The sequence below is a fragment of the Peromyscus eremicus genome, chromosome 18, assembly GCF_949786415.1.
Source record: "Peromyscus eremicus chromosome 18, PerEre_H2_v1, whole genome shotgun sequence".
Lineage (NCBI taxonomy): Eukaryota > Metazoa > Chordata > Mammalia > Rodentia > Cricetidae > Peromyscus > Peromyscus eremicus.
The window spans coordinates 46,167,209-46,239,297 of record NC_081434.1 but is presented as its reverse complement, the minus strand read 5'-3'; the positions used below and the strand labels follow the sequence as shown (position 1 = coordinate 46,239,297).

Below are 72,089 nucleotides of genomic sequence, written 5' to 3'. Positions count from 1 at the left end.
TTATAAGGAATACCTGTTTTATTTATGATTTCCCATTGGGTACAAAATTGTTGAAATGCCTTACTACTATATCCAGAACCATTATCACTTTTAATAATTTTTGGTATACCCATATATGAAAACACTTCAAGCAGTGCATAATTACATGTTTTGTAGCTTCCCCAGGTTGTGCACTAGCCATTAAAAATCCTAAATAAGTGACAATGGTCACATGTACATATTTTAATTTGCCAAATTCTACAATATGAGTAACATCCATTTGCCATAGATGATTAGGAAGAAGACCTCGAGGGTTTACCCCTAAGTGAGGAACAGAAAAATATTTTGGACATATCCCACATCATTTAACTATTTGACGAGCTGCTTCTTTGGTGAGATTGAATTGCTTTCTTAAACTTTTGATATTTTGATGACAAAGAGCATGTGATTGTTGAGCCATTTCCCATTGGGATAACACTACTAATCTTTGTTAACTTATGAGCCATTGCATTACCCTCAGCTAAAGGACAAGGAAGATTGGAGTGAGCTCTAATATGGCCCACAAAGCATGGCAGCTTTCTTTTGTGAATAGCATCTTGAATTTGTTGAAACAATTTGACTTGATTGTTGTTAGTTCCAATATTTTCACCAAAACTGTTACTATTCAAAGGAGTCAAGAACATAGATGTCCTTTCATGAAACTTATCCTTCATTAGCTTACTTTGAGAAAAAGCATTTTCAGGATTTAGTATTTTCATTTCATTAGCTTTAACTCCTGATGTTATTAGCAGCTGTGATATTTAGCATTGATTTCTTATAAGGAACTTTCAGGTGAAGCAACTATTTTGTAAGACAGCTAGATTTTTCTGAAGTTTGTTTCCCATCTATAAAGCAGTCATTTCTTTTTGAATGCCTGTTTCCTTGTCTCCTTATTAAATTTGCAAAGGAATCACTCATTGCAGGCTGTTTGTTCAAAAGGCAAAGAACTTTTTTAATTTCAACATAAGTTTCTTCATATCTAAGATAACATTCAGTGTATAAACTCCTTTCTCTTGCTTTCTTAAGGACTTTAAAGTGGCTTGTTTGCTCTTATAGGTAGCTTTTTGTCATCCAACTACTGTAAAAGCAAACACAGCTATTAAGGTAAATAAGGCATTTTACCAACGGAGCCCCAAACTGCGAAGCACCTAGTTCCGTATCCTTTCAATTTTTCATTGGAACTGACACTCAAACTCTTAGATAATTTTCCTCCTTATTCTTTTAAAAGCTGTATTTTAAGTTTACCATGAATGTATTTTCGAACTGACAAAAGTGTTTCAGGGCAATGTCGCCATCTTTAGCAGAAAAACTACCTTTCCCAGAATGCATTTCCCTTATATCAGTCCATAATAATACCAGTCCCTTATATCAGTCCCTTATATCATTTCCCATATCAGTCATTTCCCATAGTTCTTTTTGGGTCTGAGAGTCAACTGGTTCTCTTTTACCAGACTTGCTTCCAAATTCTTGCCCGGGAGGTTTGAACAAAGTTTTTTGCTTTTGCAACGGGAGATTTGAACAAGCATTTTACATTTTCAGCTATGGCACATTGGGAGATTTCTATTCTCTCCTCAGCTGGCTTCAACAGGTGTCTCTCCTTTATTTGACACTGGCCCCCAAATCAGAACCACACCTGCCTCGTTAGCCAGCATTGAGGCTGGCATTTCTGATAGCAACTTTCCTCGGGGCTTGTGTTTGCCTTAGCCAGTCAGTGAAAAACAAAAACATTTACAACAGCTTTTCCATAGCTCCTTCAGAGAGATTTTCTCCCACTGATTTTATTTCTCATTTTGCTTGTTCCCCCCGCCCCAGATGCAGAGCTTCAGGTTTCTGTCTGTATATTGGACTTTGCATAATAGAAAGTTATGTAATTGCTGCATTCAGAATATCTTGTTGGGAGCTCTGGGATTATCTCAGTTGGAGGACATATTTAGCATACTTGAGGTTCTGGGTTTCCTTCTGAATATGGCAGGTGGAGGGGCACAGGACCCTACATTACTAAAAAGAATTTTATTTTCCCAGCCAAGTAAATGAAACTCTTGAATGTAATTGCCTTCTTTTATAGATAATTCACATCGTTTCATATAAAATTTTCCAAGAAAATTATCTTTAAAGTTCATAATGTAATTTTCAGGACTATTTCCAAGATTTCTCTGTACTCTCTATAGATATTTATGTTTATTTCAACAATCATCTACTGAATCTCTGGACACATGGTAAGTGGGTGGCTGGTAGAGAAGCCCCCAGAAATCCCTAAGTCATATGTGGTAACCTAAAAATAGAATCATTGTAACATTGTAGAAATCAGTTTCTGAAACATGTTAGGCCAAATGTCAGCCTGGACTTCTCTAGAAGAAAAAGAATGTATGATGGTACTAGCTTAGGAGAAGGAACGGGTAACTGAGGGAATTTCCATCTTCCCCTGCCTTATGTACACAGTCACATTTATTCCATGGGTTGTTACATTAATTCCAGTCAGTGGTCTCTAAATCCTTCAAGTTCTTCCAACAATTGTGAAAAAATATAAAATTATGTTCCCCAAGAGAATTAGGAAATATCTCCCTATAGTGTATTAAATACAACAGAATTTTAAAAACTGCCCTTAGAAGGTAGTTGTGGGTCAGTTGGTAGAGTGTTCATCTTGCACATATGAAACCCTGGGTTCAATCCTGGGCTGAAGGTAGATGTAGCTCAATAGGTAGAGTGCTTGCCTTGCATGCCTGAAACCCTGAGTTCAATCCCCAGTGCTGTAGAAATCAGTTATGGCCTGTAAGCCATAACTTAGGAAGTGGGAGCAAGAGGATCAGAAGTTCAAGCTTAAATAGTGAGTTGAAGGCCAGCCTGGGTTACATGAGATCCTGTCATAAAAAAATTAGAAAACAACAACAACAACAAAATTAATTGTAAACTGGTATGGTGGTATGAGGCTGAAGTTCCAGTACTCAGGAGGCTAAAGTCTATGAATTTGAGACCCACCCAGACATGCCAAAGTCAACCTGATCTAGATAATTAATTGAGAGCCCTATGTCGGGTCAGGATGATAATAAAATCTAACGAGCACACTGTCCCAGCATCACTGACAGTATTGGGCAGATTTGTGCCTTGCATCTGTGGTGTCCAGTGGGAGTACTGCCTGGATGCTCCTTAACACAAAAGGACTTTCAAAGGTATTTCCTGAATGTCTTTTGTCCAGAAGGAAACTCATGTACTTTGTGGCAGATTCCAGGTCTCTGACCACCCCAATATGCATTAAGAGCAGACCACTTCAAACTAGTCCACGTGGGTGCAGCCCTCTATTTAACACATGCTGACCATACAGAATTTGTCCTAAATTGTCTGCCCCTTGGCCAACTTGTTTGCAATATGGCACTTGCTCCTAGTCTGTGCCAGTCTGTTCCTCTGACACAAACATTGTCCGGCAAATTGCTGTTTCCATCTTAAACCCAACAATCTATATGTTTTCTTTTAAGAGGCAGTAACCAGAAGCCTGTACCCAGCAATTTTGCTGTCCTTTTCACTTCTGCATTATGTCTTCTTCTAGGGCACAGATGCAGCCAGGCTCTGCAGTGGGTCCACTCTGTGCACAGAGCACTGGTGACCCAAGCACCTAGATGGCGCTGAAGACTTTCCTCTTTGCCGGTGGTAGCCTCCAAGAACATCTCCCTGGGTATGTCATGGATCAAAGAGATCATCAACTCATCCAAGGCCATCAGGTAGATGCTCCCTGGATTGTTTCTTGAGGACTAGTGGTTTTTGTGCTCATGAATGCCTGTGACTTGTTAATAAGGCAGTGTCTGTAGTTCAGAGGGCAGGTTTTTGCTATGTTGATCAGAGTTTGGGTTTTTAGAAAGTCGATCAAGCCAAAACTGGATATAGTCAAAACAGAATCTACAGTCTTTTTCGTTTTCAAGATTTGTATATATATGTCTTTATGGCAGAAGAGGGCCTCAGATCCCATTGGACATGGTTGCAAGCCACACTGTGACACTGTGGTTGCTGGGAATTTAATTCAGGACCTCTGGAAGAATAACCTTTGCTCTCAACCTGTTGCTGAGCTATTTCTCAGGTGTCTGTTTTTTATGGCTGCTAGTTACATGAAAGAGAAAATATTAAATGAGCTAGTAGTATTGAGCACTAGGTCAGTAAACATTTTATCACTTCTGGTGCCAGTACTCTACAACTTAATAGCCCTGATTAATTTTTCTCCTGCTTGTTTTGTACCCATTATCTGTAATCCCCAAGGGATGCAATCAGGATTTCAAGAGACCAGAGCCAAGAAGAACTAGCAATACATCGTGTTTTTAGGGGTCAAAATTATTTTGCCTGTCCTTTTTTTGCAGAAGAACAACATCAAATATGAAATAGATGCTTTTGGTTGTAGAGCAGCAACTGTGGATATCTAGGCTGGTTGGAGATCTGCTTGCCTCTTGCAAGCTGGCCAGATTTGTCCCAAGAGCCCCTGTTGATGGGATACTGTCTCTTGTGAAGCTGGAGGATGATAGTGGTGGTCAGAGGAGCAGGGGTATTGCTGGAGAGGGCCAGAGGGGGTGAAATGCTTGAAGAGTTAGTTTGCTGGAGATCAGAATGTCAGGAACTAGGAGAGAGGTCTCTCAACATCAGGAAATTTTCTTAAATCTTGTCTGGGACAGAATAGCACTTGATGTCTCCTGAAATTAGTTAGCCTCAGTGAGTGGTCTGTGAAGTCCTTTTACAGCCCTCCCCAGTGTGAGTTCTAATAAAATAGTCAATTGTTTGTGAGTAGCACCCAGATTTTATAGGAGTTCACTGCACCCATTGCTGGTCACCTTCCTGTGTGTGGTTCCTTTCTCCTTTATTCAGCACTCCAATTATCACAGCACAGATAGACAAAAAAAAGAAACAATGAAGAACTCAGTTACATCTGGGCGTATAGCACACAATCAGCAACATTTTCAGTCTTCCTAGCCTCTATTCTCCAGACTCTAGAAATTTCTTCATGGGTTCCCAGTGAGGAAAATGTTCATTCTTTGAGGATAAAGAATCTACTATATGAATCAAGCATATTTTAAACATAAATATGAAGTATGTCAAAATTTCTGTGGTGTTGGAGAGTTTGCTGAGCAGTTAAGAGCACTTACTGCTCTTTCTGGAGACAAAAGTTTTGTTCCAGTCCCCACATAGAGTAGATCAGAACCTCTTGTAACTCCAGATCCAGAGGATCTGACCACCCTCTTCCTGTCTTCATGTGTACCTTCACACAGGTGACATACATTCACAGACAAACACACATACACATGAATCAAAATAAAAGTAAACTGTGTGATAGACCAGATGGCACAAGCATAACTACCAAGACTTCTTCAAGAGTCGTCATGAGCCAGGCAGATGCAGTCTAATCTATCAGTTTGAGGACATCAGCTATACATAATTAGTTCAAGGACAACCAAGGCTATACAGAAAAATCCTGTCTTTGAAAAAAAACCATCATGACATCAGGGATGAAAGCCAATGACACATAAGTCTACAGATGTCTGTTGGAAATACGCCCTGGCACTTTACAGATGAATACTGAGACAATGCAGTACTCCATCTGCACATCCAAGCTCCAAGCGAAGCCTGGTGATGTGGCTCTTCATGGTGAGGTCATGGTGTGTGTCACACCCAGGGAAATCAGCAAGAGTTCCTTATATTATGTGCTGCAGGTTCTGAAAGAGGATCTACACAAGGTGAGGCAAAGAGTACTCTTGTGGAGAGACAGCCAAGTTCAGGGCTCAGGACTAGGTTACTACAGAGACCGAGGATGGTATCCAAGCACTTCAAGGCCATATACCATGGTGTGAGCCTGATTCTTATTAATTGATTTGGTAGATGTGAGATTGGGTGGTGTGCTTGTGGAAGTTGGCTCCAACTCTCTACCTTGTATGTCCCAAGAATCAAACTCAAGTACTCAGACTTGGTAGCAGTCTCATTTATCCACTGAGCACTCAGCTAGCTTTTATCCTTAGTTCTGAGATTGCAAATCTATCAGTCTTCCTCCTGCTCTTTCTTCAAGCTGACTATAGGTTAGGGCACAGTTCTCTGAGCCATCTTCCCCCTAACCCCAAGCATTTCCTAGGTACTCCTGGAGTACACACAATGCTGGTGATAATGGGGCTGAGAATGCCATCAACTAGGTTACCAGTCTATTCTTCAGCCATGTTTCTGATGCTTTCAGCAGGGACCTAGAAGTTGTAGAAGCTTGAGCATTCTCAGTTCAATGTAGGTGGTGATACAGGGTATCCCTGTGATGTTATCCATATCAATGAGTAAGAGTGAAGGACAAGTTCAAGCTGCTAATAGAAGGTGACAGACTGCAGGCAGTCACAGACACCCATGGTATTAAAGGCATGCAGACTACTTCTCATAATACCTAGGAATTACCATTGTATCTAGACCCTAAGCCAATACCCAGCAGTTTCCTGATCCTGGCATGGGAATGTGGTCTGTTAGGCCTCCCTAGGTATAGAAAACTCTTAGCATTGAGGCTGGATGGACAGCCATCATCAATGAGATCCAGTACATGATGTTCAACCATTGCATGAACATCAGAAGGAGACAGGGGATGCTTCTCTCCCACCTTTGATCTACAAGGTGTGAGAGAAGGGAGGCTCCAGGTTGTCGGTGGTCTTGCAATCCACTGTGTGGCAAATAGAGCAAGTGAGCATGGCTTATAAAGCACACTTCTGTGAGGACTGATCAGGACAGTATTGTGTCCCACTAAAAGGCCCAAGTGTGCAGATGGAACCAGTTGTTTTGGGAAATTTTCAATGTGAGAATTTTATCACAGCCAGGCATTGGAGGAGAAAAGCTTGAACATCGCTTTTGTCCATGTCCTGAGTCTTATTCTACAGCACAACAGGCCATTACCAAAACTAGGTTGCTCAGGTGATTTGGGGTCATGGTTCCCTAATCCATTCATAGTGCTGCTTCTGTAGCCAATTCCAGAGAGTAGGGCTAGGTATGTAGCTAGCTCAGTGGTAGAGTGCTTGCCTAGCATGTGTCAGCCCTGTTTGATCTCCATCAGCACACACACACACACACACACACACAGAGAGAGAGAGAGAGAGAGAGAGAGAGAGAGAGAGAGAGAGAGAGAGAAAGTTACCTTGCTCTCGCTGTCAAATGAGAGTGCAGCAGGAAGCTACTGTGGATGTTTGCTTCATTCCCACTCAGTGGTACATTGTGTTTTCATGACCATTTCCTGACAGGCCTATACTGCAGTAGAGGGCATTATGGAACCAGAGGTGTAGCACAGAGCAAGGTCATAGTAAATATCCCTGAGTTCATGGGCTCACCTCTAGCACCAAAAAACTAAACTACACCATGTGTGACCATGGCTGCCCTTAAAGACAGTGTGTCTTCAAGTATGTCTTCTGCCCTGACTTTTTTTTTTTTTTAATGGTTATAGTATTTAACTTTTTCTGCAAGACGGATTTTATATCTATTTGTTGTATATCCCTGTGGGTGCATAATCATGTAGGTACCCTACATTTATGTGGAGGCCAAATATCAACCTTGAGGACTCTTCCTCATGAGCCATTGTTTTCTCAAATGATTTATTAGCATATATTAATTATGCATAACATGGATTTCATTATGATGTTTTTGTTTATGTATGTACTACAAACTTGTTACCCTCCCTTGTATACTTCCCACACACTCTTATTCCATTCCTCTTTCAAACTAGTCCTATTTTCATGCCCCTTTTTAATGACCCAATGAGTGTCATTATGGCTTCTAAGAAGGGCAGGAGTGAGCAACAGGTTATTTACTGGACTGTGCACACCTTACCAGTGTTTACAACATTGAAGAATATGTCAGTCTCTGCCCCCAACAACCACTACCTGGCTATAAATCCTCAGGTGAGGTTTCATGAAGCACTCCTTCCCATGATAAAATGTTGACAGTACTGGTCCTGTGTGGGTCTTGTGTATGTTTGGAATATTTTGTTGACTGGAATGATCTAAATTGTTTCTAATATTAGCTTATTAGAAGGAGATGCAGCCCCCCTTTTAACACTCAGAATACTAATTTTGTGTGGTGCAGTGTCTGGGTAAAATTGGAAGACTCCATGTTTCTGGGATTCCCACTACTTCAGTGGCTATGAAGCTGTATTGAAAATTCTCTGCCTGTAGTAGTGCTATGGATAGCTGCTTGGCTGTTCCTATAGGTTCTGATGTTGGGATATTGTCTTCTGCTTTGGTTTTGAACATCCAGGAGTGTCTTGAGACTCATTTACCATCTTCCTTGGCTCAAGGTGAAGTCCTGGGTATGACGAGGTTTGGCTTGGCCAAGATGGAGAGTGTGTTCTCCTTTGAGAAGACAACTGACTGTCTCATTAATGTTGTTTACTTTGGTCAGAAAGACTCCATAGGTGGTAGGTTTGCTGTGTCAAAGCCCTATGGCTTCCAGAGAGAATTGATCTTTTTATCTCAAGAGCCCAACTAAGGCACCCTGACCTCCCTCTCCCCATTCTGTGGCCTATTTTCAGTGCAGACAGTTTTTGAGTTGCAAAAATAAATATAGACCCTAAGAGAGTGTGGACCTTTTAATCCTTACAGCTGTACTTGGTCACATTAACTAACAGCCTACATGTTGGTCAGGATTGACAGGAGGTAGATAGTGGAGGAGCCACCAGGTATAGCACTAGGGTGGCCTGTGTTCCTGCCTCCTAGTGAGGTACTGAACACCATTATAAGAGCCAAGTAGCCCAGAAAATGAGACACATATTGAAGATAGATAGACAGACAGACAGACAGACAGACAGACAGACAGACAGATAGATAGATAGATAGATAGATAGATAGATAGATAGATAGGGGGGTGATGAGAAAGCCAGACCTGGGGATGAATGCCTTTCATCCCAGGAATAAAGAGGCAGAGGCAAGCAGATTTCTGTGAGTTCAAGGCCAGCCTCTTCTACATAGCAAGTTCCAAGCCAGTCAAGGCTACACAGTGAAACTCTGTCATCAAAACAGCATCAAGGTGAAGTGAAAGAAAAGTAAGGAGGGTTAGAATGGGAGAAGCCCATGCACAAGCCAGCGTATAGCTGTCAGACACCAGGACTGAAGCCTATCCCCCACCACCAACACCTTTGCAGCCTTGACACAGCCTCTGTCCTGTACCCTACTTGGAAATACCCCCATCTCTACATGTAGAACACTCTAGCCCAACATTAGTTCTCACTGTGTGTTGGGGTTAGTTTGGCTGTTTGCCTCTCTGTTCTGGAGTTGTCTTTTGCATCATTGTAGAATGCATCTACCTCTTGCTTTCTTCTTGTAGACTCAGAGTCTTAGCACAGAGATTAGAGCTTCTTAGATTTGAACTGATTTCTGTTGGTGTTTAACCATGCCTTTAATCCCAGCACTCTGGAGGATAATACAGGCAGATTTCTGAATTCCAGGTGAGCATGGTCTATAAAAGGAGTTCCAGGGCAGTCAGGGATACATAGAGAAACTGTAGTGGGTAGCCATTCCAGTTTTGGTCTGGAAGTTCCAACACCCATTGAGGCTTCAGTAACTATCACGCCTACAAGGCTGGGCCAAGGGAGGGCCCTGAAGACCCGAGATCGGGATGCACTGCGCTCTTTGTTCCTGGACCCTGGATGGTGGAGGTTGACGGAGCAGAGCTCCAGAGAACACTGCTGGACTGCGATACACCTTCCCCAGACCCTGTGACCTACCTATCCCTTCATTTGTAAGTTGCGCCACTAATAAACTTTCCTTTTAACTACGTGGAGTGGCCTTAATAATTTCACCAATAAGAAACCCTATCTCCAAAATCAAAGAGAGGGAGGGGGAGAGAAAGAAAAAAAGAGAGATAGGGAAGGAGGAAGGGGAAGGGGAGGGAGGGAGGGAGAGAGAGAGAGAGACTTGAACTGTATCCAGGAGAAGAGGAAATCACTATCCCTTCTGGAAGTTAGTGGCAGCCTGTCTTTCTACATGTTCTGATAAGGACACTGCTACCCCTGGCCCTGCACTTCCAGCCCCATTTTTGCTTTTGGACACTAAGCTGAGGAAGGTATATGGCAAATTTACTATCTCCTGGACATGTGCAGGGTTCCTTGGCCATCACCCTAGTATATGTACATGGAAGGAAATTGATGAGCCAAGTTCAGTCAGGTGATATGTAGTAGAGTTGGATCAGATTGCAACTCTACAATCCTAAGTAAGTAATGTTCTCCCCAAGAATCCAGCTCTCTGACTTGTATCTGGTTGGTTCCAGATGTGTCCCAGTGCATCATTATGGGAATCCCAATGATTATTGGAACTGGGTTCTCCAAGCTGTTGCACAGGGCCATAGAGACCAAAACTGACCTAGGAAGCCCCTGATCTTGGACACAAATGAATTCCACGTCCCTCTTGTCACAGTTTATGGCAGGAGGTCACCATTCCTGACCTTGGCTCATCATCCTGATGGTTGCTGAATGGAAGACCTCTGTATCTCTTGGACAGATGCCTGCCTGACCTTAAATGGTGTAAAGGGTCAGACAGAGACCACGGCCTCAGCAGGATCTCCTTAAAAGGAGAACTGAGAGTCTGCTTGTAATGGCTTGTAATGTAACTTGCGGGGGCTCAGGATGACTGCTTGGCCTGTTCAGTGCCAATTCCACCTCACCTTGTCCCTGCAGAGGACCCTAAGTTGTGCCCACAGAGAACAGGACCCAGTTCTGGTTCCCTCTCCTCAGTTTGTCTGGATTTTCCACCATGGTGTATTGATATAAATATGTTACTATTTATTTATTCTGTCTGAGAGATATACATTGTATGTTTTTATTTTACTTTGAACCTGGAAGCTGTAGCACCAAGACAGCCCAGCTTTAAAGCATTCCTAGAAAAGCAACTAGGATGTGATGTCTAGGGTGGAATGGCTAATCTCTGAGCAGGCACTGTCTATTTGAATTCAACTGCCTTAAAAGCAAAGGAATTAAGCAAAATTGCTCCAATTCCAACTGCTATGCCTGCTGGTCCATCCTGGGCACCCTCTCTGTGGTACTGCCGTGTCTGCTGTGTTACCTGCCAGGCACAGGCTGTGTCAAGTTGGCCCAACATGGCTGTGACCACCTGAGACGCCCTGGTTGCCATTGTAAGCATGTGAACACCATCATCTGTAAGGCAGCCAGAGGTGACACAAGGCCAGCAGGTTCAACAAGACTTTCTGACACTATGGATAAAAATTCAGCACTGCCCTTGGAAACATAGTCCCTCCTGCCAGTCTTTTAAGGCTGACCTTGCTTATCGGTCCTCTCCTAAACCCTTGATTGAGAAGAAACAGGCAAAGACCACTACCACCAATCCTAGAATCCCCCAAAGGATGACAATGCACTTTGAGGTTATCATGTTCTTAAAACTTTATGTCAAGCAACAGTGACAGCCTTGGGGTGTGCTGGTTTTTTATGTGGTTTCCTTATTTCAGAAGATGGAACACAGATGTGGACTGAAGTTCGTCTGCTCAATGGCCTTCCCAACCCCTCCTCAATCTTTCCCTCACACTTTGCCACTGTCTCTGGCTCCTGCTGTATCTACCTGACTGGGAGAAACAGCTAATAGAAGGTAGGATACCACATGAAAGACCCTCAGAGCCTTGACTTCTACCTTTTCTTCCTCTGTCCATGCCTGTTGGCCTTTGCCTCTTTGAAAGGTGCATCCTAGAAAATCCTGCTGTATATGCTTGATAGCTGAGAACAAAATCACCTATGAGCCAAAGCCTCCTTGGAGCCACAAAGTGGATAAGGAGCCACTGGGACTGCATGCCTCAGGAAAAGGGAGAGATTGTTGTGGGAACAGTACTATGCTAGGAACACTGGATATTATTCAATGGTTCAGATAGTCATACCCACTTTCATTTGGTCTCTATATGGACCTAAGGAAAGGCAAGAGCAAGATACTGAGATTAGACAGATTACTTCACCATCTCCTCCATCTTTTGAAGATGAAAGAGTGATACAGAGAATAGTAAGTTCTTTTCATTAGAAGAAAATGGTAGATGAAGCTTGGAGATATGGTATGTTTCTGTTTTCTTTGTTAAGACAGGGTCTCATGTCTTCCAAACTGTCCTCACACTGGCTTTGCAGGTTCACCTTGAGCTTAGATCACCATGCTTCTACATCACAAGTGCTACTATAAAAGATGGGGCTACCTGGCCAGTGAGGACAGCAGTAGGCATTGAACCCAGGACTTTCTACATGCCAGACAGTCACTCTGCCAACAGAGGTATGTCTACAGCTGTTGTCTTTATTTTCCCAGTATCCTCTCTTTTTCCCCCAAGAGGCAGAATCTCACTGTAACTCAGAGATGCCTGTAACTACTCACATTTTGGTGTCTTTGGTGCATAATGGGGAGCACCACACTCAGTCTGAGGGCCTTTTTTTCATGGTGTGGATCCACTATTTCAGTTTCCTGTGCCAATGGATCATCAGACTTGTGCCAGCACCCTAATGGCTTCACTCTCTATCTGCTAAACTCCTGGGGTGATTTTGTAAAGCTAAGCACATGACTTCCATGACTCTACTATTAACCAAACTACCACACTGTAACCAGCCCTACAGGTTCTTCCTGAATGTGCTTTCAAACACTTCTACTTGAGGAAGGTGATCTTTCCTCATCTACATTCACCCTACATAGCTTCTCAGTGTATTTAGTTGCTGATATTGATGAATAGATGGATTTTAAGGAAGGAATAAGGCATTCTTGGGCTATCTTGTTATTCTGGGATTAAAGACTTTGGCAAACACCACCCAGATTCAGTTCAAGTCTTAAAAGCTCTAAGGGTCTGTGCTAGGACTCTGATTCTACAGGAAAGAAGCAATAGGTATATGAATTCTATGTTGATGCCAAAGACAAATGAAGAACAGAGCAGCAAACAGCCAAACTAACCCCAACACACAGTGAGAGCTAATGTTCAGCTAAAGTGTTCCTCTTTAGAAATGGGCGTCATTTCCATGTAGGGTGGGGGACAGAGACTGTGCCAAGGCTACAAAGGTGTTAGTGTTGGAAGCTAGGTTTCTGTCCTGGTGTGTGACTTCTATACTCTGGCTTGTGCATGGGCTTCTCTCATTCTAACACTCCTCACTCTCTTTTACTTCACCTTGATGTCATTTTTGTAACTGATGTTTTCTCTGGTCCTGCTCAGCCTCATGGACCCCACAGCCACTTATAAAATAGTCACTCAGAAGCTTATATTAATTAAAACTGCTCAGTCATTAGCTCAGGCCTACCACCAACTAGCTCTTACATTTAAACTCAGCCCATTTCTGTTAATCTATATGTTGCCATGTGTTCTGTGGCTTTACATCTGTGCTGTTACATGCTGCTACCTGGACGGCAGGCTGGTGTCTGCTCACTCTGCCTTTCTGTTCCTAGAATTCTCCTTGTCTGTTTATCCTGCCTATACTTCCTGCCTGGCTACTGGCCAATCAGCATTTTTATTAAACCAGTATACAAAAGCATTATCTCACAACATTTCCCCTTTTCTGTTTAATTAAAAAGGAAGGTTTTAACTTTAACATAGTAAAATTACATATAACAAACTAGAGTTACAATTACAATATCTAGTCTATTTGTATTTTGTAAAATTAAAGAAAATATTCTATCTATCTTATATTTATGAGTCTAAAGTTTCATATCTAATTTATCTTTTATCATAACCAAGGAAAATTATAAATATCTAGTCTTTAACTACATCAAAGACCTCAGAAGGACACAATATTACCTAAGTAAACAGGAATAGCATTGTAAGCAACTTCCAAAAATCTGGAATGACAGCAACAGCTGGCAGCCTGGACAGTCATCCAAAGTTCCTCTGCAATGTTGGGGCATCCATCTTCAGCATATAGGCCTGGAGTCTCTCAATCACTTTTCCCTGTGTCCTGTAGAATATCTGGCAGTTTCTTCTGTGAAGCAGGAACCTGAAGAACCATTCAGTGGTTACCTTCCTGTGGGTCTTGCATGTCCAGTCGATACAACATTTTGTCAAGCAGTCCAGGCAAGAACAGTTTCTTGCCCAAATGGCTATTTTTTTCCAAGAAGAAGATAAACTCCATATGGAATATCTTCAACACCCATCTTTCTCTCTGAAGTAAATTGGTGCTGCCAGGAGCAGACGTGTCTGATTATCCAGAAAGTCTAACTCTTTGAAACATTTTAAATGCCATATTCTGTAGGTCTTTGAAGTGTTTGAAGATTACCTACCTAACTGAATTATATCTAAGTATACCTAGAAAAATTAACAAGACTATAAGATTGATTATCATAGAAGATTAATTATTAATCTGTATTTCTTAATTATATGTTACAATTTCAAATGAGCTGCACAAACATAATATCTTAAACAAGAGTAGAAATATACATACATTATAACAAAATTAACTTTAAATTTGTATCAATAAACTAAAATCCATAGCAATGTAAAACATTTCAAACAAGTTGTTGCTCTATAGAAGTAGATTCAAAAATCCATTCTTTCAACCTATCATATCTATATCCTATCCCTCATTCTTTTTTAAAAAAAGATTATACTTATAATCAACCCTCTTTAAATAAAAATAAACATTTATAAACAATATTTTGCGAATTTGGGTGTAGTTTCTCATACTACTTCCTGCTGGATGAGGGTGCTGGCAATCTTACGGGGACCCTGAGTAAATTAAGAATTATGGTCAAGTCCTGACTGGAATAGTTTGTGAGGCTGCATTGTCTAAGACAGTTGCCTTGAAACCATTCTGGATGTTGGATCATCTAGGCCATGGTGTCATCAGAGACCTTTCAGGGGGTCTTGGCTGGTCAAACCTGATGTATCTTAATCTGGAACAAATCCATAGCCCCTTGCTTTCTGGGGAAACAAAAGCAGAGCCTCCTTTCCAAAGCAACATATCCTTAGATCCAAATTTTGAAGTCAAAATACCTTTAAAATATACATATTGGTTTAACTGAGCGTTCTTTACAATCAAATGTCTTTTTGCAGTTAAAAATCCCAAAGACAACACAATCCAGATTCTCTGTGTGATATTCATCTTTACGTGGCTTATTTTTTATATTACTTTTACTTTTTTAAAAGACTTTATTTTTTAAAACTTTCTATGTCTTTAATATAACTGTCTATATTCCTTTCTTTTTCTCTTTCAAGCCTACATACATTTTTACACACATTGTAAACCATTTAAAGTCTTGTTCCATCTGAATCTGTCTTATTGTGAAACTATTGCTTTAAACTGCAGTGGCTAGTACTGAAGCAGAAACCTTGGCTGCTGGCTCTGCCCAACTCAGCTTCCCAACATGGCAGTGGTATGTTTACTGCCAGCTCTGGGTCTGGAAGCCATGTGTACCATTTTTTTTTTGTACTAGTAAAAGCTAAATCTGTCACACAGTGCTCTATGCAGCTTGGATACTCCTCATTCCCACCATGCTGCAGGTCAAGTGCACAAGCCATAAACCCACCATAGAGTAGCTCAAGCCCAAAGGCTGCGGCTAACTTGAGAGAGACAACTAGGAAGCTGTTTTTAGTTCCATTTTAGAATCTTTTTTCTCAGGTTTTAGGTGGAAAATCTTGCCCCACGTTGGGTGCCAATGAGAGGAATTTCTACACCATCTTATTAAATAAGAAACATGGAGCCAAATACAGAGGTAATAGCCAAAGAGATCAGAGAACTAGCAAAGAGCCATGACTACCTTATCTTACCACCTCACTGCCATCACTTCCCCAGAGAGTTTCTTCCTGTCTGACTTGTGTTTTTATTGCCTTTCTGTTCTGCCTTTTCATTGGCTCTAAGTCCAGCCACATTCCTCTTCATTGCCTGTCTATATAGACCGCCAAGGTCTCTATGGTTGGTACTGGGATTAAAGGCTCGTGTCACCATGCTTGGCTGTGTCCTTGACCACACAGAGACTCTGACTGCCATGTGATCAGATTAAGGGCATGTGCTACCACCACCTGACTTGTTTATGGCTCGCTGACCTCTGATCCTCAGGCAAACTTTATTATTAACATACAAATAAAATCACAATTCAGCACAATTAAAATATTACCACATATATGTGGCAGAACTGAGGGTGGAAAGAACCCAATGACAAGTGATGATGTAACTGCTGTGGTGGCAGCAGCAGATGCAGGCTGCTGCGGCATGGCAGAAACTAACAATTGGGGTGTGTGTCAAACACTGCCTCCTGCCTCTGCCTCTCTAATGCTAGGATTAAAGGCATGCACCTCATGATATGGATTATTTTTGATGTCTAAATAGGAGCTGATGAAAACATTTTCATATCTTTGTTCCTCAATCATCTTCATTGTTTCTATTTTCCACATGGTCCGTATCATGGTAAAGTAACCACAGGTATATACCATAGGACATTCTGACTACAAAATGGAGGGAGATAATAAAAGTGTTATAAACATGAGGGGTTATTTTTGTTCTCTTAAAATAAATTGCATAATGAGGAGCAAATGTTGCTGGAGAATTTCTCTCCAGCTCCCGCCACCAAGTCCCGCCAGTCCCAGAGCCCACTTATAAAATAAACACACAGACTCTTACATTATTTAAACTGCTTGGCCATTAGCTCAGGCCTGTCATTGTCTAGCTCTTACTCTTATATTTAGCCCATTTCTATTAATCTTTACTTTGCCACATGGCTCGTGGCTTACTGGTATCTTCCCATGCTGTTTGTCATCGTGGCGGCTGGCAGTGTCTCTCTCTCCGCCTTCCACTTCCCAGAATTCTTTTCCTTGGCCTTCCACTTATACTCCCTGCCTAGCCAATGGCCAATCAGTGATTTATTTACTGACCAATCAGCAACACATTTGACATACAGACCATCCCACAGCAAGTATATCTTTAGCTTATGAAAAAACCAAACATATTTCCTTCTGGGCAATAGCTTCCATGTGCAGCAGCATCCACACAGGGCAGGCTGCACCGAGAAAACCCCTGCAAGCACTTACTGTGCCCACAGTGAATCCAGCAAGTTTGCTGATTTTATATGCTGCCTAAGTTAAAAAAAATTCTAAAACCTATTCAAATGGTATAGCCTTGAGTGGTAATGAAACAAAAATGTTAAGGCAGATTAATGATAAAAAATGTAAAAGTGTATATACTTGTCAAAAGTTCTTAAAGTGGTAGTGTGGAGCTATTTTAATAATTGTAGCAAAAGAGATAGAGTCAAAGCACATGGAAAAAAATGAGTTTGATGGGAAAATTGTCAACCTTAGATATATTTCATTGTTCTCATTCATTGTTTGCTTGTAGCTAGAGTTTTCCTGCCTGGCCCACAGTCAGGACAAATCTCTCTCACCCGCCAGTCCCACAGCCACTCAGACCCAACCAAATAAACACAAAGACTTATATTGCTTACAAACTGTATGGCTGTGGCAGGCTTCTTGCTAACTGTTCTTACAGCTTAAATTAATCCATTTCTATAAATCTATACCTTGCCACATGGCTCATGGCTTACCGGGATCTTCACATGCGGCTTGTCATCATGGCGGCTGGCCCTGTCTCTCTCTCCGCCTTCCACTTCCCAGAATTCTTTTCCTTGGCCTTCCACTTATACTCCCTGCCTAGCCAATGGCCAATCAGTGATTTATTTACTGACCAATCAGCAACACATTTAACATACAGACCATCCCACAGCACTTCCCCTTTTCTTAAAAAGGAAGGTTTTAACCTTTACACATCTCCAAAGTCAGCTTGGTATATTTGGGAATTTGGGTGTAGCTTCTCTTACTACTTCCTGCTGGAGGGGGGCGCTGTATCTTATGGGGACACAAAGAATATTTTAGGATTATGGAGTAGTCCATGAGGGTGTATCGTCTGAGCCAGTTTCCTTGAAATGGTTCTGGATGTTGCATCATCTGGGCCATGGTGTCATCGGAGACCTTTCAGGTGGTCTTGGCTGGTCAAACCTGATGCATCTTAATCTGGAACAAATCCATAGCCTCTGGCTTTCTGTGGAAACAAAAGCAGAGACTCTTTTCCAAAGCAACATATCTTTACATCCAAATTTTGAAGTCAAGGTACCTTTAAAATATACATTTTGGCATAACTCAACAGCTTTTGTAATCAAATGTTTTTCTTCAGTTACAAATATCAAAGAGAACATAATCCAGATTCTCTGTGTGGCAGCCATCTTTACATGGCTTATTTTTTTATATTAGCTTGAGCCTATTGCTTTAAACTGCAGCCTTCTAAGCCTGAAACGGCGCTGGCGCTGTGGCTGCTGGTTCCGCCCACTTCAGCTTCCCAACATGGCGGTAGTACATTTTCCGCCAGCTCTGGGAGCCATCAACTCTCAGAAATAGTGGGTCTATGCTTCTATCAAAGCAGTGTGTAGCCCAGAAACTTCTTCTTTTTTTTTTTTTTTGTTTTGTTTTGTTTTGTACTAGCAAAGGCTAAATCCACCACACAGCTTAATGTGCCACTTGCAGAGGCCTCATTCCCGCCATACTGCAGGTCGAGCATGCACGCCAGGAACCCGCCATAGTAGCTCAAACATGCAGGCTGCCGCTAGCTTAAAAGAGACAACTAGGAGCTGTTTTTAGCTCCGTTTTAGAATCTTTTTACTCAGGTTTTAGGTGGAAACTCTTGCCGACACGTTGGACGCCATTTGTTGCTGGAGAATTTCTCTCCAGCTCCCGCCACCAAGTCCCGCCAGTCCCAGAGCCCACTTATAAAATAAACACACAGACTCTTACATTATTTAAACTGCTTGGCCATTAGCTCAGGCCTGTCATTGTCTAGCTCTTACTCTTATAGGACTGCTGTATCTGCAGAGCCAAGTCTTCCAGCTCTTGGTTCATGGACAGTAAACATTACAAAAAGGATTTTCAGAGCTATTTTGGGTTGCACAAGACATCTGCAGTGTCTGTGTGCTTCTTGTGAAAAGATGGAAGAAGTTGCCAGCAGATCCAGAAAAACAAAGCAAAACAAAACCAAAACAAAATAACAACCAAAAACAACAAAACTGGAATCATGTGGTAGACGCAAGGGCAGGACCCAGTCTAAAGACAACATTTAAAACAAAAAAAAGTGAGAACTCTATCTGGAAACAGGATGAAAAGCAACCAGATCAGCAAACTGCAGAAGGAATTTAAACACCACAATCCTGATGCTCATAGCACCTCAAGTGCCTCTCCAGCCCAGTCTCTGCTTCAGTAACCAGTCAGATCAAGGCTTCCAGCTCTAAGAGGACTCCAGTTTTTCCTTTTTAGATATCACCTACTGGAAAAGACAGAAAATACATTGTGGGATCATCTCTAAGGGCAGTTTTGGCGAAGTCCTCATTGACACCCATCTCTTCAAGCCTTGCTGCAGCAGAAAGAAAGCAGCTGCTGAGAAGCCTGAGGAGGAGGGGCTGGCACCTCTGCCCATCTCCTCTCAGGAGTAGTGACTGAGGTTCAGTAGAAGGGAACAAAGATTGATTTAAACTTTGAAAAGACTACAAAGCAACAAACTGACCCTCCTAATTTTAACTTGGATACCTATTATTCTTCCAAAAGACATTTTATATAAGTTTTAATGTATTACCCATTCCACACCCAACAAACTCAAAAGCCAGTGTCTAGCTTACTGCAAGAAAAAAGTGTACATAATATTTAAGATGCTGAGTATTTCATTGGAAAGCTGAATGCTGTTGTAAAGTACTATTTAAGTGTTTTTTGCTTGTTTAATACCCCCAAATGAATGAAACTAGGGGATTTCAGGGGCTAGAGGGGCCATTGTTCTATGATAAACCATATGTAGTTTAGTCTTTCTGTGGAAAGGTTGTGGTTGAGGCATTTTAAAATGTCTGGCTACACTTATTTTTCCTCATGATAATTTGTCATAATTCAGTAGCATGACCTGCCTCTGGAGACAGTTAAGAATTTTGGAATGCTTCAGCATTACCAAACTTCTGATGATTCAGACCTGTACTACTGATTATTAAGCAGGGGAGACTGAGATTTCTCCAAATAGCTTGGAGGAGGAAGCAATTTCTGAACACACAGGTAGCATCGTGTTACCTCCCTTCATCTTAATATTTGATAAGAAGACTTTATGTGAATCTTCTTAAACACAACTAGAACTCCTTCTGGGGAAGGCAAGCCTGTAGGATGGGCAAGGTCCTACACGGATAGTACCAAAACATCACCATACAGTATAGAGAACACATGGTTAGAAACACTTATTAGAATGTGTAAGTCCTGGGGATGCACTGGGCATAGCTGATGCTGCTTGAGGCACATTTCTTAGAGAACTTGCAGTGTATAAATAACTGACATTACTGTTAAATGACTGTATGGGACTCACTGAAATCCATATGATTCAGTTCTAGCTCTGGATTTCCTCAGTTGACCTTTGTGGAGGTTTTATCTATAGAGTAGCTCTCTTGTCTTGACTTTATTAGGATTTGGGCTTTTGTTGCTTTTCTCCCACTATTTAAAGTAGGCTAAAGAGAAGAGTTGTATATTGAGATTAAGTTGGTTAGTTGAGTTGGTTTCTTGGAGTTGGGCTTCTGAACATCCAGGTAGCTGAATGGAATGCCTCACATTACGATCTCAGAGAAGGTTTCTCCTTAGAACGCTCCTGAAGCTGTCCAATGGCTTCTTCTCAAAATTCAGGAAAAAACAATACTGCCATGTCCGACATCTCTTAGAGGGAAGGGTACATGCTGACGTAGTATTCTGTCACTCGTGATTATTTTGAAAACTGGATTGTTAAAGTCTGTTAGTGTTTCACAACAAGGAGAGCCACAGTTTATGACAACCTGTAGTTTTATAGTTTTACCTTGTGTGCTTCTTCCTTTTGTGAAAAACCTACCTAGTACAAGCTACCATATGCACAGAGTGCCCAATGATTGAGCATCTCTATTTCTGAATTTATATATTTATTATTAGACCTCAATTGCAGTCTTCTCCCACTCACCTCTATGCCTGTAAACATACTGTATTTAGGCATGCACTTTGTATTAATATACTAAATCTACAAATATGTCTTATACTTTTTATACTCTTGGATAGTTATTATCAAAACCATTACTCTAGGGTATTGAATAAATTTAGTTTTATTAGAAAAAAATAAAATAAAAAACTTGGTATCTGATGCCAAAGTAGGATACTGAATTCTGATATAGCCTGAGAAAAATCCGGAGATAATATTTAAAAGTAAAAGTAGATGAAGCTTTTCATCTGCCAAGTAGCATTAAGTTAGTTGGTAATACTCACCTTTTTTACTTTTATACTTGTGTGTGAATGTTTTGCTTGCATGTATATCTGAGTACCAGAGGCATGCTTGGTACAGAGGTCAGAAAAAGTCATTGGGTCCTCTGGAATTAGAATTTCAGATGGATATGAGCCCCCTTATGTGTGCTGGGAACCAAACCCAAGTGCTCTTAACTACTGAACCATCTCCCCAAGCCCCAAACTCATACTTCTTAAATTTAGCAGATGGAATTGGTATTCTGAGTAACCTATCTGAGACAGCCTTATAGAATTTTATGAAATGTTTTTTGTCATAAACCAATGGGAAACACCATTTCAGAGATTGGAATGAATCCTTCAAGCTTTGTTCACAATATTCCTAATGGAAGCAGATAACAGTGCCAGAGCAGGTCATTACTCTACATCTCCCCAATGTAACAGTCATGCTAAAGGAGTGAGAGGTCAAAAGGCATCTCCAGTATTCACACTTGCAGCTCAGCAGTTCCCCTCTGCTGTGGGTAGTGGTAAACTTTGTTCATGCATTTCAAGGCCACTTTCACTGTTTTGCTATCCCAGAACCACAAAGGGCAATTGTGAAAGGGCATGGGGAAAGGACTAATGTAGTGCAGAAGGGAGATTCCTTTCTTTCCACAAGCTCATCATTGTTACATTCTCTAAATCTGGCTGTTAACATAAAGGCTAGGTCATGAAGACTGGAGTAGACCATGCCATCCACACTCAAGGTGTCAACCCCCTATATAGCCCTGGTTAGATGGGAATTCACTTTGTAGGCAAGGCTCCTGGAATTTGCAGAGATTCATCTCTGCCTCTGAGTTCTGAAGTTACAGGAGTGCAACACCATGCCTGAATAAAGAAGAGCTGTAAAAGTGAAGAGTTGGAAATTGCTTTTTTATTCATAAAATGTCTTCAGTGGGGACTTTTAAAAGGCAGTCAGTAAATGCAGTGTATATATTTAGCCAACTATTGAAACACTGACAAGAATAAAATAATTAACAAAAAATAACAAAATTTCTAACTAAAGTAAACACCAAGCAAACAAAACCCCAGCAAAGAAAAGACACCTCCAAAAAATTTAAGCTACAAATATTCTTCTACTCTAGACTCAACAAATCAATGGAGTACATTTGGCTTTCCAAAGACACCAAAGATGACTCAGACCTCCTCTATAAGTTCTTTCTCAGGACCAGTCATGCCAGTCCAGGCTGTGAAACTGGAGAATCCCTAGTCGTCTTCTTGATGGAAGATCCGATGACTGACTAACATAGGTGTGAGGGAGTGCTGTAGTATCTGCAGTGCGTCATCTTCAGCAACACTTTCACGTGACATGGAGTTGGCTTCAGCATTGCCCTGGGGAGGGAATCCTATTCTTCTCCATGTGGTATGTATAGATAACAGCATGACAGCCATGCAGGCTTTCTTGTCAGATTTCTCACCACATGTGGAGGACTTAGACAGCTTACTAAAGACATGGAGAGTAAACCGACAGAGTAACTCTGACTCACCAACTTACCCTCCCCATGCTGCTGTGCCCCGTTTGAGGGCCACTTGTTAATAGATGTCTGGGTTCTGAGTAATGTTGGAAGGTCCTCTGTAGCTCAAGCTTCTTTCTGATGATTTATTTTCTCCTGGAATAATGCACCAAAAGACACATGGATCCCTTGCTGGTAGGTTGGGATTTTCCTCACTGGTTAGTTCACAGCTACAAGATGTCTTTTGTTGAGGAGGTGTTGATGCTAGAGTGGAGTTCTCTTAAGTGGTGCTGTAAGAGAAAGAATGGCAATTATTCCCATAAGCATCCTAACTCTGCAATGGCCTAGACAAAACCAGGGCCTATTCACTCACGGGACACCAATGTGAAGGAAGAAAGACCACCCCACGAATGCCATGGTTGCAGGGGATAGGAGTCAATGGTGGCTCTTTTGCCTGGTGCACTTAGTGTCCCTGCTGAAGCAGGTTTGTCTGCAGCAGGCTCTGACCCTGGGCTGTGGCCTGTTCTAGATCATGCTGGAGTGTTTTAGATCTATGAGAGGAAGGCAGCTGAAATACAGGCCCGGTGGGGACCTGCCATGCCAGCATTTGAGTCCCCACCAGCTCCATTCAGCTGGACAATCAGCATTACTTTTCAGCTGAGTTTATTCCTTTCTTCCTCAAGAGAGAAGGGCCAGAGAGTAGCTGGCCCTGTTTTTTTTCTCCGCATTTAAAAATTGCTAGAGATTAAACTGAGAAATATACACCTAAACTAAAAACAAAAACAAACAACAACAAAAAAACAGCACATTTCTCCAATAGTTCAGATACATTATTTTGAAAAAAAAAAATAGCAGCATAGCAATGTCAGAGTCATAGTTCAGGAGAGATATGCATAGCCGTGAACAGATGCCAGGCAACTCAGCAACCTTGGAACCTAACTGTATGAAGCCCTCTAGTGGTGTCTACACAACACTGCAGTGTGCAGGCTCTGTTTATGCCTTCAGCACAGAACATTCCTTGGCTTCAACCTGTCAAACTCCAAGCCTGATTATTTCCAGAGAAACTTTCTCACAGCAAACAGATGCACACTGCAGAAAACCTGTAATGAGTAAGAAGTGGCTCCATGCAAATCTGCACAAGGGAAGGACCTTACCTCTAAAGGTGCCATCCTGAAGGAAAATGAAAAGGCAGGAGGGCACACTGTCTTCCATCTAACACTCTCCCTGTTAGGTTTGGGGCTGCCATGGGAACATGTGTGGGGAGACATAAAGATCAATGAACTCAGGACATATGAGGGAGCTCAGAAACAAAGAAGGGGACACAATCTCTAAAAAGATTAATCTTTTTTAATGTCCTGGACAGACATTTCTGTTAACTGAACCAGCTCATACACTCAGATGTTCTTTCCCTGGCTGTGACTCAAAGGCCATGCAGATGGGCAGAAATTCAAATAGGGCAGAGATTCAGGTAGAGGGGAACTACTGAGTGCCACTCCCTCCTGGCCTGGGGTCCTACCTCATCTGGGAGACAGTGAAGTAATGCTGCAGCTTTTCTGCCAAGACCTTGTGCTTGGTGACCAGATCTCTCTGCTTCAGCAGGTATTGCAGTCTCTCCTCCAATCTTTCCTGTTTCTGTTTAGTAGAAGATTATGTTCTTAGTGCAGGGTTGAACACTCATACACACACAGACACACACACTTCTGAACACACACACTCTTGAACACACACATATAAGTGTGTACGCATACAAGCATATTATATTGCATTCACATGTTTAGTTTCCCAGATAATGCTAATATAAGAAAAGATCACCCAGGACATTTAAGAAGAAACTGAACATTCCTTAGATGGAAGAACACAGTGGGCAGGACAGATGGACAGATCAGTCAATGAAGTGCACAAACCTTGTAAACCCAGTGCACGAACAAATGGGCTCGTGGGGTGCTTGGCCTATAAGCCACGCCTGTTCATCAAGTTCCCCAGTCCATGCACTAAGGGCTTGGATCCCCAGCACGGGACTACAGGATAGTGGTGAAGCAGCCAATAGCTTCACTCAGTACTTCCCAGTGTCTCCAAGGTAAACAGCTTCCTCCAAAAGGAGCTCTCTAAACCACAGGCTGCCTCACTTCAGACACAAAGCAATGAGCCCAGGAAACTAGAAAATCCTCAACCAGGTGCCAATATAATCCTTTCCTCCCTGTAAGATGATTGTGTCAGGGATTTGTTTGAATAAGAGAAGGTTGACTAAGTCACAGACAAATGATCGCATGTATTATTTCTTACTGAACAAGATTCCATGGAAAGCCCGGACCACATTGTACTTTTACACTTACAGATGATGGGTATCTGAATAGTTTTGACTTCAGGGTTGCTCTGAAGATGACTGCTCCAACCCTGGTGTCAGCTAGTTTCTCTGTGAACAACTTATTTCCCATTCCAGAATCACTGGATTACTTGGGGACTGCAGTTCAACTTTCTGAAAAATTGTACATAGCTTCTCATGGGGCTACACCATTTTACAACACCAGCAATGTCTGAGACTCTTTATTTCTCCTAATCCTCCATAAGGCCCATTTTAACTCAGACTTAACAACTTTGGAATAAAATCAGTTATTGAATGCTGAAGACACAGCAGAGGGTGAGTGCTTTAGACTATAATGAGCATAAGTGGGGTGCACTAAGACAGCCCTATTTTCAAACCTCAGCATGGCTATGGGACTTCTGCTCTGCTGAGATGCAACCACAAGCACCCCTGCAATTCAGAATCTCTCGGGGAATAAAATTCAGGCCAAGCTTCAAGGCCAAGGTCAACTCAACAATGGTGAGGCCAAGTTGGAAAGAAAATGGTAGCAGGCAATGAGACTGAGAATACAAAAAAAAAAGACTGAGAATAAAGCAGGTGAGGGACGACACCTGATCCTCCAGTGGGCAGTCACCGTTCACTAAGAACCGAGAAGGGACACAAAACCTCATCCAGCCTTTCCTACCTCTCAGGCACCATGATTTGCCTCAGCAGCCCTTTCCTCACCATCATCTACTGTAGAGAGCAAAGGCCTTGTGCACACAGGTAAGTACTGGAGAAGCCAAGAAACTTAAACACACAGCTTACATCTTCAATGGAATGAGGAGCACAGCTGCTCTTCCTGGAATGCTAGGAATGATGTCATTTTATAACCTGGTGACCCTTTGCTGTCTGTTGAGACAGGCTCTGCCATATCTCACAGAATCAATGTTATTACTAATCCAAGACCTAGTCCCCTAAATCTTGAGCAATGCTTTTAGACCATAAACCTACTCTTATGACTGAAGTCACTTGTGTTTTACAGCAGCCTAAGTGACTTCTATGTTATCTTACTGGTGGTTAATCCTGAAGCCCATAGGTATTATGTTTACCTCAGTCAAGCTCTCTATAGCCTATATTGTGGGCACCATCTATGAGTCAACTGTACCCATTCTTGTGAGAGAAGTCCAATGTACTTTGTAAGGAATCTCAATGTAAACATATCTGAAATTATTGTGGACTTGGAACTGAGTTAATTGTTATCTGACTGCTTTTTTCAAAAATTGAGCTGTGCTTAAATATGGCTAAAGTTAAATGATCTGGTCCAGACTCTTGAAGTCCTGGTCTAGCACTGGTCACAATAAAATTGGGCTGAGCCAAGTTTTATTATTGTCTCTTCATGGATCATTTTCCCTCCCTGTTGTTAAAGCCTGCAAGGGAATCACCACAATGTACCCCATTCCTTTTGTTTCCATCAAAGGATTTCTTTTCTGACTTTTAAAATTATTTGATTTTTAATATTTTTAAATATTTGTGACTCTGAGAACACTTGAAAGACTTTTAGTTACAGAAGTTTTTATGTGTTTTGTTCTAAGGAGCTGTGTGGACACGCAGAAAGATGGGCAGCTCCATGTGATGTTTGATTACATGGTTTCCAACAAAGCTGGCACAGGATTTTCTCATTAAAGTTAGTCTCTATCAGTGTTAAAGATATTCCATGAGCAAGTGAATGTACACATAGAGGCTCACACACATTCTAAAGTGCACAAAGATATACACAAACTCAACACGAATATAAACAGCATGCATAAAACACCACCACCACCAACAACAACAACAACAACAACAAAATAACAGGAATTAATCATGTGATATCTCTCTGTATCAATTGTCTCATTTCCCAAATAAAAAGACGTGGACTAACAGAATGGATTAAAAAAAAACAGGAATCATTTTTCTGCTCCATACAATAGACAAACTTCAACATCAAGTATAGACATTATGTCAGGGGAAAGGATTGGAAAAAGATATTTCAAGCATATGAACCTAAAAGGCAAGCTGGTGTAGCCATTTTAATATTTAACAAAAAGGACTTCAATTCAAAATTAATCAAAAGAGATGGGGAAGGATACACCACCAAGATGACATTTTAATTCTTAACGGCTTGCCCTAAGCACAAGGGCACCCACTTTTGTAAAAGAAACACTACCATAGCTTAAAGCACACACTGACCCTCACACACTGATATTAGGAACTTAAATACTCCAATCTCACCAATGTTTATGTAACCAGTGTGCAGGTCATATAGACAAAATTAACAGAGAAATGTTGGAGTAACTGAAGTTATAAACCAAATAAACCTAACAGGTATCTACAGAACATTCTACCCAAACACAAAAGAGTATACCTTCTGAACAGCACCTAATGGAACTTCTTCCAAAACTGACTACATATTCAAACATAAAGCAAGTCTCATCAGACACAAGAAAATTGAAATAACTCTCTGTATCCCAGCAGACCACCATGATTAAAGCTGGATATCAACAATAACAGAAAAAAGAGAAAGCTTATAAGCTTGTGGAAACTGAAGAACTCTATACTGAATGAAAAGTGGGCCAAAACAGAAATGAATAAGAAATTAAACAATAAAAGTGGTGCTAAGAGGAAAGTTCATAGCACTAAGTGCCTACATTAAAAAAATAGAGAGATCTCTTACTAGCAACTTAATAGCACACCTCAAAGCTATAGAACAAAAAGAAGTAAGTACATCCAAGAAGAGTAGACTGCAAGAAATAATCAAACTGGGAGCTGAAATAAGTAAAATAGACACAAAGAGAACAATACAAGAAAATCAATAAAACAAAGAATTGGTTCTTTGGGAAAATCAACAAGATAGATAAATCCTTATCGAAACTAAATAAAGATGGACAAAGAATATCCAAATTGATAAAATCAGAAACAAAAATGGGAACATAACAAGAGACACTGAGGAAACCCAGAGAATCACAAGGACATACTTTATTTCTTTTTATTTTTTTTTATTTTTTTTGGTTTTTCGAGACAGGGTTTCTCTGTGTAGCTTTGCGCCTTTCCTGGGACTCACTTGGTAGCCCAGGCTGGCCTCGAACTCACAGAGATCCGCCTGGCTCTGCCTCCCGAGTGCTGGGATTAAAGGCGTGCGCCACCACCGCCCGGCAACAAGGACATACTTTAAATCCTGTACTTCATCAAATTGGAAAATCTAAAAGAAATGGATAATTTTCTTAATAGGTACCACTTACCAAAGTTAAAGCAAGATCAGACAAACAATTTAAATACACCTATAGCACCTAGTGAAATAGAAGCAGTCATTAAAACTCTCCCATCCAGAAAAAAAGAAAAGTTAATGCCAATACTCCTCAAATTAGTTCACAAAATAGACATAGAAGGAACATTACACAATTCTTTCTATGAGGCCAGTTACCTTGAACGCCAAACCAAAGAAAGATTCAACATAGAGAATTACAGACCATTTTCCCTCACGAACATAGATGCATAAGTACTCAATAAAAATACTTGCAAACCAAATCCAAGAACATATCAAAGAGATCATCTATCATGACCAAGTAGGCTTCAACCCAGAGATGTAAGAACAGTACAATACATGAAAATTAGTCAATGTAATCCACCATATAAATAAACTGAAAGCAAAAAAATATATGATCATTTTACTTAATGCCAAAAAAAGGGCCTTTGACAAAATCCAATACACTTTCATGATAAAAGTCCTGGAGATATGTTACACAAATCTTAAAAGGTCTTATAATAAATAAAAAAAAACCTGGAGCCAGATATTTGGGTAAAAGCTGAATATCAGAGGGACAGAACAAGCCACAGCCAACCTCACCTCGCCAACTCCTCAGCTGATCCTGTTTCCTCAGATTGAAAGCCTCTGAGTCCTCACTCAAAAGAGTTTTAGCTGAACTGCTTAAAGCTTCTAGTTCCTGGTCCTTATGCCTTATATACCTTTCTTCTTCCTGCCTTCACTTCCTGGGATTAAAGGAGTGTGTCCTTCCCAAGCAAAGACATGAGATCTCAGCCTTGGGTTTAAAGGTGTGTGCCACCACTGCCTAGCTCTGTTTCCAGTGTGGCCTTGAACTCACAGAGATCCAGACAAATCTCTGTCTCCTAAGTGATAGAATTAAAAGTGTGTGTGCCACCACAGTCTGGCCTCTATGTCTAATCTAGTGGCTGTCTTGTTCTCTGATTTCCAGGAAAGTTTTATTATGGTATATCACAGAGATATTATAGACACAAGGGACATACCTGGATATAACAAAGATAATTTACAGCAAGACTATAACCTACTTCAAATTAAATGGAGAGAAATTCAAAGCAATTCTACTAAAATCAGGAACAAGGCATGGCTGTCCACTTTATCCATATCTATTCCATATAGAACTTAAGATATAGCTAGAGCACTAACTGAAGGAGATCATGGGGATACAAATTCAAAGGATGAATACAAAGTATCATTATTTGCAGATTATATGATAGTATATATAAGTTCCCTAAAAATTCTACCAGGGAACTCTTAGAGTTGAAAAACACTTTCAGCAAAGTAGCTGGATACAAGATTATCTTTAAAAAATCATTAGCACAAATATATACAAATAATAAACATACTGAGAAAAAATCAGTGGAACAATGCTCTTCACAACAGCCAAAAAATAATATAACATGTCTTGTGATCACTCTAACCAAGAAAGTGAAAGACTCGTATGATTAAAAACTCCAAGTCTTTGATGAAAGAAAATGAAGATATCAAAAAGTGGAAAGCTCTCTGATGCTCATGGATCAGAAGGATCAACATAGTAAAAATGGCCATTCTACCAAAAGAAATTTCAGATTCAAAACAATCCCCATCAAAATTTCAAAAATTCTTTAAATACCTTGCAAAGACAATTATGAACTTCATATGGAAAAACAAAATAACTAGGATACCTAAAACAATCCTCAACAGCAACAGAACTGCTGGAGGTATCACCATCCCTGATTTCAAGCTGCCCTATAGAGCTATAGTAATAAAAACCACATGGTATTGGCATAAAACAGATACATTGATCAATGGAATCTAATCAAAGTCCCAGACATAAATCCACATACCTATAGACACCTGATTTTTGATAAAGAATCCAGAAAGAAAGAATGGAAAAAAGGAAGCATCTTTAAAAAATGGTGCTGGTCAAACTGGATGTCTGCATGTTGAAGAATGCAAATAGATTGATAGTCTCTGTATTGTACAAAACCTAAGTCCAAGTAGATGAAAGACCTCAACATTAAACCAGACACACTGAACCTGGTAGAAGAGAATATAGGGACTAGCCCTGAACACTGGCCAAGGAGATGAATTTCTGAAGGTAACATTGATAGCACAGGAGCTAAGATCAATAAAAATAACCTCATGAAACTGAGAAGCTTCTTATGGCAAAGGACATCATCAATAGGACAAAATGGCAGCCTATAGAATGGGAAAAGATTTTCATCAACTCCACATCTGACAGAGAGAAAATATCCAAAATATATAAAGAATTCAATAGACTAGATATCAGCAAACAAAACCATCCAATTAAAAAATGGTGTACAGATCTAAACAGAGAATTCTCAAAAGAAGAATCTCAAATAACTGAGAAACACTGTAACATTCTACAACCTTAGCCATCAGGGAAATGAGAATCAAAACTACTTTGAGATTCCATCTTATACCTGTGAGAATGGCTAGGATTAATGATAGGAGTGACAGCTCAAGCTGGTGTGGGTTTGTAAGCAAGGGGAACACTCCTCCATTTCTGGTGGTAGTACAAACCTATATAGCCTCTGTGGAATCAATATGGTGGTTCCTCAGAAAATTAGTAATTGATCTACCTCAAGACCCAGGTATACCATTCTTGGACATGTAACCAAAGGATGCTCTATCCTACCACAAGGACACTTGCTAAAATATGTTCATTGTGGCTTTATTCATAATAACCTCAAACTGGAAACAACCTAGATGTCCCTCAATGGATGTAATATAACATGTAATAAAGAACATGTAATATATTTACACAAGGGAGTATTACCCAGGTGTTTAAAAAAATGACATCCAACTGGCATTGCAAGCAAATGGGTGGAACTATAAAAAAAAATCCTGTGGGAGATAACCTAGACCCAGAAAGACAAGTATAATTTGTATTCACTTGTAAGTACATTATTAGTTGTTAGGTAAAGGATAATCAAGCTACATTCCACAGATACAAAGTAGTTAGATGAAGAGATGTCTCTAGAGGAAACACATGGGTCTCCCTGGGAAGGAAAAATAGAATATATTTTTCAAGGGGACTTGGGGTTAGTGGGGGCAGGATTAGAAGGGATCAAGTATTAGGGGGAAGGGATAGAGGGAGAGAGTATGGGGAGAGACAGCTGGAGTTGGGGGGCCTTTAGAGCGTGTTGTGGAAAGCTAGTGCAGAGAAAACTTCCTGAAACCTATATAGGTGATCCTAGTGAGTACTCCTAGTAATGGATCATACAGAGTCTGAACTGACCATCTTCTGTAGCCAGGCAAGGCTACAGGTGAGACTGGATTGCAGTCAGTTGAACTGTTGGGAAGGGAATTTAGATCCCTAAATAACCCAGATTGATGCTAGGACCAAGTGTTCCTCTCTGAAAACTGACAGTGGGGTACCATTGTTGTGGGCAACATCTACACAGTTCATTGAACATAGAGAGATCAAGCTGTTGCCTTCATGGAGCTCTCACCCCTATCTTCTATTCTGTTTGGCCTGGAAAGGTACTCTGCAGGCTACAGAAAGAGAAACATGGACACCAACCAAGGTACAAAAACCTCAACATATAGTCTGTCCTCCCTGAAAGTTGTGCTGGGGCTATGTTGGCACAGAACTTGAAAGAGTGGCCATACAATGTCTGATTTAACTTGAGGCCCATGGAAGGAAAAGCAGTCCATGCCCTACACTGCCAGGATGGCCAGGAACTGGATACCAAATAGCCCACAGACCTAGGGTAGAACCAAATGTAACTAAAAAAAAAATCAATAAAATGATTGCTAATATTCTTGACAATATTCTGCTATACTCATAGATTGGTGTCTTGCCAGTTGTCATCAGAGAGGTTTCTTCTAGCAGCAGATGGGTGCAGAGACCCACAGCCAGTCATTGTGTGGAAGTGGGAGTCTAAGTTGAAACTCTCTATCAGGTCACATGGCCCAGTGAATCATCTAAGCAGAGCTCACATGAACTCACACAGACTGATGCAGCAAAGATGGAGCGTGCATGTGTCTGCACCAGCTTCTCTGCATATATGCTGGAGTTTTGATGGGATTCCTAAAAGTAGGAGTGGGTTTGTCTCTGACTCTTTTGCCTCTCTCTGGACATCTTTCCTCCTATTGGATTGCTTTGTCCAGTCTATATGATGGCTTTTGTCGTCTTATTTTTGTTTGGTCTTATCTTGTTTTGTCGTGTTTGGCTGTTGTCTCTTGGAGGCCTGTTCTTTTCTGAAAAGAGGCCAAGGGGGAGCAGATCTGAGGAAGAGGGGAAGTTTGTGGGCACTGGGAGGAGTGGAGGGAGGGGAAACTATGGTTGGGAACTATTGTATGAGAGAATGATCTATTTTCAGTAAAAAAGAAATAAAATATTCACTCAATAAAAATAAAAATAAATTGTTTAATAATTATAACACTCTAAAATAGTTATTAACTATGTAGTATCTACCCAAGGGACAGCTTCCTTCCACTAAAATATTAACAAGGAGCCGAAATTCCTATGATTTGATGGCATATAATCATTTTCATATATAGCAGTGAGTTGCAGGCTGTGAATAATGGGCAGCAGGTAAGATTGTCTTTCCTGTGCAGATTGAATTTTGTGGACAAATCAATAGGAGGGTTTGGATGCTGCCTCCTGCAGGAAAATCCTCTTCTATTGGAGGTCTCCGACACAAGAAGAGCTGGAGGGTTGGTTGCCCAGAGCAAAAAGCAGCTGTAATGTACGAGATGGATAAAAGGTAATAACTTCCTCAGTTCCTTCAGGACAGACATCTTGTCTGTTTGTTCCAGGTATAGCTTACTTCCTGGCATTTATGTGACTCCCAAGAAATATTCTTGAAAAGCAACCTTTATGTTATTCTTTTTAAAGCTATCTATCTACTAACGATGACACATCTAAATTATATTTTCACTGACTTTTTTTGTTTTTTTTATTCTAATCATTAATTTATTAGGGTTAATTAATCTTTTTTTTAATTTTTATTTTGCAATACAATTAAGTTCTACATACAGGCACAGATTCCCTTGTTCTCCCCCCTCCCGCCCCCCTCACCTTCCCCCCAGCCCGCCCCCCATTCCAATCTCCTCCAGGGCAAAGCCTTCCCCACAGACTGAGATCAACCTGGTGGACTCAGTCCAGGTAGGTCCAGTCCCCTCCTCCCAGGCCGAGCCAAGGGACCCTGCATAGGCCCCAGGTTTCAAACAGCCGACTCATGCAATGAGCACAGGACCCGGTGCCACTGCCTGGATGCCTCCCAAACAGATCAGGCCAATCAACCCACTCAGAGGGCCTGATCCAGTTGGTGACCCCTCAGCCATTGGTTCATATTTCATGTGTTTCCGTTTGTTTGGCTATTTGTCTCTGTGCTTTCTCCAACCTTGGTCTCAACATTTCTCTCTCATATAAACCCTCCTCATTCTCAATAATTGGACTCCCAGAGATCCACCTGGGGCCTAGTCATGGATCTCTGCATCCAGATCCCTCAGTAGTTGGATGAGGTTTCTAGCACGACAATTAGGGCGTTTGGCCATCCCATCACCAGAGTAGGTCAATTCGGACTGTCTCTCGACCATTGCCAGCAGTCTGTTGTGGGGGTATCTTTGTGGATTTCTGTGGGCCTCTCTAGCACTTTGTTTCTTCCTATTCTCATGTGGTCTTCATTTACCATGGTCTCCTATTCCTTGTTCTCCCTCTCTGTTATTGATCCAGCTGGGATCTCCCACTCACCCAAGCTCTCTTTCCCTCGACCCTCACCCTTCACTACCCCCACTCATGTCCAGGCTGTTCATGTAGATCTCATTCCATTTCTCTGTCATTGGGCGATCCCTGTGTCTTTCTTGGGGTCCTGTTTTCCAGGTAGCCTGCCTGGTGATGTGAGTAGCAGTCCAGTCATCCTTGTTCCACATCTAGTATCCTGTTATGAGTGAGTACATACCATGTTTGTCTTTCTGAGTCTGGGATACCTCACTCAGGATGATTTTTTCTAGGTCCATCCATTTGTCTGCAAACCTCATGATGTCATTGTTTTTCTCTGCTGAGTAGTATTCCATTGTGTATATGTACCACATTTTTTTATCCATTCTTCAGTTGAAGGGCATCTAGGTTGTTTCCATGTTCTGGCTATTACAAACAATGCTGATATGAACATAGCTGAACAAGTGCTCTTGTGGTGTGGTTGAGCATTCCTTGGGTATATGCCCAAGAGTGGTATAGCTGGATCTTGGGGGAGATGGATTCCCAATTTTCTAAGAAATCGCCATATTGATTTCCAAAGTGGTTGCACAAGCTTGCATTCCCACCAGCAGTGGAGGAGAGTTCCCCTAGCTCCACATCCTCTCCAGCATAAGGTGTCTTCAGTGTTTTTGATCTTAGCCATTCTGACAGGCGTAAGGTGGTATCTCAGAGTTGTTTTGATTTGCATTTCCCTGATGATTAGGGATGTTGAGCAATTCCTTAAATGTCTTTCAGCCATTTGAGTTTCCTCTGTTGAGAATTCTCTGTTTAGTTCTATAGCCCATTTCTTAATTGGACTGTTGGGCATTTTGATGTCTAATTTCTTGAGTTCCTTATATATTCTGGATATCAGTCCTCTGTCAGATGTGGGATTGGTAAATATCTTTTCCCATTCTGTAGGCTGTCGCTTTGCTTTGTTGACCGTATCCTTTGCCCTACAAAAGCTTCTCAGTTTCAAGAGGTCCCATTGATTGATTGTTTCTCTCAGTGTCTGTGCTACTGGTGTTCTATTTAGAAAGTGGTCTCCTATGCCAATGCGTTCAAGACTACTTCCTACTTTCTCTTCTAGCAGGTTCAGAGTAGCTGGATTTATGTTGAGGTCCTTGATCCACTTGGACTTAAGTTTTGTGCACGGTGATAGATATGGATCTATTTGCAGCCTTCTACATGTTGATATCCAGTTTTGCCAGCACCATTTGTTGAAGATGCTTTCTTTTTTCCATTGTGCACTTTTGGCTTCTTTGTCAAAAATTATTTGTTCATAGGTGTGCGGATTAATGTCAGGGTCTTCAATTCGATTCCATTGGTCCACATGTCGGTTTTTATGCCAGTACCAAGCTGTTTTTATTACTGTAGCTCTATAGTACAGCTTGAAGTCAGGGATTGTGATGCCTCCAGAGGTTGTTTTATTGTACAGGATTCTTTTGGCTATTCTGGGTTTTTTGTTTTTCCATATGAAGTTGAGTATTATTCTTTCCAGGTCTTTCACTGATGTTTTTGAGATCACTAATAATTTAGCACCTCTGTGTTAAAAACACATATTTGTAATCCATTGACCTTTGATTTGGTTTAACTGTTAATTTTAATTGAAGTATTTAGACTAGGTTTGGGCTTGTGATGCACACCCGTTGTCATCCTAGCTACTCAGAGGCTGAGACAGAAGAACTGAATGTTAAAAGCTAGTCTGAACTATACTGTGAGTTCAAAGTTAATCTGTGCAACTCGGTGTGACCATTAATCAAGATTTTAAAAGACTGGGGATATAGCTCATTGTTAGAATATGTAACAAGCATTTGCAAAGCCAGAGGTTCAATATTGTTTTAATAATTAAATAAAAGCATGGGAGGCCTGCTATTTCTTGAAGGGAAATTAAGGAGGAGTGGACCTGGGGCAGGAGGGATCTGGGGGTGAAGGAGTGGGAGGAGGTGGGGAGGGGGAACTGATGTTGAGATGTAACATATGAGAGAAGACAAAAAGGGTGACAATGAGAACCACTCCTTTGGCATTTTCACAGGGCACTGCTCCTTCAAGCTGTTTCCAACATGTGATCTCACAAGAGGCTAACTCTCCAGAAAGACTTAGGAATGATCACAGAAACCAACAATTGAATGAGATGTTGGTGATCTGATGGATAAGTAGGTGGATGGTCCCATGAGTGAGTGAGTGAGTGCGTGTGTGTGTGTGTGTGTGTGTGTGTGTGTGTGTGTGTGTGTGAATGCACATCTGTATGATTAAAGATGGTGGGCAGCCTGCACACAATACCTCAGCCTACCTGCTTTTCCTTGGCCCAGAGGTCATAGATCTTCTCATGGGCCTCCCCACAGAGCCTCCTCATCTCCTCACAGGACTCTTGTAGTGAAATCTGCTCCCCCCTCAGCTTTTGGTTCTCCTCTCTCAAGATGCTCACTTTTTCCTTCAGATGAATCCACTCACTCAGGAGCTGGCTGTGAAGGATGCTGAACCACCACAAAGAACAAGGTGAGCCCCATCCAGCCTCCATATGCCACTCCCACATCATCCATGCAAGGTCCCATGCCCAGACTAGAGTCCACTGTAGCCATGCATAAGCTAGTAGCTGGCAAAAGCCGGAGAAGAGCCAAATCCCAGAAAGACTCAGACTGTTTCTGAAAACCCTGAAACTGAAAGGGATCCATATACTTCTGAGAGCAGGGTTTGCCTCCCCCAACATGTGCTTAACTGTTCATGGTATTGGGAAAACAACAGCAAGTAGAGGGTAAACATTCTTGATGGAGGACAGAAGATCCAATGGGAATATATTCCATCTATGGGTCCCATGGGAACCAGCTCTGTAAGCCCCTGCCAGAGCCCCAGAGACACACAAATGCCTGATGCCCCATCATGGTGCTAATAGTTTTTCTATCTAGAGGCCTCTGAGGCTGGCAGGACAATGATGGGAGTGGCTCACAGACACTTCACTCTTAGAAAAACTGGTCCAAGAGGCCCAAGTCAAGAGTCCAAGGCAGACTGCTTGCTATGGGGCACACAGGCTAGAACAAAAGGCCTCACACTGGTTCAAAGACAAAAACATGCTAAAAGTAGTCACTCCCAAGTAATGAGGTTGCAGTGAAGTCAGTTACTCACCTGCAGGAGAGAGTTTCCTTGGTCAACTCCTTGCACTTGTTCAAGGCCTCACTAATCTCTTTAGGGAATTTCTCCAGGTCCAACATCACTTTTTTATGCTCCATATTCAGCATCTCCAGTTCAAAATTCAGCCTGTGGTAGGGCATGGCCCAGGAACAAAGAACCCCATGAACACAGGACCCAATGACCATATGAATTCAGGCAGTACCCTCAACTACCCCAGCACAGTTGATGTCACATTATGGTAACTATGAAGTAGGACAATGTGGTGCTTATTAAACTCACTGTCCTGGCCTCAGACCAGCAGTCAGGTGGTGCTAAGAGAGTGAGCCAGGGATGCATGGTGCCACCACTGGGCCTGGAGGAATTGAGGACTCTAAGAAGTCCTCAGGCGTCTGTGTCACAAGTCTGGGCCCACCAGAAATCTATGATATTGTTGTTCGTGTCTTCAGAATGGGGATTTTTGATCCCAGGTTCCTATTGCTACGTGGATGCCCAGATCACATAATCAGTATTTTCAGGGAGTAGACCCAACTTAAGGATACATTTATAAGTCTCCAGTGAATTCCAATGGGCTGCCAACATGAGCACACAGGCCAAGAACACTGTTGCTCACAGTGAGTTCCCTGACCTTAGTACTGACATTGCCTGGAAACTGTGACACAGGAAGAACCAAACGCCCTGCCAGAGACCTCCAACTGCCAGGACTGGGTGGAAGCAATGCAGCCTGTATCCCCATCTCACTCCCAACTAGGCTTCTGTTCTGCCTCTCAGATGCACTCAGAAAAAATTAGCTTGGGCATGAGGATACCCTGGAGGTGCAGCCTCCAATGACCTGAGGATTGCTGGGGTTGACTCAGTAGGATCAAGATAGTCACCATAGAACTGGACATAATGATTACCTGTTGTTCAAATCATTGTTGGTGAAATTGGCCAGAATTATAGAGAGTTCATTCCTTTCATTGGTCATCATCTGTAGCTGAAGGGTCAGTTTATCCACCTTGTTCATCTGCTGTTCTTGCTCAGTGAGGGAGGTTGGAGTTGATGCCTTTCCAGTAGTCCCTGTATAAAGATAAACATAAGTGAATTTGCATGGTTGTATGGCACAGGGCCAGGAGAGATCATGTTGAGTCCCAAGAAGAGGCCTGAGAAAGAGGGAATGCATGGAACCCAGTGAAGTCCCAAAGAGCAGAACAGCTGTCCTCAAGTTGGGGTTCATAAGCCATGTCTCTGTGCCCAGTCACTATGGCTAGATATGTGCACCAGCCCCTACTGCAGCTCCACTGTCCCTGGAAGGCATATATTACCCAGCCATGCAGCTCTGGAAATATCAGCTCATATCTGATGTGAGACAGGAAAGTCCTGAAGTCCCTAGTGCTTAGCACCACCAATCCCTTTTCACCTGTGTCCAGGACTAAAAGTAACTGAATGTCTAAGACCTTGGTGCATGGATAGGGAGTTTCCCTCCTTGGTATTCTCATCAAATATCCATAGAACCTAAAGGAATCCACTGACAATGAACTGTAGGAACACCCTACCCTGACACCTCCTTAGTCTGTGACTCCTGCTGGCCTTCTTTGCCACTCAAAATGAAATTAAGGAACTCCCAGAACAGCAGCTGCAGCCTTGACAACTCCTGGCTCTCTGACAACTAACCATCAGGAATCCTTGACTCTGAGTCTACCCTTTCAGGAATCCAGAGAAGCAGCATAGACCTATCTCTTTTTAAGACCCCAGCTACTGAATCCTATTTTTGGAAGGTCCACCCCAAGCCTCACCTCCTCCTTAGAAAGCCAGATCTCTCTGTCAATCAGTGTGCTCAATCTTGCCAACATGTCTTCTGGTGAACTCTATAAGCACTTAATGAATGCCCCAAGGACAGTTGGTGTTATCACAACCATGATGAATTCACAGATCTTGTCAAGGGCTCTCCAGGAGACAATAGAATGTTCAGAGGAGGGACTGTTAGAGTCACTGCCAACTGTCATCACTTGTTTGATAACTATCTCTTCCTCAAATCACTAAAAAGCCAAGCTTCCCTTTCCAATAACCTTCCTTGAGACACAGGGGAGGCCTTCAGCACCTTCAGCATCAAGAGATCTCTGATTCATTAGAAACTTTTCACTAGTTCAATCTGTGGAGTTGAAGACTCACTTTCCAAACACTCTCCAGGAATGGGCTCTTCTCTTCCTTAAGATCTCTAATCAATAAGATGAGAAGTAAAGGATACTAAGAAATTAGCTCAGGATGATGGGGAAGGAAGGTAAGTTCCATGAAGTGAATGAAGATATCAGGAAAGATGCACAGGGATGTTACACTGTGGGTGGGTGGTGGGAGATTATGAGTGTCCTGTCAGACCAAAAATAAGTCACATAGGTAATGATGAAAATTTCTCCAAAACTTCAGCAGAGTACAGTCCATCCATCATGATGTTAGCAAAGGTGTTACCACCTAGTGACAGGACAGGCTGGAGATACCTAAGGACTGCACATCCTCAGGTGAGCCCTAAGACACCAAGAACAAACATTTGCAGGAAGAGTGATGACCCATTCCTGCGCCCAAGGTAGAGAAAAGATGACTGGCTAGTGAGCGGGCAGGAACTCAGGAACCTTAGGGGTCACTGAAATGCAACAATGCTTGGTGGCTCCTGCCCTGCAAGTGGCTATGAGGTAAAATGAGAGCCTCCAACTTTGGCCAAGCGACTTTGCTCTGCCTGTTATAAGTATTACACAACCAAACAATGTCCACTGAGGGTGAAGTTCAGTGCTGTAACTGAAGCCTCATTCTCCCTTCTATGCTTCCTTCCCACTCGAAGTGAAAGCAGAGGGCCCTGAGTAGAGCAGCTCCAGGCTTGACCATTCCTGCCTCTCTGCTAAACTAACCACCAGAAATCCTCATCTCCAGGTCTGCTTTTTAGGAACTCAGAGAAGCGTAATAGGTCCATTACTTCCAAAAAGCTCCAAGATCCTGAGTCCCATTGTGAAAAACCCAGCAGAAGCCTTCCTCCTTCAGGAAGCTCCCCATCCCTTGTTCAGGACTCACTGCGCTTTCCCCGGAACCATTTATTTCTTGATGTGTGGCACTGAGAATGAAGGCCATCTTCCTTCTGCCTCTCTCTAGTTTCGTTATGTTCTCCCTTCTGTCTCCCAAGGAGCCTGCTCAGTCTTGCCAATATGGCTGCAAGTGAAACCTTTTGGCAATGAACAGATGTCTGAAGGGCAGTTGGTGTTACCACAACACCGGTGACATCACATAGAATGCCAGGGCTCTCCGGGATACAGTAGAATGTCCAGGGAGGAGTCGGCTGATACAGCCTTTATTTCCCTGATAACTACTTCACTCCAAAATGACCTGAAACCAAGGTGCCAGGTCAGAAACCTCCCTGGGGGGTCACACAAACTTCTTTGGCACACCCTCCTTCCAAAGTCAGAGATCTAGCTCTCCGCTTCATTAGAAACTATCTCTGGGGAGTTGAAGGCTCACTGTCAAAACACTGTACAGGAATGGCTCTTCCCCTGCTTCAGATCCATACTCAGTATGATGAGAAATAAATGATGCTAAGAAATTGGATCAGGATGATGGGGAGTAGGAGCGATGAGTCCTCTGAAATAAGCATTACGGGGGAATATCCTCAGACTTTTAGAGGTTCGTGAGTTCAAAACAAAGAGAAGTCACATAGGTTGTAGCTACAGTTTTCCTGCCTGGCCCACAGTCAGGACAAATCTTTGTCACCCGCCAGTCCCACAGCCGCTCAGACCCAACCAAGTAAACACAGAGACTTATATTGCTTACAAACTGTATAGCCATGGCAGGCTTCTTACTAACTGTTCTTACAGCTTAAATTAATCCATTTCTATAAATCTATACCTTGCCACGTGGCTCATGGCTTACTGGCATTTTCATATGCTGTTTGTCATCGTGGCGGCTGGCAGTGTCTCTCTGACTCAGCCTTCCACTTCCCAGCTTTATTCTCCTCTTTGTCCCGCCTATACTTCCTGCCTAGCCACTGGCCAATCAGTGATTTATTTATTGACCAATCAGCAACACACTTGACATACAGACCATCCCACACTAATAGGTAGTGATAAAAATTTCCCCTTGAGAGTAAATAGAGCTCACTCAAGCTATGAGGCTGTGAGTGAAGATGTGATTAGCTGGCACAGCCATATCTGAATGGAATGGCAGAAGTTATAAAGCCAGCACAGCTGCTTGACAAAGATCCAGCAAAACTGAGCCACATGATGGCTGCCATGCCAACTTTGGTTTACATCTCCACCTGTTACATACTTGGGGCACTTTTAATATTTGTACAATTTGAGGATATTGGGTTGATGGAAAATTCCTTATGAATCATTTACGCCTTCTCCCAGGAATGCTGCTTCTAAGCTTACCCAGGAAAGTCCTGAACATACTATTCCTGCCTTGCTTTTAGGGAGATATGCTTATCTACTTGAAGGTCTTCCTTACACCTTGGAGGTTGTGACATATAAAGAAGCCAGAGGTCTCTTCATGAGGCTATGAGACACTCTTGAAACATCTGTCCCTATACTTACACCGAAACAAGATATTCAAAACAAAGTAAATTCATAAAGGTCAACAAGATCTGATGGGCTAGAGGAGTTGGCCACAGTTCAGATTACAAGGCTCTTCCCACTGTACACTCAGACAATTATGTGGCATACAACTCTGCCCTACACAGAGACATATTGATGAGCAAAGTATGGAGTGAAAAGATGATAAAAGTATGAGGTGTTAGGACCTCCCTCTCTTAGAAGTTAGCTCATGTAGAGCCGCTATAATGTCATATGACCAAGGATCAACAGGATGCGAGGATTAAACATATAGACAAATTCTATAAAGATATAAATGTGAACATTGATTGTATTATGCCAGAATTTGAATAATAACTGCAGCAGCTTTAGCCTGAGGATTTTCCCTGGGCACTCTGACCACTGAGAGTTAATAATACATTGCTTGAGACATGGCAAAATGCCCAGAGTGGTTGAAGATTTTTGTTTTGGTCTAGTGTCCTTGAAGCAACCAAAGCAACCAGCCTGAGCACAGGCTGTCAAATGCCTCTAGATTCTCAAAAAATTGGGCTATGGGGTTAATGAGTAAGAATGATAACTCACCGGGCGGTGGTGGCGCACACCTTTAATCCCAGCACTCGCGAGGCAGAGGCAGGCGGATCTCTGTGAGTTCGAGGCCAGCCTGGTCTCCAAAGCGAGTTCCAGGAAAGGCACAAAGCTACACAGAGAAACCCTGTCTCGAAAAACCAAAAAAAAAAAAATGATAACTCTGTTTATTAAACTTGAGGGAAAATGATTGGAAATAATAACTTTGTTCTGTCATAGTTTATTAATGATGACTAAAAGATGAACAAAAGAAAGTGAAACATGAGTCCAAAACCAAAAATGATATGTTCTATGTTTTGGAACATCATGAATATATCCCAGATAACTAAATTCTGTATAAATAAAGAAACACTGGCTGCTAGTCAGTCAAGCTGCAAGGTTCTCCCGATGACCACCATGGCCTGGCTCACTTCCTTCCCCTCTGATGCCTTACATCCTCTGCAGGACCCATCCACCACTAGGGATGGCTCCCAGCAATTAGCTCTTTACAGGTCTGGCTGTAGACACATGAGCCCAGTTAAGCCCTCAGATCTTTAGAACAAACAGTCCTAGGAAGTGTTTGATGGTCCAAATCTTGAATCAATAGACAAAGGAAAGGTCAGTGGCAAGTCAGTGCTCAGTCTTGGTTATGTAGAGGCACCTTGAGTTGGAAACACACATGCACATGCATATGCACTCACACGCATACACACACACACACACACACACACACACACACACACACACACATACACCAGGTATACAAGAATCATGGAATAGAACATGATGTACATCACTATTATTTCTGGTGTTTCAACCAGAAAACAAAAGTTAAATTCCTTGGGCTGGAGCCACCTGTTGCACTCTACATGCTTGGGAATGGTTGGTACTGCTACCTTTGGGTCCAATACACATAGGAGATCATGAGAAAGACAGGCAAGGGGATAGGCTCAGGGTTGTTGAATCAAAGAGCTTTGTTATAGCCTAACCTCACCTTTCTACTTTTGACAGTCCCTGTAAAGAGGAGCCGCCCCATTGTCAGCCTGGAATGCATGTTCTCCAGATCTCTGGACTTTATCCACCAAAGCATGTTCCTTGGAACCAAGGGCTGATGAAGTCTGTCAGGTGATCTCTGTCATTTCTGATGCTGAAGCCCCAATTCTGTAAATGTGATTATTAACTTTATTTCTAAATAGGTCTTGTAGAGACCAAGTTGAGGACCTATTGAAATATAAGAGCAAAGCATGTGCCAAAACTGGTATGAAAATTTTTATGAACATGCAGAGCAGTGTTGGGGTAAAGAAGCAGAGGAGAGAAGTGAGATAGAGAGAAAATGTGAGAGATATGACTTTGCAAATCAATCTGAGATGTGAAAAGATCTAGAAAGCAAGATATAAAGGATTGCCTGCAAATTCCAGCAACTAAGAAGGAGGCCTGGAGCCAGTTGTATCCTTAGGAATTCAGAAAGCTTGGCCTTTTCAATACTTAATTGTGAGACATCACACTTCCATGAACACATTTCCCCAGCCCAGAAGATATACCTATCCACCCTAGACAAATATACACAAAACCATTCTGTATGTGCCTACCTCTTATCTCACTGATGTTTCACACCAAAAGAGGATTCATTATCTTCCAAATGCCCTGAGATTCAGCTGACAGGGGCCAGCACCTGACCCTCACAAATGCTTTCCCTCAGCCTACCCTTGGCACATGGAAGGTGTTCAGAAAATGAACTGATAGATAAGACTTTGCCTAGCATATTCTCAAAATGTAGTCTTGAGATTATCAGTCTCTGGATGACAACCCTAACCCATCACTCTACAGAAAAGAGGGTCTCATTGGTCAGCTAGCTTTTTTCCTTCCCTTTACATCCTTCAGGTAACCAGGGGACAGTCTCCTCAAGCTCATTTAGAGTGGCACAGGATACATCTTAGTTTCACAACCCTCAAGTCTGACCTCAGAATCCAAGAGAAAATTCACAAACACTCATGTGGATGGAGATGCCCAGGTTATCTGCCTGATCACTCTAGAACCTTGCTGATGCTGATGCTGGAAGTGAGATGCAGGGACAGCACATGGTCACCATACTAAGCAAGCCATCTTCTCTAATATCATCCCAGGACACCCAAAGCTTGCAGGAAAGACCCAGTTCTGTTTTTGTCCACTGCCTCTTAAAGCCCATAATATTGTGAGGTATGTAAATGTATTATCTCTGCTTAGACACTTGCCTAGAAAAGAAAACTGATGTACCCAAAACATAATGACTTCTGATCTCTCTGGCTCCAAGAGAGTTTTTTTCTAAGTGTGTACTCTTTAGTAAAATGCAACTTGTGTCTTCTATTGTTTAACATTTCCCTTCTTTACATAGTACACACCATCGGGAGTTTGGCTAAATCATCAGAGAATGGGCTAATGCAGTCATCATCCCTTTGCTTTAACATTATTGAGTGATGTGCCCTAACAACTACAGCCCTTTATGTTACCTTCACATTTATATTCTAAAAATATTTCAGAGATCTTAGTTACAGATATCCTAACAGATGGGTCCTTAAGGCATCTATGACTATTTACCATTAAGTCTGTGCAAATTCTTCATGCTTGATTCTTGCAGCCCTTGCCTTGGGCTGAACTTAGGACACACTTCCAGGAATAGAATTGTCTCAAAGAACTTAAAATAAAAATATGAATATAAAACTAAATTAACCCAATATTTAAAATAAAAATGTTAGCCTTGTATTAATGATGGTACACAGACATCAGCATCTTTCCACATAGGTAGGAACCAGAAATACCTGGAAAATGCATGTACACCAAGTGTACATGTTAATTTATCAAGTAGTTACTGAATGCACTGCTCCCATTAGAAATGGTAACCTCTGCTGAATGTACAGAGCAACAAATACTGACCTTGGAATATTCTGCAAGTTGTAATTCAAAGTACCAATTACTGGGACCTACTACTCAGATATATTAATAAAAATTTCACTGTATGATTGCTCTGCAGAGTGCCCAGGTTGCAGTTCACTCACCAAAAGGTAATTCACAGCCCTCTCTAACTCCAGTTCCAGAAGACATTTTGCCCTCTTCCAACCTCTTTGGGCAGTGCATTGATGTGCTGCAGAGACATACATTCAGGCAAAACACCCATACACATAAAATGAAAATGAAGAGAGAGTTTTAGTGTCCTGGATATTAGATCCTTGCTGAAACATTCACAAACTATTCTCATGTGTAGGTTCATGTGTTATGCAGTTTCTGGCAACATTCTTATTGTTGATGATGTTTGAGACAGGGTCTCTGTATGTAGTCCTGAAACTCATCATGTAGCCTGTGCTGGCCTACAGACATCCAAATGCCTCTGCATCCATTGTGTTGGGATTACAAGTGTACATCACTATGCCCCACCTTTTTGAGTAACTTTTTTTTATTGTTTTCATTTTGTCTTTTGAGACAGGATCTCACTCTACAGCCAAGACTATCCTAAATTTCACTCTGTAGACTAGGCTGACTTTGAACTCACAGAGGTCTACCTGTCTATGTTTTCTATGTGGTAGTATTGTGTTCCCCAAAATATTGTGCACCCTAATAAACTTATCTGGGGTCAGAGACAGAACAGCCACAATATTAAACATAGAAGTTAGGCAGTGGTAGCACACACCTTTAATCCTAGCATTCCAGAGGCAGAAATCCATGTGTTCAAGGATACAGCTAAGCATGGTGACTCACTCCTTTAATCCCAGAAATCGAGCCTTTAATCCCAGGGAGTGATGGTAGAAAGCAGAAAGGTATATAAGGCTTGAGGACCAGAAACTAGAAGCATTTGGCTGGTTAAGCATTTGGCTGGTTAAGCTTTTAGGTTTTGAGCAGCAGTTCAGCTGAGAGCCATTCGGATATGAGGACACAGAGGCTTCCAGTCTGAGGAAACAAGATCAGCTGAGAAGTTGGCCAGGTGAGGTTAGCTGTGGCCTGTTCTGTCTCTCTGATCTTCCAGTGTTTGCCCCGGCCAGCGGGGTCTCAACGGGGGTGACCCACCTGTGGGGGAGAATGAAAGGGATAGGAGACACGAAGGAAGACAGGGTTCTGATCAAGCTGCAAATTTTATTTTCCTCAGCAAGGCTTATATAGCATGGGAGGGGGAGGGGGCAGAAAGGAGGGAAGGGGTACAGGATGTGCAGGACGTGCAGGACGTGCAGGACGTGCCGGACATGCAGCTGAGGGGAGACGTGCAGGTGAAGGGGGACGTGCAGGTCATGAGGCTGCAGGATGTTGTGCTAGGTGATAAGGTCACTGGTCAGGGCCCATTGTTCTGTTGCTATGCTATCTGACCACGGGATGTTCTTTATCTTTGGGGGCATCTGGTTTAGGGCCTGTGGCTTGTTCTCTGGCCTAGCTAGTACTTTTCCATGGTTCATGTTTGGTCCCTGACAAGTGTTCACCCCAATATCTGGTTCAGATTTAATTTTATTAATAAGACTCTTTAAGATTTCTGCTACATCTCTGAGTCCTGGAATTTAAGGCATGAACCATCATGTATGGCATGATTTTTGATGTGTTTTTAATAGATGGAGGAGAAAGAATATATTCAAAGGAAAAAATTTCAGTACTATGGACTTAACATAGTTAATCCTTCTATTTTCATATGAACTGTTATATGGATTCCAGTTCCCAATTCAGAGTGACAGGGAAGTAATCCCTCATTTTCACAAGTATCCCAGAGATTCCTGTACATTAACCTAAGTTCAGACTTGGTTTTCTATCTTGCCAGGTGAAATAGAATTATATTTTATATTTTTCTGCTTTGATTGTGTTCAGCACTATCAGGGCAGTTTGTTCAGTATACTCAAGAAGTAGTGATGTTCAAGAGGAGGTCATGTTTCTCACAGAGACACTTCTGTGTGGATTCTGTGAGTATGGCTGCTGCTGGGAACCTCAACTTCCTCTAATACTGAAATGGCAGAGCCTTAAACACTTAGGAAGTGAATTCAAAAACAAATGAGGAGCAAAAGATTGGGATGGAACTCTAGACTGTCAGTATGCTGGTGAAATGAAAAGCCCCACATCCTTCCTTGTTCGTTGACAGAGACAGGAACTCAACAAAAATGTAAACTTGCCTTTGTGAGACATCAAGTAATTAATAAAAATCACAGTGTACCAGCGGATGCACCCAAACTTCTTCACCTCTCTAGGCATAGAAACTGTTCTATTATTAGAAGAAATATCCTGGCTGAACAAACTCTGGACTCTCCAGTCCCTCCTGTGTGGACTAAAGTAGTGAGAACTTGCAGAGTGTGGGTGGTGATTGAACCCTAGCTTCCTACATGGTAGGAATCATTCTGCCAAATGAGCCACAGCTATTGTCTTTTCCCCCTTTGCCTTTTCTTTTCTTTTCCTTTTTCTTTTTTTGATTTTTTTGAGACAGAGTTTCTCTGTGTCACATCTATGGCTGTTCTGGAACTTGGTTTGTAGACCAAGCTAACCTTGAAAATCCACCTGCCTCTGCCTCCTACATGCTGGAATTAATGGCATGCACTACCACTGCCTGGCTGCTTTTTCTTTTTTCAACAGTTAATCTCAATGTGTATCTCACAGACGCATGTAATCTATCTCATTTTGGTATCTTAAGTGCAGAATGGAGGGCACCACACTCAACCTGAGGGATTTTTCTCCTGGGGGTTGCACTGTTCAAGTTACCTCTGCCAGCAGTTCATTACAGCATCCTCACAGGTGTATTGTCTATCTGCTGAGGCACCTCTGAGGAAGTTTTCAACAGCTAGGCATGTGGCTTCTCTGAGTGTACCCCCAACCCAATTCCAACACTGTAACCAGCCCTGCAGGATCTTCCCGGGTGTGTTTCCATGCTCCTGTATTTAAGCCAGGTGATCTTCCCTCCTTCTCATTCAAACGATGTCATTTCCCAGTAGTATTTTATTTCTCAATATGATAAAAAGGGGGGTTTTAATGAAGAAATGAGACATTCCTGTGCAGTGTTTGGAAAACAAGCACTCAGTTCCCCACATATGAAATACTTCCAAGAGGCCTACTTTGTTCCTGGTGTACTGAATGTCCCAAGCAGATACCAGAAATAAAATGACTGAGGATAGCATTCTGAGTATTATTCCCAATGGCAGTAACAGGGTTGAGAGAGGGTCTCAGCTGCAGAAATCCTTGAATCCTTCAAGAACAGCAAAGGCAGAAGAAGGTGGCAGCCATCAGAAATGAAATGAACAAAAAACAGAGGTAAGACTAAAGAAAAAGAAGTCTATGAGCAGCCAGAGAAGGGGACCTAAAAGCTCTGGGTATCATAAGAGTTCAAATGCATGATCATGTCTCCTAGAACAAGAGTCTTATAGCCCAGGATGAAATCAGTAACACTGGGTATGGGCACATGTGTGATAAATCCCATAAAGTTCCTGATCCATTGGGCCTCAGGAGAAATATAACACTAGAAGAAACCACTTGTCATTGTCCTTGCCTAGTCACTGTCCCTACCGATGCTCCCCAACAGGTAAAACAGCAGAAGTTGCCAAAGAACAGCATTTGAAGAGTTTCTCCTTGTCTACCTATGGTTTTGGTCTGTTATAGAAAATGGGTCCTTGGCCATCTGAACCTTCATAGAACCACGACTTACTCCACTTTTTAGAATCGTGTACATTACCTTCCAATAAAGAGACTCATCATTGCAGTACTCATCAGGTGGATGATCCCAGATAGGAAACTTCAAATTTAGACCTGTGAGGATATAGGAAACACAAATTGCAGAGGGAATGCTACTTCTTTACTAAGTAGTTAAATCACTGTGATGAAAACATTTCTTTTAGCTGATGCCATTAACTGACACATGCTTAGCATGTCTTGGCATTGTCCAATGAGCGTGTGTATATAATCATCTCTTGTGCTGAGAAAATGGAGTAATGGGGGACAGGTAAGGGTTCCATCAACTCAAGATACTTCTTCCCTTGCTCTGGATTTGCAGGTGTGCCTACCAAGATTGATAGGATTGGTGTAAGCATTGGGAAACCGTCCTACCCAATAAGACAACACCACTTTTGTTTCTCCAGAAACAGAAGACATACAAACTAGGAGAAAGGGATATGAAATTTTGCCACTTTTCTCACATTAGTTCCCTCCTCCCTCTCTACTTACAACAATTTTGAGCCTGGAGTGATTTTCCATCTAAGTTAAATTGTTAACATCTTTATAACATGAGTACAAACACTAGCCTCACACCACAGTGCTATCTTCTTCTCACAGGCACAGTGGATCCAAACCACTGGCACAAAGCCAATGGTTCTACCAAAGTAACAGACAGACCTGGGAAAATTAAATGATAGGTCCTTTAAAACAAAGTAGAAATTCACACCTTTTATGAGGGAAGGATTGAGAGTTTCATATCCACAAAGTTAAGGGGCAGATTCTCTTTTGGCTATGGTTAAAAACTATTATCTCCTAGCAAAAGTGATTTTCCCATGATTTTAAACAGTATTTGTTTATTCAGTCATTTTAAAAATAAACATTCATATGATGAATATATGGAAATCTACTGATGGGTACTTTAAAAACAATGTATTTATTTAGAGAGAAGAGGAAGATGATAGATAGATAGATAGATAGATAGATAGATAGATAGATAGATAGATAGATAGACAGACAGGTGACAAACAATACATGCCATACTATTCTGTCATTCTGCTCATGTGGAGACAAAGGAACAAATTGGGAGGAGGAAATTCTCTCCTTCCACCTACCTTGTCATCTCAGTGTCCCTTCCCTGGTACTTTTCATGATCAACTTGAGGATTTGCCTTAAAGGGGTTTTTATGGTTCTGAAATTTAGAGAATAATGTATATCAAAGTGCACTGTGAATGATTTGTGCAGATATTTGTTTCAAATGATGGATGCTCTTAATTAAAGCTCACCCTGGGGGAAAGATTCTTGATGGAAAAACTGTTATCTGTCTAGCTGGAAGAAACTGCTTGCCCAGAGTAATAGACAGGAAAAGGCAAAAGTGAAGTTACTCTGCCATGCAGGTGAGTGAGTTCATAATGGAAACAACCACTGAATACTAAAAATCACCAAGCAAGATTCCGGGGTTAGTTAATGAAACGGCATGTTCCTTCTTTGCATTGTGCCTCTGAGAATCTATCTTGTGTTTCTCATGCATTTTTCTGTTGTAAAACCACGGGTTACTAATGCTGTGCATGGCCCTATGGACAGTCCAGGTTCTAGTATTTAATCAGTTATAGTAGTGCTCACACATATCTAAATATAACATGACAAGTGTCAAAATAAAATTTCCAAGGTACTTCAGAAGTTAACCTTCTAAATCCTAAAGTCTCAAAGACTTAATGAAAAACATTCCAATTAGATGAATTAACTTACACATTTCAATCTCTCGGTCCTTTTTAAACAAGAATTACTGAAAAGACGATGCAAAGTGAAGTGCACAGAACAGGATATACTAATGTTAATGTTTAAATTCATAATTGCTCTAAATGTTGCATTTCAGGACATATATGAATGCAACTACTCATTCAGAAATTATACCCAGACCATTGGCTTTATTTCATATTTGATTGCTCAGAATATGCTATCTCAAAAGATGGTAACTAGTCACAGGAAGCGTTTGAGCAGAAGAATGAATGTGAGGAAGGACTCTGCTCTTACCCTGAAGCTGCTCATAAAACCTAGAAAGGGCTTCCTGACATTTCCTGAAACAGGTCAGAAGCACCACATGTCCCTCCATGGAGGAAAGAAAGGAGCCGCCTCATAGCTACAGACTGATGAAGGCACACACAGGGGACAGGAGCCAAAAGCCCTCACTATTTGCCATTCACCTGCTTGGCTCATAATGGTTTTATTTTGTCACACACTCTATAACATTCCACTTGCCATCAACTCCAGTATAAAATCTCAGGTCTCAGCACTTGTTGAGGGCTTTCCTTCCTTGGGAAGGATCTGGTGTTGTGAAAGTTTGTTCTAGGTAAGTCTCCATGCTTTTCTCCTCTCTGTCTCTGCTTTGTTATGGAGTCCCCAACAAGGGACTAAATGTGGATAGAAGGAAAAAGTATTTTTCCTCCTGCATTTACTATTTTTCTTCCAAAACTCTTATTTGTCAACCAAATGATAACACTCTCATTTTTTAAAAAAATTCTCTCTTCTTCAAAAAACGTCTTCTATTAGAGCCAACAAATAAAACTGTTTTATTCTCCCTTCTAAGGATACCTTGGCGGAATGGTAATTTGAATGGAACAGGCCCTTATCAGCTCATATGGAGTGGCATTATTAGGATGTGTGGCTTTGTTGGAGTAAGTGTGGCCTTGTTGGAGGTTGTATGTCTTGGTGTTTCAGAGCACTTTTGCTGCCTGTGGGGTCCAGATGTAGCTCCTTCTCCACTCCCAGCTCTTTCTCCAGCACCATGTCTGCCTGCATGCCTCCATGTCATGCCATGATGACAATGAACTAAACCTCTGAAATTGTAAGCCACGGCTAATTAAAGGTTTTCCTTTATAAAAGTTGCTGTGGTTATGGTGTCTCTTCACAATAATAGAAACCCTAACTAAGAAGGTATCCAAAATAATTACAGAGCCCACAGGGAATAAAGGAAACAGTAATGAATTCTTCTTTTTCATTTATGTATTTATTTTTTTAAATTTTATTTTATAATTTAATTTAATTTTACATATCAGCCACAGATTCCCTTGTCCTCCCCGCTACCTTCCCCCCTGCCTTCCCCCCAGCCTACCCCCCATTCCCATCTCCTCCAGGGCAAAGACTCCCCTGGGGATTGAGTTCAACCTGGTAGATTCAGTTCAGGCAGGTCAAGTCCCCTCCTCCCAGGCTGAGCTAAGTGTCCCTGCATAGGCCCCAGGTTCCAAACAGCCAGCTCATGCACTAAGGACAGGTCCCAGTCCCACTGCCTGGGTGCCTCCCAAACAGATCAAGCTAATCAACTGTCTCACTTATCCAGAGGGCCTGATCCAGTTGGGGGCTCCTCAGCTATTGGTTCATAGTTCATGTGTTTCCATTCGTTTGGCTATTTGTCCCTGTGCTTTTTCCAATCTTGGTCTCAACAATTCTCATTCATATAAACCCTCCTCTTTCATGAATTCTTCTTAAAATTAATTAACTAATTCAACACCAGCCTGGTCTACAGAGTGAGTTCCAGGATAGGCTCCAAAGTTATACAAGTAAATCTTGTCTTAAAAAAAACAAAAACAAAAACAAAAAACTTAAGTAACGGAGTCACACGACTTCCTAATTGTTCATGTTTCAGTTAGGTTCCAGGGTACTTCACAGTCAAATATTTATTCATCAAAAGAAAGAAAATGAAATGCCACTTAAAATTACCTTTTACTGAACATGATATAAACACTTGTAGAAATGCTCAATAATAATCACAGGCATTATGTAATTCTTCCTAAAGAAGGTAAAAAGAAGATAGTTAAAAGCATAAGTGAATGAACTGAGCCGGGCTGACCATCTGGGTCTGCAGAAAAAAAATCTTCTAGTCCAATGTCAAAAATCTGAATTGTGGTGACAGTGACTGTATCACGCTTTTTTTCAAAAGATAAAAGTTTGTATCAGATTTTTAATGCTATTGAACTGCAAACTTTTAAATAATACAGTTTTAAAATTCTTTGAGAATTTCATCTACGCATACAGTGTATTTTGATCATATTACCCCTCATTCCTCTCAAATGGTTCCTGATCCACTCTGCTAATCCCAACATTACTAAATCCATGCCTTTTGTTTTGTTTTGAATCATCTACCTAGGGCAGTACTTCATGCCCATATGCTCATGTGCTCAAACTACCTGGCATCAGCACCCTAAAGTAAACTGACTCTTCCTCCTCCAAAAGCCACCCACTGCCACCAGCTTCTCAGTTAGGGGTTTGGGCCAGTGAACCCCTTTCTCTTCCATACTAGAATGTTGATGGCTTGACCTTGGAGTTCATGAGTGCAGTAGTCCTGTCCTGCCCAGAAGATACTATTTTATTTCAAGTGATGTAATATGCTACAAACATTTCAGAGATATCAAGTTTTATATGAAATATGATTGTGTTGGGAGGAATTCTGAAGAAAATATTAGTGTTCTTATTTGACTGATAATATTCCCATGTGAGTTATAATTAAATGAATCAAGGCAGTACTGTATCGTGAATCTGACTTGCTTTTTATACGTGAAAATTATTGAGGTAATTTCTTCTATCCACATAACTTCTAAAATGCAGAGCCAGAAGCTGAAGGTGACAAAAGACCACTGGAAACTGCACTGAGGCTATATTCATACTCTTGATATTTCAGATAACCATGATTTGCATTTGGTGCTTGAAAGTTGGTCTGCCTGATATTTAGGACATGACTGTCAGTTTACCTCAGTTCTTCTCTTACACATTAACATAGAGAATTATAGGCTTGGTGATGTAAACAGTGTGTTCACTCCAATGCTGAATGCTCCCATCTACAGCCCAATGAATAAGGCTAGAAAGGGAGCCCTGATGTCATCCTCATCAGAACAGCATTGTCCTTGTTGACAGCCTGAATTTAGAATTAAGTGGATAGTGTAGGCATCAAGATAATTGTGTTTATCAATATTCAGACCCCATTGGACTCCTGTCTAGATTGTTTCACTGATTTTGTTTCTCGTGATTTTGTATGTATATACATTTATGGGTACATATATATATGTTTAACATATTTCCAACCAAAATCTGCTTCAGTAACTCTTCTCTATTTCTGTTTCCAGAAACATGGTCCATGATGTTCCATTTTTTTCTTACAAGATTTCAGAGACTTGAACTTAATATACAATATCATATCAAATGTGGACATGTTTTCTCAAAGAAGGATCCCCATTGTACTATTTTTATACTCCTAGAATTATGTGCAATGACAATCACCTAAGCATTAACAAATAAAGACTTTTCCCACACATTGTCAGACTTCCTCCTATATTTAATTTTCCTTATCCTGACTTTTCTTGATTAACATTCTGGAGTGACCCATCTCATCCCGACCTTTCAACTGCAGGCACTTCTACATTTCATTTCATCAACTTGCTGCATCTCCACTTAAAGGATTCCAGGCTAGTTATTTAATGGGGTGTCCTTGTGCTGCTGAGCTCAATGCTAGGAACCCCTACTAAGTTTGCTGTCTTTATAAAAATAACATCCCCAAAGGCAAACAGAATCAGTTCAACACATTCTAGAAAAGCCTATGAGATGGCATCAGACATTGGCAGTCTTAAGTCCTCCATTTCATTCTGACTTTCTCTAACATATGTCCTTAAAAACTGAGGGTTGGGGATTTAGCTCAGTGGTAGAGTGCTTGTCTAGCAAGCACAAGGCATTGGGCTTGGTCCTCAGCTCTGAGAAAAAAGTGATCTAAAGGTAATCTTCAGAGTATCTAGCCTGTTAATATTTCGGGACCAGAAACTCTTGCCTCTCTCTATTATAACAATCCATATCACCATGCTAGAACTCCATCTGTTTTGTCTCAACCTCTTTGTATCATCTGCTGCAATCAGGATTCCTTATTTCTTTTCTAGAGTTCTACACAAACTCTGGAGCATTCATTTAGAAAGATTCTTGGGGGCCTAGAATGCCAGCGCCCCCTGGATGACTAGTGTTTGTCCCACCTCACCTCACATATTAACATAAAGAAAAAATGGGACCACTGAGAGACAAATGGAATGGAACTAAATTTGAGGGCTATTTCTGGGAACCAGAAGTCCATTACATGGCTACAGATGCTAAAAGAAAAATTCTGAGTTTTTCAACCATACCTAGTTCTCTGACCAATATGGGGAAGAAGGAAAAATGTCCTGAGTCCACCCTGCCTTTGATGGACCCAATAACCACTGTAGTGTATAGCCTGAAAACTGTATATACTCCTAACTGTCTGTCTGTGTGTCTGTCTGTCTGCCTGTCTATCTATCTATCTATCTATCTATCTATCTATCTATCTATCTATCTATCTTTTTCATCACCTATCTCTATCCATCAATCCACCCATCCATCCATCTTCTCCTACAACTTCTCTTCCTCTTTTATTTCTCCTTCTTCTTGATCTTCCCTTATTCATCCATTTTTGCCTCCCTGAGTTTTACAGGGCCTTAAAATGCAAATTACATCATAAAAATAAAAATGTTTCTCTGTAAGTTTTATTCTCCATATTTTCCCACCCCAAATCTTTGTAATCCCTCTCTTCCCCAGAACTTGCTAAAATGTGACATTCCTTAGTTCTCTGACACTATGATACTAAAAATATTGTGTAAAAGAGCATTTGTTAAAAAATGCAAGTTGTGCTTAAAACAAGCCAAAAACCTACATCCAAAAACTTGATACTTTAATAACTTGCAAACACATCATCTTAGTTTGTTTCTTTATATGACAAATGTAATTTACATACAATGAATTCAATGAGTTGAAATATTCAGTGTTTATTAGTTCTCTCACAAGAAGTTTACAAAAAGGTTTTCTGACTAAATAAATTCTTGTCAAGAGGTAAAATCTGTAGAGTTTTCTAAATAGAAATGGAAAGTTGTACAAAAAGCCAGAAAATAGAGTGAATCATAAGTCAGAAATTTTATGGAAGATAAAAAAATCAAGATAATATATGAAACTGCTGTATTCATTAAAATTCCTTAGGCCAAAATTCAGTACACTTGTATACAATTAGAGTTTAATTCTCTGTTTGGAATAAAAGTGATAGAAGATGCCACTTAGTTTCAACCTTTTATACAGAGAAAAGGAAAATCCATGCTAGAACTTGCATTTGATAGCCTTAAAATGGCCTGCAAAAAGAGCCTGTTTTAGTCAGGGAGTATTCTGTCTCTCAACTACTTGATACAAAAGACTTTCAAAAGATCAATGAAACCTCCTGTCAAAGCTTGGCTCATGGGATTGTAGGCTATGAGAACAGATGAGATCATTCTGAATGCTACAGAAGTGGGAAAGTTGGTGAGGCACTTACAAAAACCTCCTTGAAATACAGGCTGTGTAATCTAATGAAATCTGAGAGAAATTATTTCCTGATGGACTGGCTCACAGGAAGCATTGGGGATGCTTGGTTATCACAAGCAGAGGTCTCACACACACTGGAAGATGATGAAGGAAGGATGGGGTTTTCCTGATAAAATATATATGAGAGAAGAAGTGCTTTGCGGCCAATTCACTGGGCATGATAGAGCACTGGGCTGTGCTTACAGAAGAGGTCAAACATAAAATGGTTGAATCACCAGGGACTTCAGGACTGGTGTTTGCCTTTAGTGCCTTTGCAGAGCTCCATGGGAGAATGTGAACTTGTAGAAACAACTAATATTTTAAGGAACAGGTCAAGTGTTGTGTAACAATTTTCCTTTTTATGACATGAAATACTTTTCTATTATTTTTGAGATTATAATTACATTATTTTCTCTTCTTTTTCATCCTTCCAAACCCACACTTTACTCCTCCTGGTGCTGTTTCTTACTTATGACATCTATTTTCGTTAATTGTTGCTACATTCATATACATATATATGTGCATGAAGATATATATATATATATACATATGTATGTATATCCATATAGTTATATATTCCTAAATGTAAACCAATCATTCTGTATAGCTAGTATATATGTTTTCAGGACTGATCATCTATATTGAGTATCCAACTGGTGTGCTATTCCCTGGGTAGGACTATTTCCTTAAGTCTCAGAAATTTCTGTGGAAAGAGAGGAGGTTCATAATTCTCAGCAATTAAACCATGGCTGGGAAAGCTGAAACTTACAGGATTAAGAAGGCCTTTCCAATCCCAAGGTTAAATAGGTGATAACTAAAGAGAACTGAAGAAATGAGACTCTCTGTCTCATTCAGCTACAAACAAGTCATGCAGAAACATTCAGAGTTCTAGTCTTCATGAGTCACCCATTCTAATATGAGACATTGTGATGCCACACATTAGAGTTCTTCATATTCCTATAAGTAATCCCATACCTATACGCCTGTACTAACCTCAATAAACTCATTAATTTGAGGAAAAAGAAATTACACAGTCTTCCCTGAGAGGCAGACAGATAAAGGGGAGCTGATAAGTAATACAAATCGCCAACTTCTGGCTTCCTTTTTATTTTCTGTACTGAGACAAAGGCTTAGAAGGCTGTGTCTTCCACCAGCAGACTGCCTCTTCCAGCTGTCTGGTTCAGGACAGATAGGTATGTTCACAGTCAGTCCTGAACATGGTCACCTGAAGCTGCAGGTGATCACCCAGAGTCAGATATTGGGGCAAAAGCTGAAAAATCAGAGAGGCAGAGGAAGAAGCCAATAGTTCTTAACCCTATGAAATCCTCCACCAAAAGAGAGTAAGCACCTCTCTCACCCCACCTTATCACTCCCTCTATCCACCTTTCTATCACTTCCTTTTTCTCTGTACAGACCTCCAGACCTCTATAGTTAACTAATGGCTAGCTCCGCCTTCTGATTTTCAGGCAACTTTATTAGAGCACAAATAAAATATCACCACATTTCCCCTTTTTTGTCTAAAGTAAAAAAGGTTATAACTAATATAAGAAAAACTTCATACAATAAATTCAATAAATATATACAATATATACAGGCAATAAATACAATAACTATATACAATATATACAGGCAATAAGTACATCAACAATGTCTACTCCATTTGCATTTGACAAAATCAGAATACTTCATTATCTATCCTATTTTTGTGAATCCAAAGGACTGTGTCTAATTCACCTTCTATCCTAATTTGCGTTACCAACTGAAAACTATCTATTGATGTCTTTCAAATTTACACACTTTACACCTCTTTAGTGAGTTTCTTTTCTGAATTTTTTAACAAGGAAAACTATAACTATCTAATCTCAACTCCCTCAGAGACCCAAGAAGGAAATAATATTAACTGAGTAAACAGGAAGTATAACTAAGCAACTTCCAAAAAATGTAAGAAATTACAGAAACAGCTGGTTGCCTGGACGGTCACTCAGGTTTTCTCTGCAACATTGTGGCATCCATCTTTGGCCTACAGGCATAGCATATCTGACAGACTCATCTGGGAAGCAGAATTTTCTGAAGGGCTGTCCTACCTTGTCTTGGCAAGGTGCAGCAGTCCTTTCCTTTGTGTCATGCTTGTCCATTTAGACAGCATACTGTCAGCAGTTGATGTAAGGTCACTTCCTTGCCCAGTGGCTAACTTTTGCCACAAATAAAGTAAACACTATCTTGAGTTTTTTCAATGTCCATCATCTTCTTTGAAGTAGATTGATGCTGCCAGGAGCAGACATGTCTCATAGTCATAAAAAAAGGAAAAAATCTATGTTATCATCTTAAATGCCATATTCTGCAGATCTCTGAAGTGCTTTAAGATGACCTGTCTATCTAAAATATATTTCTGCTTGACCTTGAGAACAGACCTAATATGACTACAGGTTTCATTGTAATGAATAAGTACTAACCTGCATTTCTTTATTATCTTAAATAGTTGGCAATAACTTTTAAGGACTAGAAAATTTCATTGCATTGTGAAATGAACTGTATAGGAATGATACATTGAACAAGATGAGAAACATATGTACAGTATTTTCTAACAAAATCAAACTCAGATTTGTATCAATATAATTTATATGCAATATACAAAAATCCAATCCAATGTGAAATATTTAAAACTAGTAGTTCCCTTCTCTATCTTATCATATCTAGATTCTTTTTTCTTTTCAGAGTAGATTCAATAATCTACCCTTTGTCCTACCTTTTCTATATCCTTTTGTTTCAGTGGTTCAACATATGAAAGTCTGTAAATGTAATCCACCACATAAATAAACTAAAAGAAAAAAACCCACATGATCATCTCATTAACTGCTGAAAAAGCCTGTGACAAAATTCAACATCTCTTCATGATAAAAGTCTTGGAGTGATCAGGGCTACAAGGAACATACCTAAACATGAACCCTCCTCTATAGTGATATTTTATTTGTACTGAAATGTGATTTGTATGTTAATAAATAAAGGTGCCCGGGGGTCAGAGCTATTAGCAAGCCATAACGAAAGACAGGCAGTGGTGGCACATGCCTTTAATCCCAGCACTGGTAGGCAGAGCTAGGTAGATCTCTGTATGTTCAAGGATACAGCCAGCATTGGAGACACACGCCTTTAATCTCAATACCAACCATAGAAAACCTGGAGGTCTGTACAGACAGGCAGTGATGAGGCGGTCATGTGGTTGGGTTTACAACCGATGAGAAGGCAGAACAGAAAGTCTTTATAAAGACAGACACACAGGAAGTAGCTCTCTTTCGGAGAGGTAGGACCACCACGAAAGGAAGGGTAAGGATTTTAACTCTTAGCTCTGACCTCTTGGCTTTCTTCTTTGCATTGGTTCTGTGTTTCTTATTTAATAAGATGGTTGGTTACATCTACACTCCTCTGGATAGGACATCAGTGAGGTAAGTGGCAGGACCATGCAGAAGGGATTTCTGTCTTTGCTGGGTGAATAACTATATATCCTGGGCAGGATATCTGTTCATGGAAGTGTGATGTTTCACAATTGATTATTAGAAACACCAATCTGTCTAAGGTCTCAACTATACAGCTGACTCCAGGCCTCTTTCTAATTACTGGGATTTGCAGGCAATTCTTTATACTTTTCCATCTAGATCTGCTTCATCTCTGGATTCATGTGAGCAATCACAGTCTCTGAGTATCTCCCCCCTCTCTATATACCACATCCCTCCTCTGATTTCTTTACCCCCAATACTGTCATCTATGTTCTTAAAAGAGTTTTTATATCAGTTTAGGGCACATGCCTTGCTCCTAAATTCCAGTATGTCCTCAACTTGTTGGTCTCCACAAGACTCTATTTAGAAATGAAGTTGACAATCACATTCATTTGCTTGGAGCTTCAAAATCTGAAATGACACAGATCACCCAAAAGTTTCATCAGTCCTAGGCTGCAAGGATAACGCTTTGGTGGACAAAGTCCAGAGATTCGGTTGGAGAACATACACTCCAGGCTGACCATGACCTGGCTTCTCTTTATAGCGATATCATGATAAGAAATGTGAGGTTTGGATATAACAAAGCTGTATGATGCAACAACTCTTGAGTCTCTCCCCTTGCCTGCCCTTCTCATGTCCTCCTAATGGATCTTGTACCCAAAGCTAGCAGTGCCACCTCTTCAAGAGCATGTGGATTGGAACAGGTGGTTCTAAAACTAGGCGTTTGGCTTTTGTTTACTGGTTGAAGCACCATAGCAGTGATCTACATCATGTTCTACTCCATTATTGTATGCCTGGTTTGTGTGTGTGTGTGTGTGTGTGTGTGTGTGTGTGTGTGTGTGTGTTGTCTCACTCATGATGCCTCTCTATAGCCAACACTAAACTCTGACTTGACACTACATTTTCCTCAGTCTATGAATTCAAGGCTTGGGTCATCATATTCTTTTCATGAATTGTTTGCTTTTTGAGAGCTCACCTGGGCTCAGTGGCTCCAACCAGACTGTCCAGAGATAGTCACATCTTCACTCACAACCTCATAGCTTGAGTGAGCTCTACTGACACTCTGGGGGAATCTTCATAGCTAAATATGTGACTTTTTTTGAGCCCAACAATCTATAAAAGTCTGAGGATCTTCCCTGGGTGATTGTTCACTTCAGAGGTCTCATCCCTACTACTCCCCATTCTCTTGACCTCATTTCTAAGCATCCTTTCTTTCTCAAATTATTGATTATGAATCTTAAGGAGGGGAAAATCCAACCCAGGATAATGCATGCAAAGTGAGCTTTCAACTTAGATTAAGTTTCTAATGAAGCAGAGGCCTAGATTTCTGGCTTTGGAAGGAGGATCTACCTAAAGGCTTCCATTGTGAACCCAGAGTCTCCTGAAAATGGCACCTTGGTTTCAAGTCATTTTTCGGTGAGGCATATAGCAGGGATGACGTAGCTATACCATGTCACATCAGCACATGAGCATTCTACTGTATCCTGGAGAGCCCTGGCATTCCATGTGATGTCACCAGTGTTGTGGCAACACCAACTGTCATTGGGGCATTTGTGCAGTGTCTTGTGTTTCACCTACAGACATGCTGACTAGACTGAACAGGATTCTTGGGAGACAGGATGGCGAGCACAGAGAGACCAAAGGGAGGCAGAAGGAAGATGGCCTTCAGTCTCCATGTCACTCATCAAGAAATAAATGGTTCTGGGGAAAGCACAGTGAGTCCTGGGAAAGGGATGGGGAGCTTCCTGAAGGAGGAAGGCTTTGGCTGATCCTTCCAGGAGTGGGGCTAAGGAGGTGAGAGTTTCTGAGAATCAATGGGCCTATCCTGGTCCTCTGCGTTCTTTCAGAGCAGACCCACAGTTGAGAATTTTCATGGTTAGTTTGGCAGAGAGCCAGGGATGGTCAAGGCTGCCGCTGCTCTGTTGAGGGCACTCTGCTTTCACTCTGAGTGGGAAGGAAGCACAGAGGGACTAAAGAGGTTTCAGTACCAGCCATGCACTTCACCCACACTGGATGCCTTTTGGTGTGTGTCACTAATAACAAGGAGAGTAGAGTCCCCTGGCCAGAGCTAGAGGTTCTCACATTTTCAATAACAACCACTAGCAGGGCAGGAGCCACCAAGTATTGCTGCATGTCAGTGACCCCTAAGGTTTCAGAGTTCCTTTCCTCTCACTCTCCAGTCATCTTCCCTCTACCTTGAGTGCAGGACTGGGACATCACTCTTCCTGTAAGTATTTGTTCTTGGTGTCAGAGGGCTCACCTGTGAATGCCCAGTCCTTAGGTATTTTCAGTCATATCTTTCAATAGTTGATGACACCTTTGCTAACATCATGATGAATGGAATGTATTCTGATGAAGATTTTGGCAAAAGTTTCATCATTACCTACGTGACTTATCATTGTTCTGACAGGACCCACATAATCCCCCACCACCACCATACATTGTAACTGCTCCATGGATCTTCTCTAACGTGCTTGTTCACTTCATGGAACTGATCTTCCTTCCCCATTATCCTCAGTTAAATTCTTAGCATCCTTTATTTCTCATGTTATTAGTTAGCAATCATCTGGATGAGAAGAGCCATTCTTGGGCAGAGTTTGGAAAATGAGTCTTGCTCTCCACACATGATGAACTATTGAATTAGAATGAACTAGATTCTAATGAATCAGAGAGATCTCTTGGTTGGAAGGAGGATGTACTGAAGGCCTTCTACTGAGTCTCAGGGAAGGCTCCTGGAAAGTGCAGCTTGTCTTTTGGTGAATTGGGGAAGAGTTTGCTATCAGATAGGTGATGACATTAGCAGTGACCCTAACAGTCCCTTCTTTGGAAATTCTATTGCATCCTAGAAAGCCCTTGGAATCTTCTGTGAAATCACCAGTGTTGTGGCAATGACAACTGCCCTTGAGGCATTCAGTAAGTGCTTACAGGGTTCACCAATTGACATGGTGGCAAGACTGGGCATACTGATTGGCAGAGAAAGCCCTGGTTTTCTAAGGAGGAATTTATGCCAGAATTGGACCTTCTCTTAATGGGGTTCAGTAGCTGTAATCATCTGAAGCCATGGGCCTATGCTGCTTCTCAGGATCCCTAAAGAGCAGATTCAAAGTAGAGGATTTCTGATGGTTAGTTGGCAGAGGGCCTGGAATGGTCAAGGATGCAGCTGCTGTGTTAGCATCTTTTTCAGTTCATTCTGATTGGCAAAGAATGCCAAAGGAAGCACAGAACCACTAATGAGGTATCAGGGTAGCATGTTGCTGCACTTCATTCCCAGTGGATTTCTGTATGTTTCATGGATATCTGATATAAATACCAGAGAGGGATGCTGTGGGATGTTCTGTATATCAAATATGTTGCTCTGATTGGTTAGTAAATAAAACACTGATTGGCCAGTAGCCAGGCAGGAAGGATAGGCGGGACAAGCAGTGAAGAGAATTGTGGGAAGTGAAAGGCTGAGTCAGAGAGACACTGCCAGCCACCACCATGACAAGCAGCATGTGAAGATCCCGGTAAGCCACGAGCCACATGGCAAGGTATAGATTTATAAAAATGGATTAGTTTAAGATATAAAAACAGTTAGCAAGAAGCCTGCCACGGCCATACAGTTTGTAAACAATATAAGTCTCTATGTGTTTACTTGGTTGGGTCTGAGCAGCTGTGGGACTGGCAGGTGATAGAGATTTGTCCTGACTGTGGGCCAGGCAGGAAAACTCTAGCTACAGAGGGAAACTTTCCATCCATGTACCCAGGTCTGAGACATTCAGTTGCTTTTAGTCCTGCACACAGGTTATCATGCTGGGAAGTACAAAGCACCAGGCAGTCCAGGACTTTCTTGTATCACATCAGGTATTGGCTGACAATTCCAAACCAACATGACTGGCCTCGCTCATGCCTTTCAGAGACAGGCTGCAGTAGGGCCTGAGGCATATATCTAGCCTTAGAGATTGGAGACAGACACATGGCTTATGGGCCCCCGCATAAGGATAGCTGCTCTGATCTTTGAGGGCTTCACTGGGTTCCATGCATTTCCTATTCCTCAGGCCTCCTCTTGGGACTCCACATGATCTCTCTTGGCTCTGTGCCATTCATATGTACAAATTTACTTGTGTTTATGTACCTACAGGGACTACTAAGAAGGCATCATCCACACCCTTCTTCCTCACTGAGCAAGAGCAACAGCTGAACCAGGTGGATAAACTGACCCTTCAGCTACAGATGATAACCAATGAGAGGAATGAACTGCTTGAATTCCTGGCCCTTTATAAAAACAATGAGTTGAACAACAGGTACTCATCATGCCCTTTTCTCTGGTGACTTCTTGGCCCTACCGTGTCCTGAGTGCATCTGAGAGACAGAACTGCAGCCTGTAGAAGTGAGATAGGACACAGGCTGTTCTGATTCCTCCAAATGAAAACCAGAGCTTGTGGCCTGAATCACAATCTACAGAGAGGGGCAGTAGGGTATAAGATCACAACATGCATTTCAAGAGGCATTGACAGGCATTGGCTTTTATAAGATACTTGGTGCTCTGAGTTGATTGTTTATATTTGACTAGACATTTACTTTTGCTTGTTGCTTCGGGAGCATCTGTGTGTCTGGAAGGCCTGGAATTCATCTCTGCTCCTGTCTGGTCTTGTTCCTTATACTATGAGGCAATGCCCCCTACCTGCATTTCTTTGACATCCTAACTGTGTGTGGAATTATGTTTGTGAAGTGCTCTCTAAGGGGCCCAAACATTGCAATCATGGCAGAGGCAGGTTTTGCCCTTTTCACTTCCCTCCCCCTTGATAAACCATTAGATTACATTCCTAAATTTAGTCCCCAGAGTTTATTCCTTTTTGTGGACACTGACTCATTCTTGAAACTAAACACCAAAGTCCAACAATCAAAATTCATTACTTGGCTACACTGGCTAACCGATCCAATCAGATCTCAACAACTCACCCTAGCACAGATTAACCTTTTCTACTTAAAACCCAGTGCTGAAAAATGCCTGCTGCTTGCTGTCTGCCTTTGCCTGATCCAGAGACAGGCTCCCAACGCCATGCTTGCCCTGTGGGGTAATAAATCTCTTTGTGCTGAGGATTGGGTGTCTGAGTGTGTTTGTACTGTCTCTGAGAGGCTCCCTTACAGTGTGTGTGTGTGTGTGTGTGTGTGTGTGTGTGTGTGTGTGTGTGTGCATGTCCTTCCAGATCCTAAGAGTCAGAGATTGATAGTAGGCCTGAATATTCACATGTCTCAAAGATTTCAGATGATGTAAGTGCTGAGGCCAGGGAGCTCCAGACTGAGCATCACTGCCCTCTGCCCTTGTGCTCACTATGGTCCCTCACTGGAATCCTCTTGGGAGTTTATAAAGCCATCCTCATGTAGTGCCTCCTCCATGGAAATACTGATTATGAGTTCTGGGTATCTTTGTAAGGAGAAAGTATCTCTGTTCTCAAGACAGTGAAAATGTCATCGCAGATTTCAGATAGACCCAGATCTGTGGCACAGACTCCTCAGATCTTCTTAGAGAGCTAGTCTACCCCTGCAGGCCTGCTAAAGGAGCTCATGTAGTCCTGTCTCCTTCCCTATTGACACCCGGCCTTTCCCGTCCCTGGGGCAGGGTAGCAAGTCTAATGCACACTAGGAGGTCCAGTACATAGGATTCAGGGTATGAAATCCAGTCAGCTAGGGTAGTATAAAATAGAACCTTAATTCATGTGATCCCTGATACCCATGTTCATGGGGTTCTCTGATCCTGTGGCCCTACCACAGGCTGAAATCTGAGCTTGAGATGCTGAAAACACAGCATAAGAAGGAGATATCAGATGTGAAGAAATTCCCCAAGGAGATTTGTGAGGCCTTGTACAAGTGCAAGGAGCTGAGTGAGAAGACCAACTCCTACAGGTGAGTGCCTAATTTAGATGGGACCCCAGAAATTGGTAAGGACTGCTTCAGGTAGTCTAAAATTTCTCCAGTCCTGCCTGACCCAGCTGTCAGGAGGAATATGTCCCACTCACCTCCTGAAGCCAAATGGTCCCAAATAAACACACAAAGGCTTATAGTACTTACAAACTGTATGGCCAATGGCTTAAGTTTCTTGCTAGCTAGCTCTATCATCTTAAATTAACCCATTTCTATTAATCTATGTTTGCCACATGGCTGCTGCATGGCCAGGCTGCTGGCATGTTGCTCCTTGGGTGGCAGCTGGCATCTCCTCCACCTCTGACTTTCTTCTCTGTCTCTCCTGGATTTTTCTGCCTGGCTCCATCCTGCCTTGCCATAGGCCAAAGCAGCTTATTTTTAACCAATGGGAGCAACACATATTCACAGTATACAGTAAGACATCCCACAGCAGCTTCTTCCCTTCTTCACCTTTGAACAAAGTTGGGCTGTGGTTCTAGCCTGTTTACCTCTTAGCTAGATGCCTGCCTGATCGCTCTTGGACTTGTGCCTCCGAAACTGAGTTCTCCTAAGAGTGAAGAGTCTGAGAGCCCCTCCAAACTTTTTCCTGTCAACTTCTGGAACTTATAGACAGAAAACAGGATTTGCACCATGAATGGTTTCTGTGGCTCTGGCAGGTTACAGAACTCGTTTCTAAGGGGCACATGGATGGAATGTATTCCTGTTGAGTCGTATGTACCCCTCAGAGCATGGGTTCCCTCTACCAGCTCATGTTTTCCCAATACTGTGAACAGTTAAGCCCCAGGGTGTGTGGGGAGGATGTGGGGGATCCAGTTTTCAGAGGTACATGGATCCCTTTTGCTGTTGGGATCTTCAGAAGTAGTTTAATTTGGCTATTCTCTGGCTATGGCTGGCACCTGAGTGATGCTAGCATGGCCAATGTGGGTCCAGCCCAGGGTTTTGGGGATAGCGACATGAGAACTTGCAGAATCATGGTGTTAGGAGGCAGGAGTGGCAGGTGGAGGTAGAGCTCATCATTTTTGGTGATATTTCAGCACCCTCTACAGTCAGCTCCTGAGGGAATGGACTCAGCTAAAGGAAAAAGTGAGCATGTTGAAAAAGAACAACAGAAAGCTGCATGGGGAGCAGATTTTACTACAAGAGTCCTGTGAGGAGGCGAGGAGGCTCAGTGTGGAGGCCCATGAGAAGATCTATGACCTCTGGACAAAGCAGCAACAGGTAGGTTGAAGCAGCAGGGCCAAGCTGCCCACCTGTCTAACCATACACACACATATACACACACCCATGTAACCATCTACTCACTTATCCACCTGACCCATCCCATCCAACAGTTCATTTCTGTGATCATTCACAAGTCATTCTGGGGAGTTAGCCTCTTGGAAGGCATTGCATGACTGCCAAGGAAACCCTACTGCTCTGCTAGAAGCCGCAGTCCATTGAGGGAGATGAGTAAATCACATGTCACTCACCTACATGTCAGTATGGAAGGAGCGGTGCTATGATGGGAACCACATAGGGAATAGCACAGCGATCTGAGTGAGTGGGGTCAAGGGTTTGTGTCTCTTTTGCTTGGCAGGGGTCATGTGAGATCTGAGGCAGAAACAGTATGGAAGGAGGAATGCCCCCTGCAAAAGCTAAATGATTGGGTCTTGTGGACATTTTTTTGTGGGGGGTGTCATATGGCATTTTACCCTCTTATTCCCAGACTGCCATGGTGTTCTCTTTACCTGGTCTTGGTTCACACTAACAGAAAATTAATTAACAGTTTGTCAATACTGTTTGCTGTGAGTGGCATTGGCCAGTTCACCCATCCTGGATCTTATACTCAGAAGCTCACTGGATTACCAGGGATATGGCAAGGGTTTATGGAAGGTGGGGGTCAGGGAAGCAGATTTGAGATTTTAAGAGAATTATTTCTCCAACTGCACCATCATAGCCTGCAGAAGCACAGCATGCTTCCCCAGGCATGTTTAGTCTCAAAATGATGGAAAGCAGAATTGTGGGTCTCACTTGAAACAGCTAGTGTGGGGAGTCTAAATTCAACTGGTAATGCCATCCTCATTCAGTGTGATGTCCTCCTCATTGCGTTCTGTTCACTTAAGATTTGTGGTTAGTGTGTGTGCGTGTGTGTGTGTGTGTGTGTGTGTGTGTGTGTGTGTGTTGTATGCATGCTTCAGGGTGCATACATTTGTGGGTTTGTTGGAAGGCCAGATGATGACATCAAGTGTCCTCTGTTGCTTTCTCCCTTATTCCCTTTAGCCAGAGTTTCTCATTGAACCTGGCAATTTTTGTTCTGGCTAAGTTGGATAGCCACAGATCTTTGGGTCTCCTCTGTCCTCACAGTAAAGCTTCCTATCTTTTTCTGTCTCATCTCATTGTTAAATGGCTCATTTAGTCCGAAAGAGCACTGACTTATTGGTGTCTCTTAATTTTTACACATTTTTATTACTTTGGAATTAATGCATTGTGTAATAAATAACAAAAATCAAACAATGGAGCTATTTTAAAAATGAAAAGGAGACTTCCTTTTTTTTCACAGCATAGTGGTAACTTCTGAGGAAATGTCTGGTTTGTCTTACTGGCTTCACACATGGAAACTAACATTTTGGTGCTCACTCTAACATGTATATGGCTGGGTTCTTAGGAAAGACTCCTCCTCATAGTTTTATAGAGTGCTGCATTTCAGGAAAGTGCTTTGGGTGACCTAAGTAGCATCCTACTGTCTGACCTGGGCTGTTTTAATATAACATGCACTATAATCTGGTCAAAAGTTGTTGGGTAATGACAATGGGTGACTTCCATTCTCTGGTCTATCACTGCCTTCTGTGGAGGAGTCTGGGTAGGTTTAGGGAGGAGACTATGATGGGTCAACTTGGTTCTATCGGAAGGCTTCCTGTCCAGCCATCATCCATCAGCACCTGGTTTTGTGTGGTCAAACTCAGTTGTGCAGAGGTTGTTACTTATCTGTACAATCAGTGAATCTGGTAATAAAAACTTCCCTGGGAGGGTAAATAAGTTCAGGCCAGGGCAGAAGAGCCTAGATGGGTCTGAGTCTTGTACAGAGCAAGGAGGACCCATACATCCCCCTAGAGTAGAAAAGGTGCTGCAACATTCTAGTCTTCTCCCTTGCTCTTCTGGGTTCAAGAAAGGGGTGTGTGTGTGTGTGTGTGTGTGTGTGTGTGTGTGTGTGTGTGTGTTGTCTTAAGTGTATCTTTGTGAGTATGGGAACATGTGTTTGAGCCTCTATGTGTGTGTTCACTCACTCATGGAACAATGGAACATCTTTAACAATGATGAAGAGAGACTTCAATGAGAAAGTACTGTGCCTAACCTGGTTAGTACCACTTTGCATCAGTCAAAGAACAGATGGAGCTGCCCATCATTCTGGATGTCCACACAGCTAACTACAACAAAAGACAGAAAACTGATGCAGGCTAAAGGTTTTTCAGGTCTTTGTAGAGGCAGAATTATTTATCTGCAAAGAAATCCTCTGGAGAAAACAAAGTAATGGGGTACATGAAGGTGAGAAAGAGGTTACTGAGAGGCAGGAAAGGCTGCCTGAGGGTTTGTGTCCTTCTCTGCTCTGGGTGAATGGTGGCTGACCACTGACGACTTCCCTGCATCCTGTTTTGTTCTTCTCCTCATCACCTGCCGCCATTTTCCTTTCACCTTTGCCAAACCTTGGTTCAGCTAATCTTGACCATGGGGCTTGGCCTGGATTTTATTCTCTGAGAAATTCTGCCCTGTAGAGGTGCTTGTGGCTGCATCTCAACCCAGCAAAAGTCCCACAGCTACGCTGAGGTGTGAGGAGAGGCTGTCTCAGTGCACCCCTTAGGCTCCTCATACTCTAAAGCACCCACTCCATGTTGTGTCTGCAGCACTCAGAACCTGCTTTTATTCCAAACTTCTTCATACTGAGTTAAAATCTGCCTGATGGAGGGTTGAGAGAAATGAAAACTCTCAGACATTGATAGTAGTGTAAGATGCTGCAGCCCTGTGAGAAGCTATGTACAATTATTCAGAATGTTGAATGCAGACTCCAAGTGGACCATTGATTTCAGAATGTAAAGTAGGTGTCCACAGAGAATAAGGGACAACAGGGTTACAGCAGGACTCATCAGAACATCCCCAGCTAGAAACTAATCAGATGCCCAGTATTTATGAATGATAACATACAAGGTGGTCCATAGAATATTGTTAAGCATGGAATAATACATGCAATCATTTGGCTGTGAGTTAGTCAACCTTCTGTCACAAGTAAACCCTGACACAATCATATTACTTGGAGGAAAGGTTAATATAGACTCAGGATTTTAGAGATTTTTCTAGTTTTCTGAGCTCATGGCTTTGGGCCTAAATCAAGGCAACCTATGGTTTAGAAAGCTTCTTTAGGAGGAAGCTGCCCTCCCTGGAGGCACTGGGAAGCATTGAGTGAGAGCAAGGGGCTGGTCCACCACCATCTAGTGGTCCTGTGCTGGGGAACTAAGCCTTCAGACTGGAGAACTTGCTAGGAGAGCTTGGATTACTGGTCAAAGAACCCTGAAGTTCACCTGTCTGTGTACAGGTTTACAAGGCAAGCACTACATTGACTTATCTGTCCACTGAGTTCTTCTCCCAGGTCACCAGGCATGCATGTGTTATACAGACACACAGACAGGCAGAACACCTGCACATATCAAGTAAAAATGAAATGAAATATTATCAAAACAGGGTAAAAGTACACAATCTTCACCACATCACTGTGTTCAGATCATCCTGTGTTTTCCTGCCTCTGGGATGGAATATGAGTAGAGAGGGTGTGGGTTAATGAAAGGTCACTTTCTTCTCCATAGTATCCCAGGTGATCTCATCTAACATCAGTGTTATCTGGGAAACTAAACATGGATGCAATGTAGTGTGTTTGTATGCGTGCATCCATGCACATGTGTGTGTTCAAGAGTGTGTGTGTGTGTGTGTGTGTGCGCGCGTGCGCGCGCGCATGTGTGTGTATGTACATGGGTGCAGAAAATCCTCTCCTAAAAACATAATCTTCTACTGAACAGGAACATCAAAGACTTGAGGAAAATCTTCAATCCCTGATGAAGCAGAAGGAGCTGCTCATCCAGCAAAGGGACTTGGCAGTAAAACTGCAGCATCATTTAACTGTGTCCCAGATGAGGTAGGAGCCCAGGCTTCCAGAAGCAGGTGGATCCAAGTGGGTCCACTGTACCTGGATCTCTGTCCTCTTTGAGTTTCTGTTCGATTGGCAAAGCTCCCAGCCACAGCCAGGGAAAGAACACCTCAGAGTGTTATTGCTGGCTCAGTCAACAGGAACTTATGTCCAGGAAGCAATATGCTTTCTACTTTGTCTTATGGGGATTGTGTCCCCTTCTTCCATTCTGAGACCTGAAGTATGCTCTGAGTATCTCATCTCTTAGATTAGATCTCCCCACAAATATTCCCATGGTAGCCAGAAACCTAGAAAGATTTCACCAATCATGAAGGAAAGTATATCCTCCTGCAAATTTATTTTCCATCAGGAACATCATGTTTAGAGATAAGTGTCTACCCTTTGGCAGATTTATATACAGCACACTACTGCTGATGGAAGGCTCTCTGCAGTGCTTATCAGTTTCTCAAGAGAAGATTTACTCTGGTCATAAACAGAGTAGGAGTTGACAAGTTAATCCCATGCAGGTCAGAATAACCAGCGCCTTATCTGTATTGCTGTGTAGGCTCCACTAGAGGGCAGGCATAGAGTTTTCCAGGAGGTTCACATTCACCTGGTATCTATCAAGACCAGGTATATCTTTCCTGACCTATGCCTCAGACCTTGATATACTGATATTTCTCCAAAATGATGTCTTTGGACTGTTGGAGAAACATGGTCTTTTTTCTAATTCAGTACAGTGTGTGTTTTCCAGTTCAACTTCTAGCAGTTTTTAAAAGTTGAGAAAAAAAAATCCTGCCCAGGTGCTCTCTGACCTTTCTCCCTTAGGGAAGCAGGGAATGAACTCAGCTGAAAGGTAATGCTCGATTGTCTAGATTAGTAGATCTGGTGGGGGCTCAAAAGCTGACATGGCCGGTCCCCACCAGGCTTCTGCTCCAGCTGCCTTCTTCCCCTAGGTTTGAAAACCTCCAGCAGGAACTGGAGCAGACCACAGCCCAGGATGAGAGCCTCCTGCAGACGGAGCTGCTGAAGCAGAAACACTATGTCCCAGGCAAGTCAGCCACCATTGAGCCCCATCCCCAGCAGCCAGGGTGTTCATGGGGTGTGCTTCCTTCCTTAACTTTTGTTTACTAGGGATGAATAGGCCCTGATTTTCTTGACAGTGGCACATATTTTCTTTACAGATTTTCCCAGACTACACCTGTTAAGAAGACTGAGAAGGCTGGAAGAAGCCAGAGACACCTTGAAGGCATAACATTCTACACTCCTGGTTCAAGACCTCCTCAGAAAATGCCACCTCTTTTTAGCTTTCAACTCA

At 41.8% G+C, this 72,089-nt stretch overlaps 2 protein-coding genes and 1 pseudogene across 7 annotated transcripts; 2 read left to right on the top strand and 1 right to left on the bottom strand.

Annotated features, from left to right (window-relative positions):
• The first annotated feature begins 18,988 nt into the window (after nt 1-18,988).
• Nucleotides 18,989-19,409, top strand: LOC131895282 (SIN3-HDAC complex-associated factor-like; annotated as a pseudogene).
• A 2,680-nt stretch (nt 19,410-22,089) lies between these two features.
• Nucleotides 22,090-48,954, bottom strand: LOC131894845 (disks large homolog 5-like). 4 transcript variants are annotated; one of them, XM_059245157.1, is made up of 6 exons: nt 48,879-48,954; nt 38,009-38,168; nt 37,107-37,238; nt 36,277-36,460; nt 24,208-24,323; nt 22,090-22,981 (listed from the first exon to the last, which is right to left on the bottom strand). In XM_059245157.1, exons 2-6 carry the CDS (start codon nt 38,113-38,115, stop codon nt 22,972-22,974), a joined length of 549 nt encoding a protein of 182 aa, XP_059101140.1. In that variant the 5' UTR covers nt 38,116-38,168; nt 48,879-48,954; the 3' UTR covers nt 22,090-22,971. The 4 variants fall into 4 exon arrangements, with proteins under 4 accessions (XP_059101140.1, XP_059101137.1, XP_059101139.1 ...); XM_059245154.1 differs by lacking the exon at nt 48,879-48,954 and adding an exon at nt 45,253-45,379; XM_059245156.1 differs by lacking the exon at nt 48,879-48,954 and adding an exon at nt 38,885-39,017.
• On the top strand, nt 36,383-67,007 carry LOC131894847 (disks large homolog 5-like). Of its 3 annotated transcripts, none has more exons than XM_059245161.1 (5): nt 36,383-36,482; nt 43,232-43,345; nt 63,839-64,001; nt 65,473-65,604; nt 66,657-67,007. In XM_059245161.1, the coding sequence occupies exons 3-5, from the start codon at nt 63,931-63,933 to the stop codon at nt 66,847-66,849; spliced, it is 396 nt and encodes a 131-aa protein (XP_059101144.1). In that variant the 5' UTR covers nt 36,383-36,482; nt 43,232-43,345; nt 63,839-63,930; the 3' UTR covers nt 66,850-67,007. The 3 variants fall into 3 exon arrangements, with proteins under 3 accessions (XP_059101144.1, XP_059101142.1, XP_059101141.1); XM_059245159.1 differs by lacking the exon at nt 36,383-36,482 and adding an exon at nt 39,089-39,369; XM_059245158.1 differs by lacking the exon at nt 36,383-36,482 and adding an exon at nt 40,391-40,475.
• Nucleotides 67,008-72,089: the final 5,082 nt, after the last annotated feature.

Bases quoted from the DNA above. Each gene is read 5' to 3' on its own strand.
- LOC131894845 (XM_059245154.1), bottom strand. From the start codon at position 45,331: ATGCACTGCCCAAAGAGGTTGGAAGAGGGCAAAATGTCTTCTGGAACT. The intron at 37,239-38,008 runs GTAATCATTATG...GCCCTACCACAG, and splicing joins AACAATGATTTGAACAACAG to GCTGAATTTTGAACTGGAGA. The intron at 36,461-37,106 runs GTGAGTAACTGA...GTGGTGGTTCAG, and splicing joins AAGGAAACTCTCTCCTGCAG to CATCCTTCACAGCCAGCTCC.
- LOC131894847 (XM_059245161.1), top strand. From the start codon at position 63,931: ATGATAACCAATGAGAGGAATGAACTGCTTGAATTCCTGGCCCTTTAT. The intron at 64,002-65,472 runs GTACTCATCATG...GCCCTACCACAG, and splicing joins AACAATGAGTTGAACAACAG to GCTGAAATCTGAGCTTGAGA. The intron at 65,605-66,656 runs GTGAGTGCCTAA...GTGATATTTCAG, and splicing joins GAGAAGACCAACTCCTACAG to CACCCTCTACAGTCAGCTCC.